General features: G+C 32.8%; 2 protein-coding genes across 2 annotated transcripts in view; both read right to left on the bottom strand.

Moving 5' to 3' along the window:
• Positions 1–22,546: 22,546 nt before the first annotated feature.
• Positions 22,547–44,293, bottom strand: LOC130891241 (homeobox protein slou). The gene is made up of 2 exons (XM_057795856.1): positions 43,592–44,293; positions 22,547–26,329 (listed from the first exon to the last, which is right to left on the bottom strand). Exons 1-2 carry the CDS (start codon positions 44,118–44,120, stop codon positions 25,830–25,832), a joined length of 1,029 nt encoding a protein of 342 aa, XP_057651839.1. The 5' UTR covers positions 44,121–44,293; the 3' UTR covers positions 22,547–25,829.
• A 26,276-nt stretch (positions 44,294–70,569) lies between these two features.
• LOC130891588 (uncharacterized) overlaps positions 70,570–72,089 on the bottom strand; it is a 10,113-nt gene continuing 8,593 nt past the window's right edge. The window contains exons 2-3 of the mRNA XM_057796415.1: positions 72,016–72,089; positions 70,570–71,002 (exon numbers count right to left, since the gene is read on the bottom strand). The exon at positions 72,016–72,089 is cut by the window's right edge and continues 75 nt beyond it. Coding sequence (XP_057652398.1) covers positions 70,570–71,002; positions 72,016–72,089 — 507 coding nt within the window. The remainder of the gene's footprint in view (positions 71,003–72,015) is intronic.

Below are 72,089 nucleotides of genomic sequence, written 5' to 3' on the forward strand. Positions count from 1 at the left end.
TCAAGTTCTGGAGCACTCTGTATATTTTCAGCTCTGCTTCTTATGTTTACAAAATTAATTAACTCATAATTAATTAACAGAGTTCAAATTCTACTTTCTGAGAAAGATTGTCCATCTGGAAACTAAAAGGTTTAAACGTTCTCGCTCTCATTCTTTATGTTAGATTATTGTGATTTGAGTAAATACGTTTTTGACATAATGCGTAGTAAAAGTATATTAAAATAATATTTCTATTTCTTTATTTTCTTAAAATATTACACTTCAGTAACAACTATTATTTTTCATCTTGTTGTGGAATATTTTCATTTTCAAAAAACACTCTTTAATTTTAGCTTCTCCATTTTCCGATTTGTAAACCTCTCTGACGTCGAGGGGTATTCGACACCATTTTAGATAAACGTCTATTTATGAGAGCGTGAAATCGAAATCGAAAGGTTCCGCGTATTTTCCTGCTAATCTTCAGAACGGTTTTCTTTTCCCGATTTTCTCTTTTTCTTGTTTTCCCGGGAAACCATTAAAAATGCACGTAGGCGAGACGATTCTGGGGGTAGACTGAAATCAGAAGCCAAAACTCCCAACGTATATTAAGATAAAGTTGTTTTTTCTTTGTTCTTTTTCGAATTGGAAATTTGAATTACTAAATTCTTATTGTTAAATAAGAAAAATCAAATATGTGAATAACCTTGACAATAAATCCAAGTGAAATTATTTTTATAATATATATAGAAAATTTTTGTAGTTTTAACGAATTGAATAGTTCAAATACGGATTCGTCGATTAATATTCTCAATATTCCATGAGAATTGATACAGGAAGTCGTAATTTAGAGAAAATTCAGAATGCTTTGATTAAAAACATAGTACATATATTTTTTTATATAAAAGGCGCTTTTGACAATATTCATGAGGCCACCAGAAAATGAAAATAGAAAGCTACTATGAAATGCTATAATATAGCAATTACATCCCCACTTATATGGGGTCTAGTAGTAGCCGAACGCTGAAGAGATAGTAATTTACACCAGAAGGGACTCAATTATACCAAAAGATAGAGTCGATCGATAAGACTGATGTAAAATCAACAAGACCTACCTGATTACCTCTTCTAGGATTATACAGGTAAATCATTGTATGAAAAACAGAAGAGTGACATAGAATACCTCTTTAACAACCACGTAAAGGAGATAAAAAGTAAAGTCTCGGTAGTCCTGATTGTGTGCATTAACTTTAATGAGAAAAATTGTAACCTTTATCACCTATGGGACAGAGGTAGGGCACCCAAGAATCAATCTTTCAAAAGTATAAAGATTGATCTGCATATGTACAACCGGGCCATGAGAACATATCTAACGGGCCATTCTGTTAGATCGGCTCCAGGACTATAGAGAAAACACTACAAAAAAAGTTAGATAGGAAAAAATATAGTTATTGGAACAAAGTACAGGGGTTGAGGTGAGCAAAGGTACTTTTGGGATCCAATTACCTTGGAAAATCTGTTAAATGTATCAAATTAAATATTACGAATACAAACTGTGCACCCGAAGACGCTACGGAACTTCAGAGCATTGCAACTGGGAGCAAATGAAGTAGAAGATGATGGAAATTTTCTATAAAAATAATGATTGAGATCTGGGGATTTCGGAAGTTATTTTATACGTTCCTTTTTATCAACTTGTTCAAACCAGATATCTTTGTACGGGAAATTAGCATTCACATCCTCTGTCAAACATTTCCTGGTCGTTGAAACTGGTATTTTTCATTGTTGTCTTAAGTTTTCGTCAAAATTTTGGCATTGTTGGTTGGCTATAAAATGGGAGCTTCAAGATCATTAATATTTCTAGTACCTTTAATTTAACTTACCGATTCATAAGTGTCTTCATTCCTATCTATTCTTTTCTGTTTCGCTAGTTTTATCATCATCTTTTCTTGAACTTATTTATTTAAAAAGTTCTGCTATCACTGAGCTCAACTTCTGACAAAGAAGCATATTAACCTTGTAGGATAGGTAATGTTTAACAAAATTGATCATCTTGTATGGAAAAAACTAAATACCTAGTTAATTTTTTCTATTATTTATTTTTTAAATGAATAATACAATTTTTGCTGTGGTTCTTTTCTTGAGATTATAGTCAGTGAAAAAATACTGTAATGATTAACAAATCAATAAAAAACACTCGTAACTCATAACATAATATTGAAAATAACCTATAAAATAACTCAAAAATTTAATAAATCAAAGAATATATTATGAAATAATATAATGAAATTTTGAACTACTTGAACAAACTTGAACAAATTATCAAGAGAGTAGTTAAATTTATGAAATACATAGATATGAAATATAAAATGAATTGATATAGATATTCACAAGTAATACATTTTCTGAATTGAGTGGAATTATTAGAATAACTGAGAAATGATTTTGACAAATTGCACTTAGAGAAAAACGTTTACAATACTATCCATTTAACTTATAATTCCAGCGTGAAAATTTACATAATTGCTTAATACTTTGACTGCAACTTGGCAATTTACATTTAAATAACGATCAATGGAAACCAATTTAAAGTTGTCAACTGTCTGAGTGAATCCTTTGTTATTTAATTCTGGATCGGTTTGATAGCCAAGGGCTTAAGTGTGAGAGAAACCAGTGGAGGGTACTGTGGGCATATCAAGGAATCACGGTTTTAATTTATATAATGGTATTTTATATAATTTAAGGTATATAATGATAATATAGTAAAGTCCACAGAAAATTCATAATAACTACCTCTACATTTTCTTTAATATGGATGCAAGAGTACTTAGGGAGGAATAAGGTTCATTATGATATTTTTACGTTCTTTTTTATTGAACCGATGTGCAGTTGACAAATCTGCTTCAATTTCATTCTTAATGATATCTGGAAGCTCAGGAAGACTGCTTAATCATGGAAAAAGTATTTCTTCGTAACGTATTACAGGAAAATTTTAGACTATTTGTGTCTATTGTTCCTATTCCAACAATCAATAGTAAAATTGTAAACGTCAGATTTTCCAAATGAACTTCACATTAGACAGTTCTAAGAATATTATAGGAGCGATCCAACCTCAGGTATCGTTAGTGGCATTATTTCGGAACGGTCCTTTCGAACCCTGGTTGATAGCATGTAACAAGAAACATTCGTCATGTCTTGCGCTTTGTCCACAATCTGAGTTTTTGTGCGCTGGCGTGGAAAGTTGTAGTGTATTTAGGTTAGAAAATTTGGGTCACTTATTGGATTCTGTAATGTTCCATCTGAAACCAGTGACGATGATCTGGAACCAAAAATTGGAAAAAATGAAAACTATTTGGGGGATAATCTCCAGATTTGGAATTAAGAGAAATAATAATTTGCATGAAGTTCAATTTACATCTATATTGTCAGGTATGTATTTACGATAATTATAATTTTGAGGCTATTTAGCTGTTAACGATATAATATATCATTATCAAGTGTTCACAATTTTTATTGCTAAATTCATTTTAATAAACATGAGAAAAATTGAAATTAGGAAATTTTTCTTTATCAAGTAAACTGAGATTATTTGTTTGATAGTGAAATTAATTTCTTTCAATTGATAAGATTATTTATGATTAACAATACAAGAAGAAAACTTATGAAATAGATATTACAAGAAATAATAAGATTTAATTAATGTAAATTGTCTTTTTCACGATATCTTCCACAAAATCTAGAAAAAACGGTTTTATCGCTATAGAGTAAACGCCCACTGCAAGTATTTTGTTGAAATAAGTAATAAAATAAAAACATATCTTCACTTTGCTTATTCTCTCATTCAAACTACAATAGACTTATCTCCATACTTGTACGTATACTCTCAGTTGCAAAAAATATGATCTAAGCTTCAAAACTTATCTGCAATCTCTCTTAACATAAGTGTAGAGGTGATATTTCTTCTACATTTGGTTTTAGCATTTACTTCCAATTCAGTTCTCTTATTCCAGGATGTTTGCTTTTTCTGTATTTCTGTAACCTTCTCAACTGTTGTTCGATTTTTTGCACTGCACTCACTATGCTCTAATCGCGTCTAATTGTGTCGAATCTCTTTATTCCCAATATTTTTCTCTTCTTCTCTGTTCTCTTCAAAAATTAAATTTGATAAACAGCTAGAAATTAATTTGTTATCATGTTGATTGTAACAACTAGCCAATTTGGTTTTAAATCTTCTTCACAATGACCCATGGACGCTGAGGGTGCCGTGGCTTTTGTACTTTGTTCTTTTGTGTTTACGAAAGGAATTAAATTCGTTTTGTTGAACCAATTACGTGGTAGAAGTGAAAAATGTGGTGTGAGTAGGTGGATAGAAGGATAGAACGTTGATGGCGAAGCTAATTTGTTATCCAGAAAATCAAACATATGTCCACTGCTATCCGTGGAATATCACATATTTGTGCAAGGTTACATGAAAACTGAAATTATGCAAAGTTATTGTTTAAGGTCAAAAGAAACAATATGGAAAAATCAAAGGGAATGATATATTCAGTTCAATATTATTAAAATAGTAAGCTATAGAGAAGATTCAGTTGGGGTTTTGATTTGTATAAGTTTCTATATAAACGTGTATCGAATTGGTGGGTGTAGATGGAGGTCCTGTAACGGGAGAAACTCACCTAAGAACACTCTTAGTAGAATTTTGGGGACATGAACGATAACGCGAGTTTCCGTCAATCCCGTCAAGCATCTATGGGACAAATTAGGAAAACTAACTAGAGTATGACTTCATACAAGTAAAGATCAATTTATAAACTTTTATTCTTACACTCTAGTGCGCGCTCAACATAAATTGAACAGATTACGAAACGTGAGTTTCATCTCAACTTAGTTGAATTTAGTGCGGCATTTCGATATGGAACGAATTAGACATTTAATGTTCCTCCTTAACTTAATAACTGATCTAAAAGTGATGTTTCTAAAATTATGTTTATTTGCACCTTAGCATAGAGGACATTGCTTATATAACCAGAATCGACGACAGAAAAATTCTGAATGTGAAATATATGTCAACTAATGTATTTTGAAACAAAACTACTTACCTTATAACTTTACACTTTCTCAATCTATATCCCTTCATTATGAATTAGAATTTTATCCCTCTTTCTATGTACAGCATTAGTAAATATGTTAAATTTGGTAAAATACGGAAAAAATTGAATCATATCTGTTATACTAATATTCTACGCTGAAAATTATCATAAGAATTTACTAATCATCCGCCTATGTATGTAGGGTGCATGATAAGGGGGAGGGATAAACTTCGAACTCTAAGCCTCGGTCCTGATCCTGATCCTGTATCCTGCATATGCTGACTTCACACAAGTGGACACTATTCAAAACGAAGGCTTATGACAATGGACTTAAATCATTTTCAATGAATAGAATAAATGAGCGTGAAGTTCTGATTTAATTGAAATAACTATTTGGTAAACATAAAAGTAATTGATGGCTTAGCAAATATTACAATTGGACAATGTCAATAGAACGATTTTGAGGTTACCAAGGTGGAAACCTGGTGGAAATAATCATTTTCGTATATTGTGTGATATATCCTATTTTATTGCATTCGAAAACGTTCGATGAAATGACACTTTACGGCATAGAAATGCCACTCGAAATAAATTCAATTTAATGGAAACATATACATCACGTCGTACATCGAATGAGAGTTCAAATTCACACAACGCCAACGTTACTCAATTTGGACAGTAGTATAGAGATTAAGAAAAATTGTAGGAAATTAAGTTATGTTGATTTACATTTTATTAGTGTATTTAAGTAATTTTATTCAATTTTAGTGGCTTTCCAAATAGTTTATGTTATAAACTTGATAACGAACATTTTCACACTTTCCAAAATAGTATACATTTAAATGTATAAATTTGTTAAATCGTGGCACAAGCTTTATATACAAGGGCTATTTTTTTTCAGTCACCGATCACTCCGTGCAGACGCTACGCGGGCAGAAATAAGCGGACGTGCGCTGTAGGGGATTGCGAAGCTCTCGCACTACACAAACCTTCCATTGTGTAGGCGTCAGTCGGCGTTATGCTATAGTCACGTAAAATTGTCTTTGTCCGTCATTATTGATGCTCCTGCTAAGTGTGAATTATGAAGTGGATGATTCGTTTCCTATAGGCAGAAGGCCATAGTGCTGCAGAAATTCATCGGAGACTGAGTGGTGTGTATGGGGAAAACTTAGTGCGTGATGATGTTGTACGTGAACGGTGTCGAAAGCTTAAAGATGGTCGTGCATGATGAAGGGGGCCAAAGAAGCAAATCTGTCGTTCCAAATGATCTGGTTCAACGAGTTGACAGAATGGTTAAAGAAAATCGTAGATTTACCATTACTGCTACGGAATTTTCAGAAATTTGTAGGTCTGTTTTGTACTCTATTGTTACTGAACGGTTAGGCTACATTGGTGGGTATCGAAAAGCTAGTCCACAGTTATGACATATGTCTCAATCTCTTCCGTGATTATGTCGAAAAGTAATCGTTAGAGTACCTATCTTTTGGTAATTTAAGTGTTTTACATAGAAAAAATGTTAACTGGTTCCAGAATATTTCTGGAACAACAATTTTTAATAATCGCAAACAGTTGAAAGCTATGGTATAGGTATATGCTAATCTAAATTACCAAAGGCCGCTCATACGGTGAAATTTTACAATACTTCAATAGGTTTACAGAAAATTAGAGAGTTTTCAGTATGAAGAGAGACATAAATTCGCAGTTTTCAAAGGAAAAGCATCACAGATTACTTTAAAACGATCCTAGTCAAATATCAAAATGTGCGATGTCGTGCTGATATCGCTTTTGATTCGCGAGTTTTTGGCTGCTAGATGTCTTCCTACCTGTCCACATCCGCCTTGCTCATCTGATTCAGCAACTTGCGACTTCTGACTCTCTACTAAAATAACAAAATGTGCTAAAAGTTCCATATCATGAAGGGGACAAATACGATGAAAGTACTACGTTTCTAATAAAAAACATAAAATAACTCCCCGTATTTTTTAATCAAACCTCTTACAAAGTAATATCATGGAAGTATCGAATGCAGATTTTAAATTATGATTTATCACATCAAGGAATTGATTTCGTATTGAATAACCAATTATATCAAACTTCCTGGAACGGTGTTGATAATCTATCTATCGCGTATCGTATGTCACACCTGAGGGGTGATACGAAAGACGAAACAAGTAATAAGACTTTCTGACCCTCCTTACGAGATAACGGTGGTATTCATTACGTTCATTAATATTACCTATTTAGTTAGAGAACTCCATTATATAAATTAATCATTTTTGAAAATAAACTACTCAGCGAAATAACTTTTTGTTGGTGGTCAAAATGTCTAAATATACAGTGCTTTTCAGATAAAAGTATCCACCTTTAATAACTTTTGTAATACTGGTATTTAGAAAAAATCCAAAAACACGTCAATTTATGTTGGAAGGGGCAAGCATTATGGCTTATTTAAACTTACTGGAAAAGCCACCCCCTCACCCCTAGCAGCATCCCCTTTATTTTTTTAAACTACTTTTCATATTTTTTATATAAAATTTGGATACTCCTCTTTGAGCTCATTTCAAAAATATATAATACTTGTAGGTTAAAATGATTAGTTTATGAGATAAACAATTTTTCTTTTAAGAGCACAAATTTTACTTATTATTTACTTTCACCTTATTTGCCTGTACTAAAATGGGTTGTACAACAGTTCAAACTCTTCAATCTTTTTAACTGTGCTATTTATTATGAAGTTACAATAAGTGTTCAAAATGAGTACCATTCACTTCCATACAATGGTATAATCTATTTTGAAATGCCTCTCTGACATTGCTTAATACGGCTGGATTTAATTGTCGACATTCATTTTCTATCCTCTCTCGTAAATCATCCAGAGATTCTGGTTGGGTAGCATAAACTTTTGTTTTTAAATACCCCCATAAAAAGAAGTCTAGGGGTGTTAAATCCGGTGACCTAGGTGGCCACTCCATCATCTGCCCCCTTCTACCTATCCAACGAGCGGTGAATGTTTCATTTAAAAATTGTCGGACAGGCATAGCATAGTGTGGGGGAGCTCCGTCTTGTTGAAATACCAGTAAATCTTCGGAAAGGTTATCATCATTTTCTATTATTGTTGTAATACGTGGGTCAACCCCTTCCCTGAGTAACTCAAGATATGATTCACCATTTAAATTTCCGTTGATGAAGAAAGGTCCGACAATGTGGTCACCTAGGATACCACACCAAACGTCTAACTTTTGGGGATGTTGTGTATGGAATTCACGCATAATATGTGGATCACTTTCAGCCCAATATCTACAATTATGCCTACTTACTAAGCCATTTAATGACCATGAGCATTCATCAGAAAAGCAAATATTGTTTAACAATTGTGGATTGTTATTGATAATTTGCGTCATTGATTCGCAAAACTCTAGACGACGATCAAAATCATCTTCATTCAACTCGTGCACCAACTTAACTTTGTATGGGTGGTACTTGAATTTATGTAGAACTCGGAAAACTGTAGAAGATGAAACACCGATCGCTCTACTTATTGTTGACAACGATTGGGGTTGTTGAGCCTCTAAGCTGACTTGCCCTAAAATTGCCACTTGGATTGCTTCGTTATTTACGAGTCCCTCTCGCTTATGCACTTTATTGCAAACAGACCCTGTTGTGGTAAATTTCTCCATCAGTTGAATTACATACTTATGAGTCGCATGTCTTCCGTCATGTAATTCGTTAAATATTCTAGCAGCAGCTCTTGCACAATTATTATTTTGGTAGTATAAACCTACAATTTCAATTCTTTCTTGCAAAGAGTAAACCATTTCAGAGAAACAAAATAAATAATGTATCAAATTACACTATCAATAGTGACTACAAATTCTAGTTGACAATGTCAAACTTTAATAAAAAGTAGAGTTTTTTGTTGTTTGGATTTTTTAAGTAGAATAAATAGCACAGTTAAAAAGATTAAAGAGTTTGAACTGTTGTACAACCCAGTTTAGTACAGGCAAATAAGGTGAAAGTAAATAATAAGTAAAATTTGTGCTCTTAAAAGAAAAATTGTTTATCTCATAAACTAACCATTTTAACCTACAAGTATTATACATTTTTGAAATCAGCTCAAAGAGGAGTATCCAAATTTTACATAAAAAATATGAAAAGTAATTTAAAAAAATAAAGGGGATGCTGCTAGGGGTGAGGGGGTGGCTTTTCCAGTAAGTTTAAATAAGCCATAATGCTTGCCCCTTCCAACATAAATTGAAGTGTTTTTGGATTTTTTCTAAATACCAGTATTACAAAAGTTATTAAAGGTGGATACTTTTATCTGAAAAGCACTGTATTTCACTTTATTTATTGAATAGTTTATTTTAGATTCATTTGTACCAAATCAACATCTACCTTATAAATATCATACATGTTGATGTTCAACCAAAATTAAAATGCTGGTACAATTTTAGACAGAGTCAATTAAATGCATTAATCTTGACTTAACTTAATCTTAACATATAGATCACCTTATTATTTGGTTCAATGCCTCAAAAAATTCTTTTTCCAAATCTATTGAAATTGAAATGAATAGAGAATCAACGATTGATTAAATTTATTTCAATTATTATTCTATTGTGTGAAAGACTTATACCCTACTCAGCTTAGGGCTAGTAACGTTTACCTATTCCGGATACAAAGTATCAAAAGGATCAAGCTTGTTCACATAATAAACTTGAGCACTGTGTGGCAAGTGTTCAATATTACAGCCTTCTGGATGTCGGTGAAGGTGTTTTTTGGTAATCACAGCTTGGCACTACAATCCTGCAGGGTCTTTGCCACGACGCCGCTTGCATAACATAACAACAACTGGGATTATTTCCACATTATCGTTGTGCCAAATAAGTTTAATATCAATTGGGAGATCCGCGTATTTATCTAGTTTCTCCTGGTGTTTGTTGAGAACGTTATGAGTGTTCGGTACAAGGCTACATCGACCAGAAGGACTGAATTGACCCTTCTATCAACCACCAAGATTTTAGGTCTGTTATACGTCATCTAACTATCGGTTATAAAGGGCCTATCATAATGTAGCATAATCTGCGGTTGGTATTTGTAATGCCGTGTGAAAGTACTGAGAAGATCGAACTTGCTGGTCAATTTCTGGTGGATGATGTTGCGCACTTGATTATGCTGGTGTAGATAATAGGTATTAGCTAACACACTACAAGCAGTTGTTATATGTTGAATTAATTGTCTTTAATAAATGTTGATACTTTCTGCATTTGTCAGTTTGAGTATTCGGATCCTCAATCACATGATCCTGGATAATCATCATGAATCCTTCTGTCTCTGGAAAGAGAGTTCCGCTAGTAAGTTATCTGTTTGAAGTTGACCTGGTTCTGGTTAGGTCTGGTTTATGATGAATGATGTTGTACACTTGATTATACCGGTGTAGGTATTAGCTAACACACTACAGGTAGTTGTTATATTTCAAATGATCTCTGATGTTTGTTGGAACTGTTTGAAGCTTCTTCATACTCTCTACTAACGCAATTTTCGTTGATGTTGTGTGTGAGTACCTATTTTATTAAATATTTTCCTGATATGATTTGTAAAGCATTTCTTGTACACAATTCTTATACATCCATTAGGCATCGATGGGAGGTTGTAGACACGTTGCCACCAGGGTTTTTTGTTGATGTTATTGTTACAGATCACGTATATTTGCTGATTGTGTAAACGAACTTCTGCAAGCGAATGAAGCCGCTCGAGCGTATTGTAGCCGTTGCAGATGCTTTATATTAATGAGTCTACTTCTGCAATGACATTATTAGAATTGTTGTTGTTCCTTAATATGTGTAGTTTTGAACGACGTATTGGGTTTGTGTACTCTAAGAGTCTTGTGAGTTACAGTGATTTGTACCAAGCTGACATCATATAATCAGAAAGGATCAACAGAGGGAAGAAATAGTTTTGCTAATATTTAAAAAACTAGTGAAGGAGTTTTTGTGCAAATTAAGAAAGCATTGAAAATATATCACAGAGTATATACTACACAGGGTGTCCCACGAGTTAAAACTATATGTATATTGCAAAATACTTCTGGTTCCACCAGAAGTCGAATGTAACTTTGTTATTTTGATTAGAGCACCCTGTATATAGATATATTTTAGAAATAGACATAAAATTTCAGTATACTTTTGTCTGAGAACTTTTTTCGAAAAATGCATACGAGAATGGTTTCTCTTCGATTGCTTCTAGCAGGGTCAGACGTATTTGAATGGAAAAATTTTTCATTTTTTACAAGGTGTATATAAAAATTGTTCAAAGTTTAACTTTATTAATATCAAATTTCTTTATTTTTTAAATAGAACTACCCGCTTTTTCTATTTTAATGCATTCAGGGGTAAAAATCAGTCAAATTCATGTATACTTTCCTATACCTATACCTAAACCTTTATTTTATTTTATCTTCGTTATTAAATTGAGAATGAGCCATTTTAACGATTTTCAAAAGTATCAACAATTGACTAATGACAGTTAAATAAGTGTCATTTATTACAAAGCCTACTAAAAGTATACATAAGAAAACTTGTTAAAAAATACAATAATAATTTAAAACCTCAAATATCTCGGAAACGACTAAAAATTCGAATAGGATTAGTAAATACAATTGGATTTTTTTACAGTCCTCTACAAGTTAAAGAAAAATACTTTTTTATTTCTTCGTGCTTGTATCAACGGGTCAAAATGAAAATTATACCACACCTGCATTCCTAAAAATGTACAGAAAAAATTTAATAGCTGGATAACGATAAGGTTTAGGTATAGAAAAGTATACTTGAATTTACCTTATTGGTCACCCCTGAATGCATTAAAATAGAAAAAAACCGGGTGGTTCTATTTGAAAAAATAAAGAAATTTGACATTTATGAAGTTGAACTTTTAACACTTTTTATACATACCCTGTAAAAAATGAAAAGTTTTTCAATATATAAATAAATCGAACCTGCTTTCTGCAAACGAACAGAAACCATTTTCATATCTTTAAGGGTAGAACGTAGAAATTTCCATGATTTTATTATGAGTATTCTGCCATATACAGATAGTTTTAACTCGTCGTGAGACACACCGTATAGATTTGAAGAGCTGTGAATGGCAGGAAACTTATTTTGTTATTTTATAAAATCCAATCAAGCCTAAATACATAAAGTATAGCTTATGGAGAAGCCTTACTTAAATCTAGATCTTCAACCTTAGAAATAGTTTTTTTCCGTATCTTTGAATGAGTCATACATAAACAAATATCCCTATTTCTTGTTTAAAAGTCACTAGAAACAACTGTTAGTAAAATATGATGAGAGATTTGTTTTATTCATTGAAACAGACATCAAAATATCTCTTTTGGCTGGTTCACAGTGTATTTTTCAATATTTTTTCTTATTGTTTTCCACTTTACATCGCTCTTGAGTAAATAAATAGCTTGAATATCAAACATTCAGGTCGGTTATATGTAGTGTTGTGTAGGTATATGTGTATTGGAAAATGAGAGTGAAGGAGAGAAATTGGCGCTGGCATGTATCAGCTCGGAATAAATCTGGCCTCTTGTATAATTCAATTTCATGGTTGAATCCCTCCGTTCGCTGGACGATCAGCGCTCTATTGCTAGGGCTACACAACAGATTTCTAACAGATCAATTGCACTATTTCGATTTTAACTTATGCAGAGCTTTTTTGTCGATATTTATATATAAAGGGAAAACATTGAAGTGAATATTGGTACCTTTAAACGTTCTCTTTTATTTTGTTTAATTGGCATATTTCACATATGAATATTAATAATATAAAATTATAATCTAACGGTAAGTTGTTATTTGTTGATATGTCGTTTACACAAAATCGCGGTCTCGCAAATCTACTAATCTTTTTTTCGGTTTTTTCCGTCCTAAACGAGATTTTTTTCAAAAGTTTTTAGTTTAGACAAAAAATGTTTTAGTTTCAGTTATGTATAAGTAGATTCGCACTTTGTTATGAAATCCGCACCTTTTATCTAATGAAAATAAGAAGTAACTAAGTAAATATTTTCAGCAGCAATTATAATTCATTAGGTACAAAGTTTCCGATCCACTATTGTTTACCCAAACGTAATTCACTACGTCATTGTCATCGAGACATCTTTAAAAAAAAATAATGGGTCAACTGAAATGTCTGGGGACTCATATTTGGCGTAAATCTTTCTACCACTGTACTATCCTAGATTATTTGCTAATAGTCAAGTTTTGGGGTTGAAAAAAAACTTGGATCTGTGTTGGTATAGGTGTAATTGAGACACACACTGTACATTACACTGGCAATGAGCTACTGAACTAACTCAAAAGGCTACTTAATTTTAAATCTTTTTGTTCGAAAATCTACATTCACATGATTTGAAAGCAATTGTTTGAAGCTTATTGTCTCTTCGTCTTTCGGTGCGATGCCTGTCTTCAGGGGTGGACTATCTAATATTTAGTAGCCACGATAGCTTTCTGCGAGGTGATATTTGGTACCTTGCATTATATGATCAAAATAACTGACTTTTCTTGTTTTTTTTTATGTTTAGAAGTCCTTGATCCTAACTTCGCTATCTTCTGATCACGAAGGAAGACACAATTTCTAATGAGTATTACCATCTCTCTCAGTAATCAGAAATATTTGGATTATTGGTTAATACTATCTGAGACACAATTGTAGATTTGTGTTTAGTGAGTGCTTTAGAAGTTGCTTGTATAATAGGAATTTGATACCTGTGAAAATTGTTTTTAAAATTATCAACTACAAAATAATTATTCATTGCAGAATTCCCATAAAATTCAAAAGTGCTATTGGCTTGTCCCAATTTGGATTTAGAAGGGATCTTGATATGAGGGAAGTACTAGTTCAGAACTTCCGCGACCAGAAGAAATATGTAGTTATGTGTTTAATAGATTACGAAAACACTTTTGACAGTGTGCAACGTCATAAAGTTATTCAAATACTAAGGCAATTCGACAGAAAAATATACGCTGTATTGAAAACTTGTATTGGAATCACTCAGCTGCAGTTAGAGTTGACAACAAACTTTTAAAGGCGCAGAAAAATCTTAGAGGCAGTGATTTGTCCCCACTCCTGTTTAACCTCTATTCGGAAAACATCTTTCAAGAAGCTCTCGAGGATTAACAGTTAGGCATCAAATGAAACATGGATCAACAATACACGATATGATACAGTCCTGATAGCAGACAACATGAATAACTTTCAAAGGCTACTGGATATAGTTAGAATACACATTCGGTTTATGAAAATCCATGTCAACATAACAAAGACAAAATTCCTAGTAATCATCCGCAAATTAGATGAGTTCCAGAATATAAAACTATCACACAATAGCGAAGAGATTGAACGGGTAACAAAATTTAACTATTTTGGAGCTTGATTACGAGAAGACTGGTCATCAGATTTACCGATCAAGTGCAGGATAGAAAAAGCAAGGAGCTCATTACTGAAATTCAAAAACATGTTTACAAACTTCGATTGACCATAACGTGAATAAGATTCACAAAATGCTACGTATAGTCCGTGCTCATGTACGGTATAGAAGGCTGGACACTGAAAGAGCTTAAAACCATTAACAGTTTGGATACATTTCAGATGTGGATCTACTGACAAATTTTGAGAGCTACATGGACGGTAAGAAAAACAAACGAAAAAATTCTGTGGGAAATAGGATATAGGAATAGAAATAGGACGAGGAATCAGAGCATTGGGCAGAAAGAGGATGTTGTGGCTCCAGAGTATCAAAAATTGGACAGAGATAAGAAACATACGAGAATTAATTAAAACCACCAGAGACAAACAAAATGATTTGAAGTGATAGCAAACATCCAGTAATGGATAGCAGAAGAAGAAATAAAGTTTTTCCCCAATACACAATACAACAGATTCTCTTTTTTTTCTAGTGCAATCTCGTGTCCATTGTGACTTTGGTCTCGTTAAATTTGTTGCTCCATACTTAAATTTGATCGATGTGTGTTTGTAATCTATATAATAAGTATAAAACTGATTCTAATGGACTTATTTGTAGAATTCCGCTTTGATTCCTTAGTTTTCTTCTTGTTGTATTCTGAATACTTTTTCTGATACGACTCAGGAGTTGACGGTAATAGAAGTAATACCACATTTTATACTTTATACCATACTCACATAATATTCTTACAAACCGGTGCAGTTTTGTTATGATTTTGTGAAATTTGATTCACATATTTACAAAACCATAATTGCAAACTAAACACAACAGAATTTAACAAATTATATAACTACATTCGGCACACAGACGCTACGGAACACATCCCACAGTCTGGGCTTTAAAAGTTATCAACAATAAAAATTCCTTACTATTTGAGCCTTATAAAAAACGGGTTTGAACTTGCGGATTCATTGCTTTGATAGGTTTAAGGTTTTTTAACGCAGGTAATCAAGTCCACACGGACCAACGCCAAATTATTTTTCGTTCTGTTACTTTGCACATACCCTTACGTTAGCGAAGTGAGTTTTTGATTTTTTTCTTATTAAAAAACGCTTCTGAAATTGTTGATGAAACTACTTTAATTGCATTTACATAATCTTAAGTCGTAAAATTACTCAGTTGTTAGAGACAAAAATTGTCTCTTAATGACATTTTCTGATAAGGTTTGGAGAGTTGTATTGAACTTACTCAACTGGCTTGAGTCTTGAATTGTACCAACTTCAATCTTTTTATTATTCCTTACGTCCTTCTACGTAGGGCAACCATTAACTATATAATAACTATTCTGAGTGCAGTTGTTCTAATCCGTAACAAAGTAGCTTTTGCAATAGGGGTTCATATACAAAGGCCCCAACTACACGCGTCGCCAACCGACCTTAACATAGCCGGTTTATATTTAATACGATCATATTAAATAATCTAGCGGAAAATTGTAAAAAAATTAAGAGGAACGATGTCGAGATTTCCTCGTTACACACTCCAAAATTTTCACGCAACAAAGACGCTTAGTTTAGTAGAGCGTGGAAATAAAAATAACATATCGAAATCAATTTGATGCCAGCATCAAATTCCTTTTTTTCGCCTCACATTTTAATAATTGAGAAATAAGGAGAGTGCATTTCACCTTTGCCCACTTCATGATGCTATCGTGAACGTGTTTAATAAAATGTTACGACCCACTATGCAACCTCCACTTCGAACACCCAACTCATATGCGATCACTTTCACTGAATTCACTTGCGATTTATTTATGGTCATCGCAAAGGACAGACGTATCGGAAATTGTACGTTTAAAATCGAATGGTAAATCCGTTGAAATCATCGGTATATGCGAGATCAAGACATTCTCTCCTTTTTATTTACCCTTTATGATTGTTCGCAATTCTGACATACCAATACGACTATTTTCTTGATCTGTCTCACGCTGGTCATCAGTGCGGTTAGCATTTGAGACAGCTCTTCGCATATTTGATTGACTGCGACAACCTAGTTTAGGTTGCCTTCTCTTCGGCATCGTAAATTAATCAATGTGAGAAAAGTTCTCGCGCACTAAGCAGTAAAGTGTCACTATCACAAAAGATCAACACAAAAAAGAGCACATAAATTGAAATGTCACTATCACAAAAGATCACCGAAGTGTAGAAAATTCTCACGCACATAGCGGTAATCGTCACTTACAAAGATAGAAGGATGCACTCTTTGTAAGAGGTATCGAACGGTATAGAGGATGTATCGACATATTAGTTGATTGTCAAATGTCAAATATTATGGTTGCGTTCAGAAATATAATTTGTGATAAAACATCAAGGTGAAACAAAATTGTTGTTTTTATTTAATTCCAAGCATTATCATATTTATTCAGCTTTTAAACTTTCTCTGTACTTCCACAAACAATTCAAAACCAAAATTAGCCAAATCGGTTCAGCCGTATTCAGGTTTTACTAAAACTAAAGAACAGCAATTCATTTATATATATAAATGGAACCACTTGTCTAGAAAGAGATATAGAAAACAATAATTTCATTGCGAATAATGGTCATCAGAGACCACAGGATCATGAAGATTATTTAATACGATACGATTTAATCGACTAAATCTCGCAAATAATTTTTCTCAGTTAATATTTAAGGGAAGTGTCTTAACCGAAAATAGGTACTTTAGACAACTAGCAAATTCAAGAAGAGAATTATGAAAATATATCTTACCAGATCAAGATGAATTACGGGTAATAAGCTTAAAAGAAATGTTTAAAAAATGTTGTACACTCTTCTAAGACTTCATTTATTTTATAAATTTGTTTTATTGTGCTTCTTTCGTAGACAAAAGAAACATGGATTCTAATATAGTTTTGGTGCAACTAGAAACAGGATTCAACAGATTTTCTTTAGTTATTTCAATTGTAATTTTCTACGAAGAAACGAAAAACAATAATTAAAATTTTTACATGGTCTCAAGCTAAAATAAAATCACATCCAGATATTCAAGATTTGTTGTAAGAGACATCAGGGATCAAAAGAGAGAAGAGAAATGTGAATGGTACCGACACTGTTACACAATGAGCGCCTTCAAAATTTAAAAAAAAATATTTACATGGTTACCGGATTCCACAAATCAATTAAATGAGTTTATTTTTTTATTGTTATTCGTTTTGAAGAGTAATTGATTTATCTTTAACAAAATTTTTCCTGTAGAAACTGAATCTTCATTGTAGTAAAATATTTTGAAAAAATTTAGTGCCTGGAAGCACATTTCTGGCGTGTGAACATGTGTATAGATAGGTCTTAAGGTCAGACACCTGTTTGTAAATGTGATGATTTATTTACCTTCAAACCCAGTAAAGATGCTGCTGGAGTCGATTAACCTTTGAAAATTGGTTGTTAAATATATGAAATTATAATTTTATACCACTCGTTTTCATCACAAAGTTTTACTATTAAGCTAGGATTGATGGTTGAAGTTAATATTATTTTTTATATAAGTATTATTTCACAACCTTACTAGAACATTTTTAAATTTAGAATATAAACTTATCGGTTTCCTGTGGAAATATTTTTAGTTTTCCTTATAATACTTCCTTCCCTAATTACTAAAGACATGGCAAAAATTAAAACTTCTTAATAGTAGACATGTGGTCGTCACAAGAATTTTTTGATAGGTCGTAGTTACGCGTTTGCGATCTCACAATACCGAAACATATTAAATATCAAAGCAAATTAGTGTAAGACTTCTTCGTTCGGTAGCATCTGTTAGAAATGTAAAAAGCGCCGACAGAATATCTAAAAGAACCAGCGTTCTAAAGATACTTTTGGAGGTGTGAACGCATTTAAATTGTTTTTGGAACTGCCGTAGAACGATGACGGTTTGATTTACTGTTTATTTTTGTTTGTTTCGAAGTACAGGAGGAAATTATTTTGTTTTTAAAATAGAAATAATAAATAAAACATTCATTTTGCGCACGTTGAAAAGCATGAGAATAATTTGGAATATCCGGTTGGAATAGCGATACTTGCATTATAGTTTACGAAATTAATTAGTTTGGTTACTGCTTTTTCATGAAAGTTTAGTGAAATATCTCGAGAATGAACTTTGACAGGTATTGTAATGTATAATAAAAGCATGTGAATTTTATTGTCAACAATAGAGAGAAAGAGAAATGCTTTATTGTTAAAAAATTGTTATAAATTGTAGACAAAAGCTTGTAAAAACTAAAAAACAAACATAAAAATAACTAAATAAAGATATAAATAAAATAAAATTCCAATATACAGAATTAAACCACAATGAGTAACAAAATTATAGGTAACAGTAATAGGTATTAATTAGTATATAAGTCGTATATAAGTCCATAGCAAAAATTGAACCAGTATGCAGCATGCCCGTAATTGAAAATTATTATTAGAATAGGAGTCGTTCACAAAGTAGAAGGCACATATGCCATCAAATTATTGCGGAATGCGGAAAAAGATGATATCGATTTGATTTCAATTGGCAAGTGATTGACATTTTTTTTGCATTATAAAATATTGAGCCCTTAACTAATTCTGATCGTGAAGTAAGTAGATATAGGTCGTGCTCCGCGTTCCTAAGTGGATAGCCGTGCAACGCTCTTTCTGACATTGGAGAAGCATGCTATGAATTAGGCAAACGGATTCAAAGATGAATAGTGAAGGAAGAGCTAGAGTTTTTAATATTTTAAAAAAGTCCCTGCACTGAGCCCTGCTGTATAGAGCTCTCTTTTGTAGTTTGAAGATTCGCTCAAATTGAGTCACACCACACTCACCCCAGAAGGGAAGGGCATATCGTAGTTACGACTCAATAAGTGCATAAAAGACTGTTAAGGAGGTGGATAAGCTCAGTTCTTTGGAAACTGATCTAGGAATTTTAAAGATTTAACGACGTCAGTGGTTGTCTATTTTTCTTACTCCAACGATTTTTTTAATGTACCCGGTTGTCACTGCTTGTTTTTGCTTTGTTAGCATCCAGCTTTTGCAGCCAAAAGTCGGGATCGTTGCATACATGGAGTTTTATACAATTATTTTGGCCTCATACATATCTCACTTTTCACTAAAAATGTATTCTTGATGTCCTGGCATACACCATCTACCCTCCATAGAAGTTGTGGTCATGTATGCTTCTTCTTCTTCTTCTAAATTTGCTCTGAAATTTTTTACGACTCTATTTCTCTTACCAGTTTTGGTCCAATAACCGTTCATTCACTTTTGACACAATACTAAAGCTACACGTGGGTGAATATTGTAGTCCCTTTTGTCTCCTTTCAGGAACAATAATATTTTTCTCCATCGGTTGGCTTTTCTTTGTTCCATGCTTCATTGAATATTGTTGTCAGTAACTCCTTCATATCTAGTTATCCTTTTTAGCATTATAAAATCATCAAAAAACAATTGCACTTAATACAAAACAACAAGTTATAAGTCAGAGTTTTGTGGGTGCCCTCTCATCAAGGAATACAAGGAAATGAAGGTGCTGACAAATAAGCGAAAGACGCTACAGTTTGCAGTGATGTACAGGGTGTCAAACATAAGGTAACCCATATACTTTTCTCAAAACCTGTATGACTTATCAAAAAACTTTAATCACAAAAAGTCTTTTGTATTTAAAAGAATTGTTCGATTATTGACTTTTGAATTATACAGGGTGTCCCAATTCTTCAGTATCGACATCAACTTTGAAATTTTAAATGGAATACCCTATATTTTATTGCGCTTTTTGATTTAGTGGTAAAAACCAAGGTAACTTCCATGAGACCAACCTTTTTGATTTCCGCACGGCTTAGGAAATATTTAAAGTTATTTCAAATTTTAATGAAAAATCATTTTGTTTGGAAAACTCCGCAAAATAAAAATGAGGTACCATTTAAAACATAAATAAAGTACAAAATCTAGGTTTATTGAAATTTTTTGACTTTCGAGTCTAAAATTATACTGGGTTTTTTTACTGTTTCGAATTTTGTAATAACAAAATCTCATTTTTTTTAAATGCCACAAATATTATACCTTTATTAGATATATTTGATAAGTATTTGCTATACTGCATAAAACGCAATAACTCAGTGTGTTACATTATTTTCAATATAGAATTGGCGAAAAAATGAGAAAAAGTCGGATAATTCCACAACCATTATAATTAGGTATAGGACATGTATGTATAAAATAATAATAATAATAATAATAATAAAATATAGTGGCAATCTGAGTGGCAAAGATCATTTCAAAAACGAAAACAAATGAAGGAAAGTGTTGAGCAGTGGCGGCGAATATGCAGTAACGGCTTAAAACAAGTCATAGTAACTAGACTAAGAATAGGTCATACTAAATATTTACTTTGTACAAGTATATGTACAAATTGTAACCGAGAACTTACTGCAAGACATATACTTTTAGATTGTTCAATATACGCGTCGCAAAGACAACAGTGTAATTTCCCAAATGACATGAAAACCCTACTCGGAAAGAATTGCGACAAGGATAGTATCTGTTAAGTACGTCTTTAATCAACAAGTTGTGTAGGGTGGGCCAGAAAGTTTGGCGAGTTTAAAAAAATAATAATAAAAAAACTAAATATAATCCACATAAAATTTTTTATTTTGTCTGAAATATACATCTAGAATATTCATTTCTTACAAAGAACATCATCCAGGTGTGCACCATCGCGCTGCAAACATTCCTCGAATCTAGATCTCAAATTGGTTAAAATTCGCTGGAAGCTGCTATTTCTTCTCAGATGTTGGTGTACAACTGATTAAGTGTGGCTAGGTTATTGGAGTAGACTCTACAGTTCAGGTATCCCCAAATAAAAAAATCCAGTGGTGTTAGGTCCGGACTTCTAGGCGGCTATGCAGTGTCACCTCGGCAAGATATCAGTTTTCCAACAAATATCTTATTTAAGACCGCCAAAGAGGCATTAGAAGTATGACATGTCGCGTCATCTTGTTGAAACCATGTCGTACGATTATAGGCTTCAAATTTTTGCAGTTACGGAAAGAAAAAATCCATGAACATGCCTATGTATAATTCAGAATTTACAGTGACAGATTGCCCCTGTTGATTTTGAAAGAAGTACGGTCCGATAATTCCGTGCGCTGATATGGCTGCCCAAACGGTTACTTTCGGCGAATGTAGAGGCTTTTGATGTTTTGCACATGGGTTCTTTGCAGCCCAGTAACGGCAATTCTGTCTACTGACTTGCCCATTTAAGTGAAAATAGGTTTCGTCGGGGAACAGAATATTGTTGAAAGCGTTTCAACATTATTCCAACAAAAGTTCGTCTTAAATTTAAATCATTTGACTATAATTTCTGCACAAGTTGAATTTTATATGGGCGTAATTTCAGATCTTTCGACAAAATGCGACGCAAAGATATTCTGGATACCACAAGTTCGGCTGATTGCTTGCAAGTCAATAGACCAGGATTACGTTGAACTGAAGCTCTAACTTGTTGAATTGTGTCTTTTGTTCTTGTCTGTTCACGATCGAACCACACTTTCCCTCGGACATCGATTTATTTCTTGCAATCCAAACTCGCGTCAAAACAAACGCCAAACGATAGAGCACGAATCGCCATTTTTGTAATAATGTTTAATGCAGAATGCACGTTGCGCTCCGGTGAAGTGATCAATCGCTTCTAAATTTACGATAACCGAACTACTCATCCCCACCATCCGTGCAGCTCCCTCTCATAACGTTCAAACGCGAGTTTGTAAAATCGTACGCCTTTCTGGCCCACCCTGTATTACCAAATTCATCGCTAATAACCAACATGGGTGATGTGAAATACTGGGGGAAAAGAAGCATCTGTAATTATTTTTAATTTTATATCGTCCTATTGAATCTCATTGAATCCTGACCTAGCTTTTCTGGAAAATTTTTCAAACTTTACAAGGTTTTAAACTTAATGAAAATTGTCTTTATTTCAATTCAATGTAATGTTAATAAAACTATTTTATATTTTTGAGAAGGCGTGATATATTTACAAGATCAAATTCATGTACAATTGATAAATGCATTAAATTCTACAACTGTTTTTTACTATATTACACTAATTTTTGCACAGCATATTTAGCTACATAAAAATTTATTAGTAATTTGTATATTCCAAAATACAAACTCTATTCACAGATTAGTTTGACTCTGTTGAAATTCTTCGATTGAAAATGTTTGTACAAGCATTTTGCAAGCTATTGGAAAATTTTGAGTTTCTAGCAAATAAATTTTCTTTCTATACAGATTGTTCTAAATTAAATAATTGAAATATAATTCTTATAATATAATAATAGAATAGAAATTAATTCAATCATGTCATCTATCATTGATGTGAAAAACTTACGAGGCACATATGAAAGTAATTCAATTCCCAATCTATTGAGGTATATGAAGAAAAAAATTGAGCATCAGTTGAAATGATGGAAATTACAATGATAGTTTCAATCTTTTCTAGGAAAAGTATCTATCTCTAACTTGAGTGAATACATTAACGTAAATGTATACGAGTGCAACACTATATTTTGAGATGCCACAAAAAGAGGAGAGTTTGAGCTAACAGCAATGCATTTTTACATCCTACTATGCTTAAGTAGTTAGCTCTGACTGCAATTGAATCGAGGCTATCGCAGGGTGAATAGTGATGTCGGTTTAAGTAAACAACAAAGCCTAATACTGTTGCACCACGCATTTAGTGTCCTTCATGACCAACTATTTAAAACAAGAAAGATATCATTTGGTGATGAGGCAAGTGTCGGTAGGCCCTGTTATTCAGTTATTACTGGAAGAATTGAAAGAGTGATACTTATGATCGAAGAAGATCCATGATGTGCCTATCAAATGTTTGACATCAATGTTGGTGTTGAATCAGCAACTACACCAATTAGTAATACCACAGAATTTTTGCGTTAGTCAATCTTCGCCCACACGATAATGCATCCTCACACACTGCACAGGAGAAGATAAGATAGTTGAAGTAATCTATCAATATTTTTAAAGCATTCCATTATATGACTGTCTTCAAACTTTTGAGTTATGGAAGCTTCGTTCCAAAAGTGTTTTAATGTACGTGGTGATTAGTGTGCATATAAATAAAAGCTTTTTACTGAAAAGGCTATATAATATGAGCCTTACACCTCTGTAAGAGTGTTAGTATTTTGGCTGTTACTCCAAATTTCTAGGAGTACTTCAGTTAAATGTGCTTGTGAACAATAATTTATTGTATTTTGGAATATGTGCTCAAGATATACAGTCTTATAATACAAATAAATAAATTTCATTATATTATGGCTTGAGATAATCGGGACAAATTTTTAGATCTGAGTTTCATTTTATACGAGCTCTGTTTATGACGTTGGTCCAACTCCCCGAAAACTAATTTTTGTGAATTTAGTATAATAGGAGAGTTTTCATGTTGAAATGGCCTATAAAAAATGTTTAACAAAAGAGATGTTGGAGACAGTATAAGTTGAATGGTCTGTTTATCGGCTTCAATTAAGTAAAAGTAGCCATCATAAGAGAAATAATATTATTTGTCGACAGTGTTAATAAGTCGAAGTATACCGTCCAAAATATTATACTAGGAGAGTTGTGTCAGAAAAACTGAAGAAAGTTATTCAGAATGACTATTTTGAAAAGAAAGCGTCTGTTATGATTTGGGAATCTATATCTGATCGTAAGGAGTAAACTTCATGGAAAGTATTACGAATGCTGATAAGCATCTTAACGAGCTTTAAATCCAACGCCTCAAATTTAAGACAAGTGTTCATATAATATTGGATATATTTTTCAACAAGATAGTACTGCTTATCATACAGCTAAAAAAGTAAAAGTTTGAGTTTCAAAAGGCAATCTTCTAGTTTCAAAATGGAAGTCCAGTAGTTCAGATCTCGCAGTGATTGAAAACCTGGGGCCTAGCATGAGGAAAAAGCTTATATCGAATCCTGCAAGGACCGTTACAGAATTACAAACCTGTCTCCAATAAATTTTGAATAGCTTTACACCATATGATTTCCAAAGGTTAGTTGATAATATGCCAAGAAGAGAATCAGTAATCAGTCGAAAAGATGAAGTCTCGTTCATTCATAATAATCGATCAATTTGTTTTGTATTCATAATATACTCCTTTCCTGTCACAAAAATTCAGTTTTTAAGATTAAAATTAAATAATGATGATAATGATAATACGTAGATCATATAAAGTTCTCTATACTTCTAGAAATTGGGGTAGATAATTTGAATAAACGTAAAACGAATGATAATAACGAAAATTTGTCGTTATTCATGTCTAGTGAATGTATCCAACGTTAGATTTTGTCCAGTTTTTTCCTACTTTGTAGGCATAAATAAAGATTTGATACTTCATTTCGACTTGAGCTATTAAAAATTTCAAGATAGCATGGGAGCGTCAACATAAACTAAAGCTAAAATGACAGACGACAAAACTAAGAAGAAAAATTACCGTTTTGAATACATTGGAATAAGCATACTATATACTATGATAATGATGCAGTAATTATCGCTGAAATAGAGAATAATTTGGAGTGTAATTTCCAAAAGTTTCATGAAAATATTGAAGGCTTCACATGTACATATATTTCCATATATCATCCAAGAAGATGCAGACTAGTGCTAGACAACAAAATCTTTAAAAAAGTATCATCATTGAATACCTGTTGTGCATCTTTTTTTTGCATGACCCAGGAAGAAACTAAGAGCCTAATAAGTGAAGAGTCGAATTTATAGAGTTATTTGAGTCAAATAAACTGACGCTTCAATATACATATGTGTACAGTACTTGAAATGAATGTGAATTCAGAAATGTTGAGATTTATTCTTTAAAGAATTGTGGAAAGCAGTATATTATTAATTATACCAAGGAAAATTGTTGGAACTACAACCAAATGATTTGCCATCATTTTACGAATTACTACTCTTCCAGAACAATCAAAGAAGGATATAAATAAGTTGGAATTTCTGGAACCATTTATAATATTCATACTAAACACACTCTTTATACTACCAATACACCAATAATCACAATGACACTGTCTGAACCTAACGTAACCAAGTTATCGCCTTCAGAGATTGTAATTGAGTGTTGGTGTAGAACTAGTATAAACAAAGTCTTCAATATGGAAAGATACTCTCATCAATTTCAATCAGTGATTTTTTTAGATATTTTACATATGTCTGTGTGTACAACTAATTAACCCAAGCTATATACTAATGCATTAACTAGGTTCAAGTACCTAAGTTATGGCCATGATTAGCTAAATGAAAATATGGCGAATAACTACTAGCACTAGTTGTTTGCAGAGGATAAACACCACCGTAAGGAACATGATGTCCATAAAGTAAACCATTATGTGTATGATGGAATCCCGGAAAGGATCCGCCGGAACCGACATTCGGAGGAGGGACGGTGGGCGAATTAACATCCATCCCAGGATTCTGTTTTTTCCATTTCGTTCTTCTGTTTTGGAACCATATTTTTACTTGTGTTTCGGTTAAACTTAGACTTATCGCTAGGTTTAATCGTTCGCATACACTGAGATATCTTGTTGTTTTGAATTTATTTTCCAACGCTACCAATTGCTCGTAAGTAAATGCAGTTCTTGCTCGTCGAGGTTTGCCGGAGTTTTGCGATTTCGAGTCACTTTTTTTCTTTTTGGAGGGATCTTTGGAATCCTCACTTATATCACTTTGAATGTCTTCTTCGTCGTCTGACTGATGGTCTTTACCTGAAACAAATAAAGAGATTTGGAGAATAACTATTGTATAATATTTGAAGGATATTCGTCAATATTTGTTACTAAAAATTTAAACCGAAAAATTGTATTTTTATTAAATGTTAAGAAGTATCACGATATAGAGAAGAAACATTTGTAATGGAGACGCAATACGACAATTTGTTTTTTCGCTCACAGGAAATGCATTTAACATTTTATATTTATTGACGTTAAGTATCACTTTTTATGGAATATATCACTTTAGGAAATGAAAAAAAGATAGATATTTGGCTACAGACCTATAAAAAAATCTTATTACACTTAAAACAATATTGCAGCTAAGTAGAGAGGAGGTAACGAAACTACCATATACATTTCCCATAACTGTAAATTTCGTATCAATACACTGAGAAAAATCTTAGGAATTAAACATGTGGTAGTTTCCAATCCAGCGACGCCCGAAAGATTCTTCAGCCCTAGAGAGTCTTTATGGCCTATGACGAGGACCAATTGTTATTGAAAGTAATCTAAAGAGAGGGTGGATATTTATATTGGCAGATATATGATTAATTGTGAAAGGCGACCGTCGTCCATTACTTGAATGTTTCTTCGACTATCAAGAGAGTCATCAAAAAATACTACCTGACGTTTTGCCAACTCTTATGGTTCACATCTTCAGAAGTCGCTTGCTTCGCTGACTGATTCTGACTAGGCCAAGAAAATAACTATAAATACTAGACCTTTCGCCAGCTCGTGTGGTTAGCTTCTTCAGAAGTTATTGCTTATTCAGACTGGACCTGTTACAGTCAGTCGGAGCGGCAAGCAACTGCCAACAATACGAATTGGTAAAACGTCGACATTCAAGCACAAAATGTATGCTTATGTTTAATGTTTCCTATGCATCACCAGTGTAATTGTTGCCGAAAGTATATTAGTTCAAATATATCAAATCAATTATAACAAATTTCGTAGGAAATGATCGAGAAATGAGAAAGTGGAAAAATGAGATATTTAATAACTCATAACAAACTGTTCTCATTTTCGGATGATGGTGAAAAGCGAACTTACAATATTAAATAATATCTTTACTCAAAAAAAAAACATTGAAACAAATCGAGAATCTTTGAGTAAATGTTATTTTGAAAGTGTTTCTTCTCAAACAATGATTTGAAAGCGATCAGAGATCTAAACATGTCCGGGACCATTGTAACTATTTCAATGGAACGGGTGTTTAATATTTAACATGAAAAGTTGCATATAAAAAACTATCAGCAACGTGGGTGATATGATTATTTAATGCTGATCAAATGCTCGCTGACATTAAAAGTTCGACACAAATAATCAAATATCTTCAAACGCAATCAAGGTGATTTTTTTCCGAAGATATGTCACAGTAGATGAAACTTGGATGGACCATTATATCTATAAAACAAATATACAGTCGAAACAATGGACTTCTCCTGAAACGCGTACATTCAATAAAGCAAAAATATTATCAAATTTTTCGACACATTTGTTATTGGCCGAAATATTTTACGATTTATTGCCACATTCCCCATTTTCACTTGATCTGGCTCACTTCGATTATTTTCCGTCCCCAAGCTAGAGAAATATCGCTTATTCGAAAGCATACAGTATCAGAATTGGAACAAGGCTTTAATTTCAATCTCCCAGCGTAAATGTGAATAAAATAGCGCCATGGATTATGAGAAATCCATCTGCTCCACTGTATTCACATCATAATAATTATTAGAATCGAAATCGATAGGTATCAAAATATTCGAAATATCCAAATTAGACACTGGTAACTTATATTAATTATACAAATATTTTGAGATTCCTGATAGTATTGTTGGGATATTACATATGAAAATTAATCGGTAATTATTTATTATTATGGAAACTTTAAGCCGTAATTTACAAAATACAAATTGAAATGTCCATTACGTGATGATATGATGTGTCCGATCGCACATTCTCCTACCACTACAGCGTACACGCAAGATACAAAGTGCTCTCGCTTAATTCACTAAATCCAGGGCTCACTATGATTAAGCGCCGGTAATTCGAGAACATCACGGCAACCCATGAAATCAATACGAGTAACAAGCGACAAACGTGTTAACCACATTCATTTGCCTGCTCACCGCTAAAACAATGCACTGCGGTGGCGCTACTGTCAACCATCACGCCGCCTCCGATTTATCGCGATTAAACATCACAACACACAGGATTCATCCAATTCCGACGACTGCTATGATATCACGGCAGAGGCGAGCTTCGAGGATTTTTAAAGTTAATTGGTTCTACTGTTTTATTATGCCCGATTGGTGATTATATAAAAATACACAATGACAAATTGAACATTTTGTTCAGTAAATCGCATTCAAAGAAAAACAAAAACAGAAAATGAACAGCTTGGTTAACATGTAATATGATGGAATAACAATGACCTACAACTGATTTACATTCATTTTAATCAATTTAGGAAGAAAGTTTAATTATACTGATAGAATTGCATTGATTGTTCACAAAATGTGACAAAGAAGTATAAGCAACTTTCTACGAGGTGGGCAAAGAAACGAATGTTTCTATGATAAAAACGGAGGTATTAACTGTTTACAAATTCACAAATAGAAATTTTTCAGTTAGGGCCGGTTTCTTCACGTTCTTCTAAAGTGATAAATAATTATTATCCACATAACTTTAGTAGGAACTTTTAATTGTCAAATAAATGTTTACCGTTTCTTTACCCTAGTTGATCTAAATCCGAACTAACTGATGAGTATTTGTCACTTTATTATGTATTCAACAAATAGTCTACTGTTGGTAACACTATGAAAGATGTCTAAATAGCAATCGTCCATGTATTGAATAAGGAAAGAAATAAGCGAAAAACCGTTCTTCTATTGACGTTTGTGATAACGATCTGTGCATGTTTTGTTAAGGTTAATGTATGGAGAAAGATGTGTTGGTCTGAAAATTATAGTTTATATTGAAAATAATTGATAGGAAAGAAAAAAGATAATGGCAAAAAAATTTCATTATCGGACAAATAATTCTAATGATCAATTTTTGGACGAACGGAATAAGCCGGTTCTGAAATTTTCTGTATTTCCTCAATCAATTCTTCATCAAAAAAATCTTCTAAATCTTAAAAAGCATCCATATTAAATATTTAATTATTTGTATGACGATTATTTCCAAAAATAAAGTAATCAAATATACGTGTAATAAACAAACAAATCACTTTTAATATATATTACAGGTTAAGTTTCTAATAAACTCTTTAATTGACTCTTGTGACGGTCTAATAACTTATTTGGCAAATAACTCGATTTACTCGGAGGTTTACTTCATTAGAAGGTGAAGAACCGAATTTTTAGTTATTCGGTAAATAATAGTTATAATCATGTACGGTTTTGTGCAAGGCATTTTGATAGATTATATAGGCAAATTATACTACCTAATAATGTTCTGGGACCTTTGACTGGAAAGCCAAGCATTTGCAAGGAATAGTTTTCAACTTCGTAAACAAGTGACTAACTTTACCTTGAAAAGGCATGTCAATCAAAGTCGAAATTGAAGGTCATTACCCTACTTTCAACTACGAACTTTAAATTTTACAAGGGAGGACTGGTTGTGAAAGATTCGTGAGGTTTTGGCCACAATAACACATCTGTTCTATTCACCATGCAGCTTGTGGCTCTAATACTGACATTGAAAAGGTTCGAAACAACATATAAAAACATTGAATTTATTTCTAGTAAAATATTTAATAATACCCCTCATCTTCACTAGAAGAAATATTCTCCACTATTTCGTTGTCGTTGGCGGTTAGAACAATTAGAACTTTCTGATTTAGCATTAGAAAGTACGAGGATCTTTGTGACATGCTTGATGTACTAAAGCTATATAAAAGCCTACATAAAGTTAAAGACAAGTCAAGCCTACGTGGGTAATAATGAGGGACTTTATTTGGGTATTAAATTAGGAAGTATTAGTGCATCACACGATAATCGACATCGGACAAGACATTCGATAATACCGGCTTCATTAAAATAAAAGTCTTCCATATCAGGTTTTCCATCTTCTCCAATAATTATAACCTAATAATTTAAGACAGTCAAGATATTAACAGTTTTGAAAGATGTGATCATACAAAAAATGCAAATTTTTATAATTGAGATGGTCCTTCCTAAAGTTTCAAGATGGAGAGAGTTAAATAGGACTCTTTCTTATAAGTTAATCTTAACGGTAATAGAAAAACTAGCAAATCATATGTACCAAAAATGTTCACCAGATTTCATATTCTATAAAATGTATGGATACCAATAGCAACTGACTTTGACTATATGAAAAAATAATGGAAAAGAGACTCTCAGATCTCCCGGTATGTAGTATCTGTTGAAAATCGTTAAGAAATTGAGACAAGTCAAGAAGGAAACGAGAGCCTCGAGTCTCACCTCACTTGTTCTAATTCTCAACATGATTGAAATAATACAAAAAAAATGTCAACTTATCGGTCTCTTCCGAACTTTAATTTTCTTATTTCTAAAACTATAACAATAAGAGCATATGTTCGCATTTACTGATAAATGGTTTCTAATTAAAATTTAATTCCTCTACCAACAAGTACAAGGAGGTCCTCTTAGTATTTGAAAAATCTCTAGCTAACTAAAAAAACTGTGCCATGATCCCTTAATTCTTCAGAAAAGTCTAACGGCTTACAATCAGAAATCTATTTTGAGGACCTCCGTTGTCTTATTTTTTTTTATACTATGAAGAGAAAAATGTGAACATAGAAGACTTAATAAGCATTTAGCAACATATTTCATACATATAGTTTTATTTGCTCTTTGATAACAGTCTTTGTAAGCAATGATAATATTTGTTTGTCTTTCCTTCATTCTAAACAACGTATTTTGACTGTTTTGAAGACGTGAGTAATAATTACCAACAATTACCAAAAAGTTATAGATTACCCTTGACGACGGGTTGTATATCAGTATTTTATTTACTTAGAAAACACCATATTTTCATTGAGTTCCAACTTCAAACATAAGAAATATCATTCATTTCTTATTTCATCAAAAACACTTCTTCTTCTTAGAAAAACTTGAAGTTTTAGATACTTAGAAATATATGTTTTTCTCTATGAAAAGGATGGGCTTTAGCACATTCACACAATAAGCTCAATTAACACTTTAATACTTTTATAAAAATTTTTCGTGAAACTGTGCAAAAAACGGTTTCCGAAACTACAGTAGCACTCTTAGTGAGTTTAGATATATCACCTCATACTTCTTTTCCTGGCAGCAAAGGCCGACATACTATAAATATAAATCTTTTATATCCATTTGACTGCTAAAAATCATTAATTTGACTTTCTCACAATTTTTCATAATAAAGCTGTATTTATCTGTATCAAGCTGTATCAAAGCTGTCCATTATTCTACTGAAAGGAGAAAGAGGGTTATATATTTCATGGGATGTAAGTATATTTAATAGTGTCGAAATTTATTGCTAGCCCTCGCTATCGATAGCGCATTAAATCGTTCTCGACAAGTGAATAATAGTCCATAGCGAAAATTAAATCAATATGCAGCATGTCCGGAATTAAACATTATTATTAGAATAGAAGTCGCTTACAGAGTAGAAGGCACTTTCCAGCGAATATGCCTTTAAATTATTGCGAAATGCAGAAAAAGATGATATCGATTCAAGTGATTGTACATTTTTTTGAATTGTAAAATATTGAGCTCTAGCTAAGTATAAACGTGGAGAAGGTATATAAAGGTCCTCGTTCGCTCGTTCGCTCCGCGTTCCTGAGTGGATAGCTGTGCTATGATCTTTCTGAAATTGGAAAACCGTGCTTACGAATTAAACAAACGAATTCAAAGATGAATAAGGAAGGAATTTTTAATCTTTTAAAGAAGCCCCTGCAGTGAGATCTGCTGTTTAGTCCGAGTAAATATCTAACAGCTCTCTCTTGTAGTTTGAAGACCCGCTCAAATTGAGTGGCATCACACATACCCCAAAAGGGAAGGGCAAATCGGAGATGCGACTCAATAAGGGCATAATAGATTGTTAAGGAGGTGGATAAGTTCAGTTCTTTTTAAATTGATCTCAGCGCAAACCAGGAAGAACTTAATTTTTTAGATAAGGAGCAATATGCAATGGTGGTCAATGGTGGTATTATTTAATGAAAAAGGCTGCAATGTATTTTTATATGATATGGTTTTAAAAACTTAGAGACAGAGAAGATTAGAATCGCACCATGATTTAAGGGTGATTAAGTCACTAGAAATGGTCCTATGAAGTGGTCAGATAAGGGTTGCTCCAAGAGAAACTATTGTCATCTGCAAATAGCTCCAAAGTAGAGATACATTTCCAGAATTGGTTTGAGCGTGTGCCAAAATGTACAGATCTCAAAAGCGAATACTTCGAAATGCATTAAATAATAATTACAATGTATAATAACAGTGGTATAATGTATATATGTATGTATAATGTTACTCAAAAAACACGTACACTTCAGTAGATTAAATGAGTCTCATTCTTTGTGTGAAACCCCATTTACTTATTACCAATCAAAAATTCATTTTCAAATCAAAGCTTATAAAAACATCCTAATATTTTTTAAGGTAATCATTAAATACAATTATACAATTATTTTATCTTAAAATACTTTTATTAAAATTTCCGTTTCCTCGCCCAGAACGAACTTCCAACAAATAAACAAATTAGTTTCAAAAACAACAGGAAACAATGACAGACAGAAATAATTGTGAATTCGGAACACCTCACGAACATAAATACTCCACCTAGTTCACAGTTAGGAACAGTTCAAGCTGAATTTCGAGCAAGTTGAGCTGCCGCTGTAATGTCTTGAGATGGAAACAATGCGATTCTTGGAATAACGGAAGCGAGACATGTAATTAACAGCCTCAGTTTAATTGCCTCAGGGCTCGTTAGCAAGCCGTGAACTTTGTAATTAATCCTTTGGTTTTGCAGCTATTTCTCTAAGCAGATGTATTAATTATGAAAACGGAACGCTCGCTTTGCTTTGCTATTAGCGGTTCTTTCGCGAGGTATATATAGTTCGACCCATTATATTGAATTATTTGCTTACCACAATTACTTTAACATGATACAGCTCAACATCATCTTTCAAAATATAATTCAGTTCAGTTAATTGAAGATTTAATAAAAATCTTACTTATGTGACCCTAATTAGATACACAAAATTCAGTTGAATTATTATACTTACTATGTATATTCCGGATATCCCGAAGTAATTAAAGTTTTATTTCTGATTTTATCTCATTTACCGAGGATCTTTCCAAATTTGGTCTCGGTAACTTGGTTTTGTTTTCAAAAATATATCTAATTATCTCGAACAACAGATATGAAATCGAATAATTCTGGCGTTGATATTAAGCCCTAATAATTGGGATTTCAAAACATTGAGGGATCAAAAATATGTCACAAAGTTGCACATTTGAGAAGATAATAATAATTAGACTTTTCTTACAATCGAGAATGAAAATTAAGTCAATAAAAGGGAACAAGAGAAAAGTAAGAGACTACAACAAAATTAAATGTCAAGTTTTCCATAATGGAGGAAAAAAAACGGAAATGTTAATATATTGGCGAAGATTCATTGGAAATAAGTAAGAAAAAGGAACAAATAGGAAATATATGGAAGTTATAGTATTATGATTTGAAAGGAAAAGGATAGTGTATGCGGAAAAATCTAAATAACAAACAGAAAACAAAAATAATTTATTTATAGAAGATGACAAAACAAGATAGTATAAACAACAAATAAATCAAGTCAAAAAAGATCCCAGATATGGAAACCTCATAAATGTCAGTGAAAAGTAGTTGAAGAAGTAATTTGAAGAACCTTCAGAACTCAGAAGGAACACGAAGGAAAAAAATTTCTAGATGAAGATACAGTAAATAGCCATGATAATGAATTGAAGCCCCATGAAAAGGAAGATCAAATAAGCAATAGAAGAACGTATATTAGGGAAAGCAATAGGATATGAAAAATGCTAATCTCGAAGAAGTACTTGAAGACAACATACCTGCGAACTGGAATTTGTGGACCTGTACCCCAATCTACAACAGATAATACCAAAACTATAAAGTCCTCGCGTTAAGTAGAACCGTTCCAAAATGTATCTCACATTTTTGGAGAAAACTCTAAATGCAAAGGTGGAATACACAGTAGAATAAACACAGTGGTTATTAAGACCCAGCACGGACAACTAAGAGAACAGAGGAGAGAACAAAGCACAGCTATGAGAGAAGACCGACATACACACTGCTGCTTCATGAAAGAAAGCCTCTGGGTAAGTAAAAAGACAAGATATAAGGAAAACTCGAGGAAGGGAAATAATAGGAATAGTAATAATTATTTAATTCTGTTTAAGTTAAGTAAGGGGAATCAGAACTATTTTAAACCACATTTGAGGGAAAAAGGGTTATTTTGAGCTCACTATTGATGCGGGTAATAAATGTAGCAATTAGAGAAACAAAAAAATTTTTGAGGAATATGACATACGAGACAAGAGAATGTAGAAGACAATATTATAACTCTGTTGTGTGGTTATGTAGTGATTATAGGGAAAAAGAAATTCAAAGAAAATCTGGAAATGTACAATAAGACGCTATCAAATATCAATATGAAGGTCAACAAACAAAATACATAATAGGAAAGGAACGACAAGAGCATACACACAGAGAAGAATTCTAAAAGTTCAAATATTTGAGTTTAGAGCAACTGGAAAAATCTGCTATTTTACAAAATTTATTAAATCATTTACAAAAACCGAAATAGTTTCAGTTGCCATATAATTAAGACGTATAAATATATCAATTTTTTTTTTGTTAAATAATACAAAATATATTTAAGTTTTATATTCATTTAACGTATAGTTCAAATCAGAACACAATGATAGTCGGTACTAAATCTATTAGTTTCGGAAACAAATTTGGGAAGCGAATTCTTCAGTTTTTTTGACCTATTTTTTCTTTATTTATCTAATCGCTCACATATTTTTATGTACATGATATGGTATACTTAATGGAGTGACCATTCATCGAGATTCAAAAGATATAAAGTGCTCCCTCCTTTAGTAATTTTAAAGGACTGTCTTTAAAACTAGTAGTTCTTTCATCCATTTTATTACATTCGTCGGCTTCTTCTTAAATAAGTCTTCATTTCCTATTCAGAATACCTTCCACTCGTCGTCTTCCATTAGCTTGAATTTTCATAATTTTCTTTCATACCTGAATGCTCTGGTTCTCATATAAGGTTCACTAAGTTATTCGTGCCTAGTCAGTTAACAGTATACCTAAGCAGTCGTTAGTCATTGTGGAATTGATTGCAGAGGAGTACTCAACATGATAATTCTCTGCCTTCGGTATTTCTAACTGATATTGTACAAGGTGTTTCTCCCAATTGCGTACATTTGCGTCCGAAAAGCATTTGTTGCTTCAGGTTCTTTTTATTGTTTTCGAACCATTTAATGGTTTCATTTCACTAGTAATGGTGCATTGATCCTATTCTTCTCTAGTAAATATGCATTGATTTCTTTCAAGTAGTTATAATTTTTGCTCATTTCATACTGTTACATGTTTTAGGATTTCTGTTGCCCATGTAATAACTTCCATATCCGCTGTAGACAATGTTTGTATTTATGTTTTTATTGGCAATTGAATTCTGTAGAGGTTGTTCGTAGGCTGGTTCTGTTTCATACATCATGATAGGTCTCGCCATGAAGGTTTACCTTGGAAAACTAGGTTCACAGCTACTATCCATTTCCACTTCTTCTGTTTTTCCTATATAAATGACTTGATGTATAGTTTATTGTTCCTAGTGACGTCTATTATTTCACAGATTAGTATTTATAGTATGTTCATTGGACAAAAATTAATTTACGAAGAATTTATATATTATGTTGTAGTATTTCCACAAAAATTATAATAGTCTACTAAATACTATTTATAGACACATTTCGCGGATGATTTTATTAAATGTAATTAACATAATTTGGCAGCATTTCATGTCAACATATTAGAGTAGTCGATATTTTTATGCGATATATATTTCAACATGTTCGTTTATTGAGTCCATATGTTAAAATTTCATATCATTTTACACTTAAGCATTTATAACTATTATTTAATTGCTCTGAGCAAGTAATGTTAGTAATTCAGTCAATTTATTTTTTCATTTCCTAATAACTTACTACTAGCTACAAGGTTTCACTGAAATATTGATATAGGCGATTCGTATCAATTGCTGATCTCTTCATTGTTGGGAAATCTTTGACCGCCGACTCATTTTGCATTAATTTTGGCCATTGCAATAACGGATGTGTGAGCAATGTCTTGATTAAACAAAACACTTTAATCTTAGTCAAATGCGTCAGTTTTTGCTTGATTTCTTCGCTCAAACATTGCAAGTTCGCATAATACTCTCCGTTGATAGTTTTTCCTTTTTCAAGATAGTCAATGAAAATTATCCTACGGTCTTTGTTTTCTTTGGTGCCGGTTTTCCTTTTTCAGTTCACTGTTTTGATGGTTCTTTCGTTTCGGATTAAAGTGATGGGCCCACTTTATAAAACGACGGATTGCCAAACACTCATTGGAAACATCTTCCGGACGCATTTTTTATTCAATTGTGAGCAAACGCGGCACCCATTTTGTGCACGGCTTTGTCATGACCAAATTTTCAGTTAATATGCAATGTACCGCACTTTTTGAAATACCCACTATGTCTAATAGCTCAACCGACGATCATCTAGTAACACTTTGTGAATCTTCTTCAATAGTCACCTCATTTGATCTACCACTGTGATGCAGGTCTTGGCAGATGGTACGGCCTCGTTTAAATTTCTGCTACCCAATATTTTGGTGTTGATAACGAAGAAGCAGTCTCACTCAGAGTAGAATCTAGTTCAGCTTTTATACAGGTTGGGCTCAAGTCAATTCACTGGAAACGTTCACTATTGTTAGCTGCCAAACAAATACTAAGCAATGTGGCATCCTCAAACTTGAAACATATGCCCCGATATAAACTATACAGAAATTATCGGAAAAAGGTGCAGCAATTCTGACCGATAGTCAAAAAGCTTCAACAGCGATTATCTCACAAATAATCGAAGTTGATCTTGGAATATTTAGAAGCAATGGGTGCCAGTACAGGTATACATTGGAACAACACACACAATAATCTATCTAAAGGAGATCGGAATATAGCCGTTGTACTTCCCAGAGTTAAACCATTTGAATTTAGAAAGTAGGGAAATAGAAAACCTCAGCCAAGCACTGGAATATTGTTCTTATTAGAATTGTTCTTTTTTAAATAAAACTATATTTTAAAACGACATTTCTTTGTTGCTATTATTTATGTATAAAAATAATAATTTCTTACTGTTTTTAGTCTTTTAAAATATTAATTGCCAATGTCAATGATTCTTTTTCAAAATTTATTTGATTATTTTTCTTCTTAATATTCTGCCTTTTTGAAAACGGTAAGATAAATTAATATTGTATATTATTATACTATTAATCTTCATATATTGTTTATTATACTTTAATAAAATGCGGTTATTTGCAGTTTTTAGTTAATTAAATATTTAATATAATTATTATTAAAAAAAATCGATTTTAAAATTTCTACTTCTTTTGTCAATTAACATATAAATATGATCTCTGCATTTCACGGTTACTACTAATAAACAATAATAAATATATATTGCGATCACTCTCCTCCCTATCTAGCCTTCGTGTTTTATATATTTAATAAATAATGCTATTGGTCTAATTTTTATTTCACGACATTCATTCTTATAATAATCTTTTTCGGCTCTTCATCCTCATTTTTTTGTTTATAAGAGCTAATCTATTTGCTCCGTCCCTGACCGACTAACACGTACAATATGCTCTCCATGAAGGTTGTCGCATTTTCGCCATCTTCTATAGCATTTCTAATGCGTCTCGAAAAATTGTTCAAACTCTATAAACCATTTATTTCCCATATATGACTCCACTATCTGAAAAAATAATTTTGGAAACAACCGGTAACATCTGATGTCCATAACAACAACAAATTATTGTAATGTCGCAACATTCTGCTGAAACCAATTGTTTTGAAAGTTACCGACTACATATTTGCAGGAACTATTTGCTTTATTAACAAATCTAAATACCTACATTGATCCATTCAAATTACCTTCTGCAAATAATGGTCCAAGATATATACTTCAAAGAAATTAGTCTTTCTTCTCACTTGTAAAATAGTGTCTGCATCTACCTTTTGCATTATGGTTGCACAAAATTACTTTCTGAGGTAATTGAAATTTTATATAGTTGCCTTCCTCTATGTATAGATGTACAAGAATCATAAAGTTGTTAGTTCGACAGTACGAGGGTGATTTTGACTTAAAACTACACCTCTAAAACTAACCGACTCACAATAAATTATTGACAAAAAGTTTTCGATATAGTTTCCATTAAGGTGAACGCATTTTCTTCATCGATCTTTGCAAGCATTATCCGAAGAAAATAGTTCTAGAAACAACTCTGAGCACTATATCTCGAGAATATGACGGAAGTTTACAACTTGGATATTCAAATTGTCTTCTTGAACTTGACAGATTTCTATTTTGTTCATTCCTATTGCCAGGCCCAGTTATGTTCCATATTGAATAAGTCCAAAAATCTGGCTGGACATTCTGTTTAACACTCCATTCAACTTGATCCAGAAATTCCAAAAAGTTTAGTTCGAACAACAACACAAAGTTGTGGTGACGCACTATCCAAAATTACCAACTATGTTGGTACAGGAAATACTTGATTTTTTAACAAATCTAAATAGTTTGGTCTATTGGAAATATCTTCTTCAAGGAATGGTCCAAACATCAAATTGGGAGAATGTACGCAATCTTCACTAAATTCCAGCTGCACGCAATCTTCGAGACACCTCTGTAGGTATCTACCTTTTGTATTGTGGTTACGTAATATTCCTGACTACCATCATGACCAGCTACCAGCTACCAGCTACTCTATAAGAATGATTTTTTTAATTATATTACAAATGAATCTAATATAAATTTTCCAAATGGATGTACAAGAATTTTCTGTAAAGATTTGAATAATGTACAAGTATTTTTCATCATTACTTACAGCAGTTGTTGGTAGGACAGTGTGGAGGTAATTTTGAATGGAAACTACTTGTTCTAATAGTTTTAGAATCTTCCAAATTAAAAGTGCGGTCCTAATTTATACTTATATTTATAATTGAAATTTGGAAAGTTTCATGAAATGAGTGAGCTTTTTTATCATAAGCTTTTTTACTATCATCATAACTTCTTATCTTAGGAATCTTGATTTTTTTATGTTTGGTGAAATTTTGTACTTATGTTTAGAGGGTCGTAATTAATGCCACTCTTATATATAAAAATTCAGATGTCTCTCTTTAAATTTGTTGAAACTAGTTAGTGGCGTGTATAGAATTTGGGTCTAGGAGGGTTTATGAAATAACTCCATGGATCCTCTGGAGGATCTAGAGGGATTAAAAATGTTGTTAAATAATGGTGGTATGGTCCTTCAGAGAGTGCCATGTGTAGCTTCACTACAACAAATTTACAACGTTATCAATTTATTACAAGCCGATTTCAATTATACCTTGTAAGATGAATTATTTAACTTTTTTTAAGAGCATTATTGAATATTTTGGCTATGGGTCCGGTCCCGCTCGTCCCCCTTCCGGCACGCCCCTGAAACGAGTACTATTGCTTCAAATTCTTTTAATCATACTGTTTGTTTATTGAGAACGCAGTACCTTACAATAAATACATATGAAATTCTTGTAAGCCATGATTGGAAACAAATCTGTAAAGCAGCCGTGGCGGAGAGAACACTACGTGAAACTAAAGGAGAAGACTCAGTTAATGAACGAAGGAAACAGCGTTGGTTCAATCATTATAATAGTGGGTACTTGACGTTGGAATATATTGAGGTCACAAGGAACGCAGTACCAGCACTTACCGATTATCGGATTCCTTGGACCTTCTAAAAATATCATACAGCGCCTTCCAAAATCATTAGAAAAGATCTATAAAAGTTGACGAATAGTACCACACGAATTAACCGAGAAATGTCGAGTAGAAATGTGTAAACAGCTCCTTGCTCTGCCAAAAGATGTTCGTTCTATTAAACGCATTGTTAGGGGTTAGTGGTGAGTGGTTGGACAAAAGACAATTACCAGAGCCAGCTTGAAAGAGAGATCGATTGAAGCGCAAAGTCTTGTTGTGTATCCGGTAAAATTATAAATGTTTGGTGTACCTACCACGAAATCATTCCAGATGGTTGAGTTATTAATGAATTCTGATGTGAATCTTTATCTATTACAACAAGACAATGCCAAACCACAAACTGCAAAAGTTACACGGAATAAGATCGAAGAACTTGGTGGTATTGAAATCATTCCACATCCAGCATTTATCCTGCACCTTGCACTGTCAGATTACTATCATATACATGACCAAATTCTTGCGTAGGAAAAATTTGATGATGGTGGAAATGCATTTGGACCATTATTTGCATCTAATGCCAAAGAATGGTTTTACCATGATCTCAAAGTTAAATTAAAACTATAAAATACGATACTTGGAATATTAGACTTTCGTTTTGTATGGATATTTAATCAATCGAACATTGAAAATAGCCATTATTTATAAGAGACACTCTATAATAAGCGCATTCACGTATGATAATAAGAAATAATTTATAATATTCAAAAACAATTAATGGCAGATAAACCATCTTGATCTTGACGGATTTAATAAGTATACCTACTGGTTAAAAGAAAATGTCAAGAAGTGTGGCAATACTATGACACGCACCCATTTAAGTTTAGTTTGAAGTATACTTTATCTATTCTTACTTGAATGCCTATAACAAAAAATCCCGAACGCATAAGTAATATACTTGGACAAGTTTTGAAGAAATGTTTGAACCTCATCAACTCTTACAAACATTCTACCAAGTATTTCACCAAACAACATATACTATAGCAGTTTTATGAAAGATAAAATAATAAAATTTATGTGAATTGAAAAATATAAATATTCAGACAAAAAAGTTGTAACTTCAAATTATATTCATTAAAAGCAGAACTACGCAAATATAATCGTTTCTCTAATTTAAGTGCGGTACAAACATACCTACGTCAATTTACATTAAAATTTGTCATGATACATATATTAAAAGAAGAAAATGAAGATTGTATTTTTGGTTGGTTGGGTTTTCTCAATATTTATTGGAGATTTATATGATAAAGTATATTATAAAATATTTATTTATTATATACGTTTTATAAGACATTATTTTGTTGCGAGAGGATGAACGAGTGTGACCAAATTGTCTTAAATAAGTATAATAGAAATTTTTCTTATGTTTTACCCCTATATGATGTTTTCCAGTCGCGCACTGTTTACAACCAAAATGCTGGCTTATTTTTAAATTTTGAGTAAAATTAAGAAATCATCCACCTTGTTGACTGAAGATACTTTTGATGAATTTGGTAATTATTACAATACGTTAACGATGTTGTCAAAGAAGTGCTTGACACTTAGCAATGACAGGCTAGGTGCTGGGCGTGCTGACTATTACATCACTCAATAAGTCGTGTGACTGATACATAGATGGCGCTGCTATTGTCAAATCCATATGACGTTCATGAAGTACCAGCTTTCAAAAGACTATGTGTTAAATTTCATGACATTTCAATTAGTCAGAAAAAAGTGGCATCCGAGTTACATTTGTTATTTTCAAAACAATCGATTTGAAACCATTTCGTGTGTTAATTTATCATTGCTTGTTGATGAAAAAAAACTGTACAAGCTCAGCAATGGCTTCAAAAGTTTTATCCGGACTTTGTTCTATTGAAAAGAACCATTTGTTATTGGTTTGCTAAATTAAAACGTGGACGTACAGACACCGATGATGGTGAACGTTCTGGTTGTCCAATTATGGAGTAACCCATAAAATATCAGAAAATTCCACAAATTTTGTATATATAATTATAAATCGAAATTGCGTAGGATAGCTAAGGTCGTAAAAATATCAGAGGGCAGTGTATTTACTACTATGCATGAGCATTTGACCATGAGAAAGCTTTTTTCAAAGTGGGTGCCGCGTTTACTCACAGTCGAACCAAAACAACAATGTGTTGATGATTCAGAGCAGTATTTGGCCATGTCATGTTTATTTAGATTTTTTGCATCGATATGTGGCAATGGATGAAACATGGATCCTTCATTTCATTCGGTGAACCACGTTGAAAGTGTCCAAAGGCACAGTTATAACTTCAGCATATTCGGATGTGTATGGAATATTGTTCATCGACTATCTCCAAAAGAGAGAGGCAGTCAATGGCGAATACACATAGAGCTGTTGGATGGTTTGAATGCAAAAATCAAGGAACAACGGCCTAATATGTCCAAGAAAAAGATATTGAACCGAATCACAAGTCGATGGCAACTATGGTTAAATTGAACGGATTACACTTCAAATTGCTTCCTCATGCACCGTATAGTCCAGATCTGGCCCCCAGTGACTACTGGCTATTCGCTGATCTCAGAAAAATGGGTCCCGGTAAGAAATTCAGCACAAATAAAGAAGCAATTGCTGAAACTGAAGCCTATTCAGATGTAAAAGACAAATCCTCCTACAAGCACGGCATCGATAAGTTAGAGAAGTGTTGGAATGATTGTATTGCTCTTAAAGGCAATTACATTGATGAATAAAATGGATTTTTGACAAAAAAATGTGTTTTTCTTATTTAGTGACAAGACTTATTGAGTGATATTATATGTTTAGGTGAGAAATAAAAAAAATAAATTATACCTAGATAAGAAACAATTACAAGTAGTATCGAATAAGCCCCTGCGAGATGGATTTTGAGCAATGAAGTTATAATCTATTCTTGCTTTATTCATCGGATGTAATGCTTCAAAATAATTATGCGAATGATTCTAATTCTATATTTTTTCTCTAAATTATTGTCTATTATAATACTACTTGGTCATTTTTGCTTTTTCAATTAATAATAGAACGACTATAATTCTTTTCGCTGTATATTTAGTGTTAACTCGCGCAATTATTCAAAATTTTTTCGTAAAAATAGTTCCCCAGAAGGAAATAACTAACATTTATATTTTTATTAGTTTATATTTGTTATATCTTTACCTGCGTCACTTCCTTCGTATTCAGGTGATCCGCTGGATCCATCTAAAGGTTTCCAACAACAGAATCCGTCACTATAAACAGTCTGCCTTCCCGTAAATTTATTAGGGTCCAAGATATTTTCAACGGAAAACGCTAACCGTCTATTCTGAATAGGCACTACCGAAGGACTTTGGTCTCTGGGACTTCTTGATCTACTACGTTCACTACAAACACTTTTAGGACTCTTTCTGTCGTCTTTGTAACTGGAAAAGCCACTGTTTGAATCAGTCTTGTGAAAATTATCGAAAGAACTAAATTTTTCTTGTCTTCGAGTCAAGTCGACGGGGCAAAGGGTGTCGTCATTTTCGACGTCTACATTCAAATCTTCTTCGTCTGAATTTTCGCACATTTCTACATCTCTTGTATCGTCGATTTTTCTTTTCGCTTTCCTTCGAAATATTTGAGGTTCTGATTGATGCAACTTATCTTTTTCTTCTTGGGCGTTATGGTTCGAGTTCGTTACGATTCTTTCCATCATTAACATTGTCATTATTTATGTTTATTTTTACACTATATCATTATTTATTCTAGCATATAAAAACTATCACTGCAGTAAAGTTTTAAATAAATTTACATATATTCACTATCATATGTTTTTGCCCGTACTAATAAACAGCTTAGATCCTAAACACTTGTTATCTAAAGTTGAGGTTTTTAGATACTAAACTAAATTTGATTCACTGAGATTCTGTTGGGGTCTAGTATAGAATGGCGTTCCGGCATCTTTGGGAAGGAGATCCCAGCTATTCATTGGTTGACGGGAACGAGAGTGCTAGATTGCATTGGGCGGGTAAGTTAGGTAGGTGGAGCCGTGTTTAAAGGGGCGCACAGCGCTATTTGCTTTGTAATTATGAATATGATTTGTAATAACAAAAGAATGAGTTGGGAAATTAGCAGGCTATAATCAGGGGCGTAGACGAAAGGGTAAGGGATAGACAATGCTCCGACAAAATTCTAAAACAATTAAACTGTAACTTGCTTGAAAATATCATACGATAACGTCAGTTCGTTAACTAGAAATTTGAAAGCAGAATTTTGTAATCCGTATTATAATAATTTCAGAATATACAAAATACTGTTCGAAACTTACAGCCGATGCAGTTCAGCGTTGTCATGCCATTTGCAATTAGGTATAGTCTATTCATGCATCGTGAGAATCAATTTTAAGCTCTTGTAAGCAATAAAATAAACTTAATGTTCTGCTCTACTGGAAACTAGATGACGATGATAATGATAAATATTCATGAACCTCAACTGCTTCTTTTCAATAATGACCCAGATTGATCGCAACGAAAGTTTTGTACACTACTGTTTCACAAAAATATTCTAACTCTTGGTGACTTAACCCTGGGATAAACATTGATACCATAAAAAGGTCTAAATGGACATCATGTTCTTTATAGGAGGTGTAATTCAATATTCGTCGTGGCATTAGCCAGGAAAGTAGTTGTTCTCTCCTTTGAGAACGGCAAATAATAATTTCGAATTACTGAAATTTGGAACAAAAAAGTGTGGGGGTGTTAATTTTACTATAAAACTGATTTCTTATGAAAAGTTTACAGCCCTTTCCATCTTGCGCCATTAATTTTTTCTGGCGTTTTACTTATCCAAATTTTTTTTTTTCTAGCACTGTGAGACTATGTTATCCATCCCCTATAGGTAGCCTCACCGTCCTAATTGGCTGCTTTCTATGTATTCTACACTCAACAACAAAAAAACACTTAATATTTTTCTCACCAAAAGCTAATGTTCAGCAATGTGTTTGTTTCTCCCTTCAGGATTACTAAACAATTAGATAAAACTCAGATTTGATTTATTTGTATTGAAGGTGATTTACCTGTCGGACCTATTTTAAACTGTAAGTAGTTTTACACACATTTAAACATCTTTAATTTATTATCCAAGCCTTTTCTGTGATTAATAGACATGTTTTTTTATTTTGGTCCAAAATCATGGTTCTTTCAAATGTTGACATAGCTCGAGCTGGTGCTTTGGCCAGAGGCCGAAACGCTTGGGGTAGGAGGAGGTGTTCAAGGACGACAACGGCATTTATCGGCTCCCGAGGTTCGGGAAAGAGTAAGTGCAGGCACAATGCAGCGGAGACTGAGGGAGCATCAAATCTTATCAAGGTGACCCGCGACAGACCTCCAACTCCTGGAAAGGCATTCTCATTAGACTCTGTAGCAATGAGGAATTGTTTTTTTCAGTCTCTTGTTGATCTATACCACTCAGACGATCGAGACAGAGTGTGGAGATGACCAGAGGAGATATTTGCTCAATGTACTTGTCGTGATTCACGGCTTTTTTAAAAGATCAGTTATGATTTGGGGTGGAATTAATTTTCTCGCCCGGACTGAACTGATTTTCATAAATAATGGGCCTCTGACTGCTCGGAGGAAGTCGTCCTAGAGGCTGTGATCTCGTTTGCTTCATTTATTGGTGAGAAATTCATTTTAATGCAGGATAATGCTCGTCTACATACAACTAGAATTGTTACCGAATACTTGGAGAAAGTGGGAATCACAGTTTTGGACTGGCCTGCAGGATCTCTCAATATGAATCCCACAAAGCATTTGTGGGATTATTAAGAGACGCGTGTTAGACTTCGTCATTCTTCCTTAGTGACTTAAATCAGCTCCAATTTTCTCTTTGAGAAGAATGGGATACTATGCCAGTGGAGTATGTCCAGAATTCAATTTCTTCGATACCTGACAAGGTTAGAGCCATTTGCTATAGTAGAGGGAGTAATACCCGCTATAAGAATCACATAACTTGAAGAAACCCAATAAAAATTGACAGTTGTTCTTGATCCTTGTAGACCAAAGATAATTTTTAATCAATTTAAGTTTCGAAAAACAAATGCAAAGTATTGAAGTATAAGCGATATACAGGGTAAAGATTCACTGAAGTCCCATTTTATTATAAATTGAAGAATTTCTTGGGCTCTCCATTTGACAGCAACGTCCATACTCTTATTTTCGGCTTTTACATGCCTGCGGAACCTTTTTATTTCTTGGAAAACTTGCTCCTTGTCAAATCCATAAATTTGTATCAGATTGTCAACTGCTACAGCCGGAGCGTCATCTGAAGCTTCTAACATGAACTGTGTTTCAATTTGTTTTATGGCCCCGTATCGTGACGACAATTCTTGTATAAATCGGTCTATGTATTCATACGTTGACCTACGTATCTCTTCTTGAATTGATAATCATGAGCTGATTCATCTGGTATCGATATTTTTATCTTCTTTCTTCCTTGTTTCTCGATGTTGATGTATGTGTCGTTGCATTTTTTATGCCAAAAGTTACAACATTGTCTACAACCCTGGTTTAGTTTACATAATCTATAAATTAACCAATTATTACCATAAATTAAAGAGTTTAATATATTCAACGAAACTAGAAGACCAAACCGTGGTTTAGTTTAGTTGGGTGATTCCTGTATCCAGAGTCATTTTTTGAGACTGCAAATATTATTGAACTAAATTTACTTTCTCCAGTATAGAAAGCCAGAATTGTATATAGGTTAGAAAGGTAAAATCACAAACAGCCGGCAGGAGCAGGCTTGCTCCCGATCTTGTATCTAGATTTGCTTTTGTTGTATCTTGAAAATGTGTCAAACTACTGACAATTGTCTCTATGTTATCATTTACAACTTTGACTGACTCATAATGAACACTCCAGCGAGTATCCGAAAAACGTTTCAAATTTTTACCAGTTTTCTCTTTCAGTAATTGCCATTTCTGTGTAGATGACGAAAAGAACGAATATAATTTCTCTAGAGATTTAACAACTAATATCTCAGGGTGATGAGCACACTGCATTGCCGCGCAGAATTTTTATATATTTTGTTTTATGTTTATTTTAGTTCATTTTCATTCCGTTTTCTGTCAATATTTGGTTAGAATGTTTAAATTTTTTTATAAATTATTCTAATTTTCGGCTTTGATACTTATATCATTTTCAAAGGTACAATCTGATATATTAGCGCGCTTTTCGGTATCCAATATGAAGTGTTTTAGTTTTCTCTTCTGTACTTCTAATTAATTCATCCATGAAAGCTATGAATAGGAATGGGTTTAGACTGCTTCCTTATCGCACTCCTTTTGTTATGAATGTCTCGGATTTGATGCTTCTGCTGATTACTTCTTATTTCTCATTTTTCGTTTCTTTGTACAGGCGTCTAGTAAATCGTTAATTTGCTACTAACAATTTTTAAACAAAAGTAAAAAAGAAAACAAAATTGTGTCAAAACAAAATTAGTAGGTAATAATAAAAAAAGTAAAGAGTTGATAGCTATAACATTGTTTTCTATTTGTTCATTATTTTATTTCTAATCTTGTACAAAATTCTTGTAACATATAACAAGTGGGGATTGCATCTCCCACGCTTAGATATAGGAGGGGATCTCACTAAGTCATGTTAGTCCTAAAGACGATAGTATATAACCAGTCTTCTTTAGATCGTTAGAAATATACATCGATAAACAAAATATAAAATAAATACAGTCCTTATCTTTTTAACAAATCGGGCTTTCGAATACAAACAACAAATATTTTAGATGAGGGAACTGAATTTTTCGAAAATAATCTATTTTCCGGACGTGAATATGTAATAATTCGATCGAATACTTAACTCGATTTGTGTAAACTCAAACTAGTCTGATTTTATCTATTTTTGAGCTTGAAATTTGGTTTGCAACGAACCAACGAGCGGACAAGCATTTTTTCCTCTCTGAGATCGCAATGCATGAAACTTTATATATTAAGCGCTGCATCGGTAGCGATTTAATTTGCTGCCAGATGCCTAATCGGTAATTAACTCAACAATGAGGAAGTGCGTGACGTAAATGATATCTGTTATCTATTTTTCTGTAGTTTTACAGAAATTTATAAGAACAAGAAATTGAAAATGGTCACACAATGGTCAATAGAGGTTGTGAATTAAGATGAGTACATATGTAATTTATTATTCATTTTTTATTTTAAATTTATTAAAACATAAAAATTCAAAAAACTTTATTTCGAAAGCACTAATATTACTATTTATAAAAATCGAAAATATTTTTTCGAAAAGTTTGAGTGGAAGTCGGAATATTCAAATTTTTCATGGATAAATTTATCAATTTGTTGACTTATTACGTAATAAACAGGATGTCAAAAAAAGAAGAAGTTGTTTAAATAATGAAATTTACTGAATCAAAGAAAATGAGAGTGATAATTGGAAAACCATGTCAAAGTTACGCATTCTTTTTCAAATCCCGTGCACTGCAATAGAATCAAAGAGCAACAGAAAGAAAAAGGAAGAAATAAAAGAAAAACCCGACAAACAAACCGCAGAAAACCTGCTGGCGTTCAACCAGGTGGGATTTGTAGAGGGCTTTCATAACGGCAATAGGGTAATTGTCAAGGAATGCAAGGTGTTTTCGTATGCCATCGCTAACAGCCGAAGGGGGTAAATAGTTTCCTCTTGCGAAAAGGGCCGTCTAGTAGTCATCCAGGGGGTGATAAGGGTATTTTTGGCAAAGGAACTGTTTGAATCGATGGTACGAATTACGTATCGCACTTGGAGTTCATTTAGACGCCCTGGAATGGGCCGGCACTTGAATTGGCAGTGTTTGAGAACGCACTGTTAGTAAGACAATAGCTCTTTGAGGAGATGATTAGGTAAGGTACAGTAGGTGTTTGGATAATGAGAAAAAGACAACTCTTTTGCTAAAGAAATCGAGTCTTAATTATGTTAAAGAATTAGTAGAATGTGGCCCTGCTCATTATCAAAACAAAAAGGATAAGATAGAATTCTACCGGAAAATGTGTTTTTGATTGATATATTGAGAAAACAAAAAAATTGCTTTAGTGCTTGTAAAAAACTTTTCAATAAAAATAAAATAATTCGTTCAGGAATTCAAAATGCTTATCATAAGCAATACACTGCAGTATCAATTCGTCCAAACGAAGTTCAATATATCCGAGACTTTTGATGTGAGCCACAAGTCACAAATCATTTCCATTTCCTATTTCTGATGGTCGACCAATGTTTTGTTTGGTTTTCCAGCCCCTGAGTATGTATCTAAGTAAGGTTCGTGGTATGCCTTATGTACGTTTCGCCTTATCCTAATGTTGTCTTTTATTATATTTTCTTCCGTCCATTTTCTTGCATCCATAACTTTAACTTTTCCCTTTTGCTAGAATATGACAATTAGGTGAATTATAGAAATATATGAGAACAATAAATTGAAAATAATCTATATACGGAGAGGCAAATTGTTACAAAACGTAATTGTAAGTAAACAATCGTCAATAGAAATGAATTAGAAATTAAATTTCAAAATTTTGGAATCAACTTGACGTACAAACGAACACCTACAAAAGAAATTCACGTTGTTGTACATACCTTCATCACTATTGCGATTTTATGTCGCAGCCACACTTGTGTCAATTATTCGTATGGTTCACTTTCACGACAAATAAAGTATTTCGCAACTGTGGACGTTATCGAGCACGTTAAACCGATTTAACGAACCAATAGTAAGTTCCACATCCTCTTTCATTACCTTAGAATGTCGCTCTAAAGTAGTCTGGGGCATTGTGTATACAGACCAGCTTTTTTCTTGTAAGAACGTGATTTCACCTAAAAATTAATAAAACCATGTTATATACTAAAAAATTTAAATGCTCTCAGACATACAACATTTCGCCCAATGTCCTTTACAACCCATCTTGCCTCAATACGTACATAATGAATTGTCAAAAATAAAATGTTAACGAATACATACAAACAACATAACATATGAAAATAAACAACAAAAGTTAAAAACAAACAGATATGAATAGATATTACCTACCTCAAAATAACGACTTTCAACTTTAGACAATGAACCAGTTAATCCCACTGTTCTATTGATAATAAAATTAATCCAATTTTTTTTCTTAACAAAAAAAATGTTTAATGTCCGTTAATGATGACGATATGTTGTTTATCTCACTTTCATTTTCCTCTAATCCGTTTCTAATCATTTAACATCTCTTTTGGCACTTTATATCCACACACTCATAAAATAAAACCGAAAAACAACCACTAGATAAGAGCCTATCAACGAGCCCGATTTCCATAAAAACAAATCACATCACAATACCCTTTAATTAAACAGGTGATCATTACGATTTCACAACTACTAAATTTAAATTGTTGTACGCAAAAGCCTTTGTTAGACCGAAACAGTTCCCATTATAACGGACAATAACGTAGTAGTAAAGAGTTTTCAAAGGGAAATGGGACATGTAAAATCTGGGAAAGACTAATTTCAAATTAAGTAAGTACAGACCCAGAAATAAATGGAATACGGAAATAGCAAACAACCTGAAAAAAAGAGGATTGAATTGGAGACGGGCTAAACAGGAAGCAAAGGATATAACCAAATGGAGAAGAAATGTTCTTTCTACTTTATAGAAGATATTACGGATAAGTAAATATGTACTATATACAAAATTGTGACAGATAAAATTAACTGTCTAGAATTGGTAGGTCTTCTACCAATACATACTTCTCGGGTTCTCAGCTCGTCCCACTCTTTATTCTATTTACAAGTTGGTAGAACTCAATGTTCTCAATTTTTATATACATTGAATAAATATGACTGTTATGTCATATGTGGAACTATTTGAATGTTTTGCACTATTTTTCTAACATAAACATGAACATTTTTACCGTTTGATAATTTTCTTATTATTCGTATTCTGCAGAGATATCACGGAATTATCTACAACTGTTAAGCTCGCTTTTCTCGTTTCTTTCTGTGTACTATACCAATTATTATAAGTTCATATTAAGGTACCTATTGTTTATTTGTACTATTCTATAAATTAATTATTTAATTGTTCCCTGTTATGTACGAAGATGGTTCCAGAAGTATCTGGCCTGACTTAGAGATGTCGGTAGTTACTTGAAAAATAGAATAGAATAGAAAGTACACAATATAAACCTACAGCAAATGTTTCAAGTTTGAAGACGCTACGTTGTTTAGTATTTGTTTGGCAGCCATCAATAGTAAACGTTTTCAGTGAATTTGTAAACATGGAAAAAATTGGTCATCATTATGTAACACAATACTTTTATTTGAAAGGTGTTAGCCCAACCAAAATAAAAGCTGAACTAGATTATTCTCAGGGTGAGTATAGATTAAACGAGGACGTACGACCTGCGAAGACCAGCATCGCATTGGTCGACCAAAGGAGGTGACAGCTTCAGAAATGTAGAAGAAAGCGGTACTGGATGATCATCGACTAAAAGTGTGTGAGCTAGCAGACATTTCAAAAAGTGCGGTACATCGCATATTAACTGAAAATTTGAACATGACAAAGCTGTGCGTAAGATGGGTGCCGCGTTTGCTCACAATGGAACAAACACAGCGTCGTGAAGATGTTTCCAACGATTGTTTGACAATTTTTCACAGAATTTTTGTGCCATTTCATAGCCATGGATGGAACGTGGGTCCATCACTTCACACCCGGAACAAAAAACAATCAAAACAATGAAGTGAAAAGGGAGAACCTGCTCCAAAGAAGGGAAAGACCGTTCCATGCGTAGATAAGGTCATGGCGTCGGTTTTTTTAGATACACGTAGGTTAATTTTCATTGACTATCTTGAAAAATTGAAAACTATCAACGGCGAGTATTAGGCATTTGGCTAAGAAGGAAGTATTGTTCCATTAAGACATTGCACCAGCTCACACATACGTTATTGCAATGGCCTAAATTAATTAATTAAAGTTTGAATTGCTACCTCATGCACCCTATTCGCCAGATTCAGCCCCCTCGGATTATTTTCTGTTCCCAGATTGAAAAAATGGTTCGGTGGTCAAAAATTTTCCAACAAGAAGAGGTAATGTCAGCAGTTGATGGCTTGAGGGGCTTGACAATTCTTATTATAAAAAAGGTATCGAACTCATTGAACATCGCTGAAAAATAAATATATATTTTTGTGATTTCTTCAATGGGCCAGTTACTTCTGGAACCATCCTAGTCGTTTTCTCGTTTCTCCCAACTATTAATTTGGAATTGGATTGTGGGATCATGTGAATAAATAAATGAATAAATATCTCTAGAGCTTAGAAACGTGAATAAATGCCAAAATATAGTATACTTATGCTGACAGTTCTCCCAGAACTATGTCTAAAAATTAAAAATTGATACTTTGGAGTAGATATTTCAATTTATCGTAAAGCCATGTGGATTCTTTCAGCATTTAACTAACAGATATGAAAATAATCGAAAACGAAATGCATCTGGAATCAAATTCTATTGTTACATATATGGATGAAATGAAATGAATAGTTAACCAAATATTCACTCTTACACCGACATAGAATACAAGAGACTAAGAGAATGTAGGATCTCATCTTATTTTCATTGATTTCAAACAGGCTTACGACTCAATACATATGAAAAACTATATGAAGCACTAGAAAAAGTAGGAATGCCTGGAAAATTGAAAAATCTCATTAAAATGACCTCGAACAATAGAAGTAACAGAATTTTAATGGAATACTATTTATTGGATGAATCGTATGAGAAGGATAAAGACAAGGCGATCCTCTCTCTCTCTCTCTCTCTACGAACCTATTTAATTCATCCAGATGATAGATTGACAAGATCGCCGAGAAAAATGGAAAACGGATTTTGGTGGATTCGTAATGAAACAAACATAGTCAAAATACACAGATGAAAGCAAATGTACTGAATGAAACCGTTGTAACATCTACAAATACAGAGAAAATTAGCTGGATAAGAGAATTCTAAAAGGTAATAAAGCAGTAGTATCACTATCAAAAAGACTGAGAGCAATAAACCTTTCAAGACCAGTTCAAATCATAGCGTTTGAAATGATAAATTTTGAGACCAGCAGTTCTAGATGCATTTGAAGCATGGACAATGACACAGAAATAAACTGGAAATATGGAAAAGAAGATATGTGACGGCTGAATACACTGTTTACACTACCATTACACAAACACTCACAATTACAATGTCTGATACGCGTTTCGATAACTGAGTTATCGTCTTCAGAGACTGAAGGTAAACTAAAACCTAATAAATGATTTACCTGTTTTGTATTGAATTTTCTCACTAATAAATCTTCTCCCGCGAAAATTAATTCCAGGTGGAAAATCTGCTTGGCGGGAATCTTCACATTTATTCCTCGACTACTAAACTATATGGTAGGCTGGAAGGAATTGGCTATTTGTCCCTACTCTTACATCTAGCAATATCAATGCTTTTAAATGGATCGAATAATTTATTATTGGATACAATTCTTAGCAATTTCACATTATTAATATTTATTTCATGATTGTGTGGCAGCGTGATCGGCAATACTCGATTTTCCGCTTCATCCATATTTTAAATTAGCTATGTGCTCTTTAAACCGGACAATAACGGATCTCTTAGTCTGCTCAATATAACACACCAATTTTATTTATATATCACTCTTTTCCAAATTTGGTATTTTAGTTTTTTTGTTGGGAAAATTTAGTATAAAACAGGTAAGTCAAGTCATTAGATTTTAGTTTACCTTCAGTCTTGGAAGATAATAACTTGTGCTGGAAAACCAAACAGAACATTGATCTACCTCTAGAAACTGAACATCGAGATGAGTTGAGACTTGTAGCTACCAATAAAACTCTCGGATCTATCAAATTTCCTTTGAACCAATCGACACTGCAGTTTATTGCTTATGATCGGCTAGGATGGCTACACTGATTCAATAATTATCTTCTTGAATAATAGTTATAAGTTATATGGAGATATAGCGAAAAAATTATTTATAAAAATTATCAATTACTCAATTACCATTTTGTTATATATCTACTTTATATATCTACTTTTTTCGCTCCAAAAAATGTATTACATTAAGAGAAAAAGAGCGATATATCTATTATAAATAAAAAATAATGTAGTAATTTTCGAATCAACTGAATAAACTTGATTAATTACAAAACCCAATAAAAGTTTGAATCGACTGGCTCATCTGTATCTAAACCGTTTGAACTCAAGTAAATTTAAGTAAATCAAAGTGTAAACATGCCCTTAGTTAACCAGCGAAGTTTAAATCCGAATCGATGATTTCCAAATGAGGTCGGGTGATCGTGAAAGGAAAGGAGAATATGGAGAGAGTATGGAAAGTGGAAGTGGACCGCACTAGAGTGTTAGCAAATAGACCAAAGGCTGATTCCATTACGGCCCCTATTATGTCGTGATTGAAATGAAATTGACACATCTGCTACTTAGAAAATCGCTTTTGTGTGGTTCGGAGAACGATAAAATTACGTGCAGATATTATCTGTTAAAAGAAGACAACTAATAAGTGTTTACTTGGTTAATATGATTAATTACAAACCGAATATTGTCATATACCCAGTCACTTTTCTGCAAATTATCCAAATACCTTGGCAACAGTTTATCAAAAATAACCAAAAATCGCTCTTACATAAAAGCAGTTTTTAGATACAGTATATATTCCTGACAATTACAAAATCATATCTGTAGACATTGTCTCAATGTACACAAATATTTCTAATCATCTCAACAGACGTATGGAAAAATAGATGGAATTCAATCAAACAACATATATCACTCAGTTATGACGAGTTTCTAGAAGGTATTATGCTTATTCAAACTAATAATTATTTCCAATATAAGGACAACTTTTTCCAACAATTAAACGGATGTACAATGGGATCTCCAATTTGCTCAAGTCCCGCGCAAATTGTTATGGAATATGGAGATGAGAAAATACTGGATGATATGATTTTGATGTAGGGTTTTTCAAAAGATACATTGACGAGTGTAGCGGTACTTCCTAGTAACAAATGCAATACATTTCTTGATAACTTTAATAAACTTAACCCAAGTATCCAATTCACTTCACTTCACTCCAGAATATCACCACGAAGTGATAAAAAAACTCAAAAATACTTTGAAAAATAATCAATATCGAGAATATAAAATTAATAGAATCATCCGAAAACGCACATATAAATGACGCAATAAGAACAATATAAATCCACAAATCCACAAATAAATTCAAGTAAAGAAAAAGATACATATGTATATAACACTTCCCTAAACAAACCAACAGAAAAATTGAAATACATTTAATCGAAGCATAACATCAATGTAAGTCATAGATCACACAATATCAACTCTATTCACTACACTAAAAAATTAAATATTATGTATTCCATACTATGTCTGAATTGTCTTAAAAATTATATAGGAATGATTACACAATACTTGGAGAACAGAATAAATAGCCACAAATACACCAAAAATGCTCTACAGACACATGAAAAAAATGAACATCATTTGATTTTAACAAAACAAAAATCTTAGCTCATGACACCAACTACCAAAAATTATTAATCAAAGAAATGATATACTTAAAACAAGATAAATGTTTTGTGAATGATAGACAAGATATAAAAAACCTCAGCTAAATTTACCATAAATTGATTAATTAGTTTATTTAAATCTACCTGGTATAATATCGTTTTCCTACGCCAAAAATGACATCTCTCACGTAATAAGATCTCATAACATACACGTGCGTTTTGCGAATAAAACTTAAACTTCTTGATTTAATTAAATTACATACAAATTTTTATTTACGTAAGCCTTTATTTGGTCTATTTACACAAATTAAAAAACATAAAAACTTTTAGCATTAGACAGATATATTTAGGATTGAAAGAGTGATGCCCCTAAATGTAGGCAGCACATTATGCAATTTCTTTAAAAATAGGACACGTTTTCTTAAGTAGCATGCATGAATGGGCGTAGAAAAGGTATAGTACGTTACACGTGTTTTAAGCCCATTACGCACTCATACAACTCTTGTTACGTGATACACTAATTATTGAAATTTCGAGGTAAATACATTGTCATACATGTCATACTATGTTCTTGACTTCATCATCGTGTAACCACACTTATATTGCACTTGTAACCATTTTTCCTTTTGTAGGACAATCCATCTTAGTCAAAAATTTCTTGAAAATCTATCATATGCTCTAGATTATATTTAGGTCTGATGAATTACAAACATTTATATGTGTTTGACAGTCTGTATAATATCACAGAAGTTTCATTTCGTCTTACTTGATTGATACAAATAAATCAGTTTCATCGCTGGAAATCATTAGCTCTAAAAAACTTAGTTATCATGCTCTTCTTTGATGTATAGACTTTGGAAAATGATATCATCAGAGACCAACAGTAGTCAGCCATCATATTCCTACCCTAGAAACTCTGGTAGTGCACTTCCATGACTTATAAGTCCTGATGCATACGCTCTCCCTGTTCTTTGCGCATAACTCCTTTTTCCGTAAACTTGTCCAGGTGAATATGAAGAAAGTGGACCTTTATGCTCATATCGCAACACATATTGTTCAATTAAAGCAGAAGATCTTCTACAAGTATAATATTCTGCATCACAAAGACGGAAGCTGTCCATACCGGCTTTAATCTTTCCTATAGTGAGCTTAGGAAATTTTTGGAAAATGTAAGAAAAGCAGTTCTCTTCCTTAACTAGTGATCCAACAGGTTTTTGATGCCCAGTTCAATATGTAATGATGGAAGGATAATTTTGTAATCGGCTACTAATGGATAATGGACTATATTCTCTTTCCAGGCTACATATTTCTTTTCAAGGGCCAGTTTATTTTTACCAATACTCTTGTTTACTCAGTGTAACCACTTTATTGGCCGAGAAAAATTTTAAATCGATGCAAATTTGCCACATATGGTGATTTTATTTTATTCTATACAATATTTTTCTTATGTAACAGAATATATTTTAGGCTACAGTTGTCAATGAATAAAGGCCAGTCGTTTTGTTTCTAATGTTTCAACCTCATTTTTATCAAAAAACAATAAACAATTTATTTTGATTTTGGAAACTGCATTTTTGTCATATCTTAAAAGTCAGCATCATTTTTGTGATGAGCTTGGTTCTTCAATGTCTTGTTCAAAGGGTTCAGATATATTTCAAGTACTGATGAACCAGCTAGGCACTGATGTGGACTTTGAACACAACTAGTACTTGGCTACAGCCTTAAGTTCGATAATGTGTTTAACCGTTAACGTTCACGCTACAAAAATAAATGTTTCGAGATGATTTCATGGTTGTCGCCAAATAGTCCGTGTTCCAAATTTAAAAGCACTCCTTTCATCACTTTGCCATAATCTTAAATATTCCCCACACGATTTACAAACACTGTTGGAAGTACAGTACTTCTAATTTCTATCCCACAATACTCAAAATAGATGTTTTTCACTAACTCTGATATAATTTCTTTACAATCTTAAAACACGTATTCTCCACATATCCCTATAGCAAAAATGATCTGTTTCTTTGAACTACTCATGACATAAAAAATGAAAAATACAAAAATATGGCTGTTATGTCACCTTCCGGCGAAAATGATGTCGGAAACAAATCATTGCATTGTGTCCACGGTGCATATTCCTGACTTCATCATTGTGGAATCATTCTTGTTTAGCATTTGTAACCATTTCTTTTTTTGTAGTGCCCAATCCATCTTAGCCAAACGTTTCTTGACAATATGCCATAAGATTTCAATTGAATTGGGTCTGGTGAATTGTGAGGCCAATCAAACCCTTTCAGTTTCTTTTCCTAAATAAAAGTGTTGACCAATTTCGAATTGCTGTGTCATGTTGAAATGTTCCATCAAATGTTTTCTTGAATTGAACAAATAACGGCGTGATATTTCAAGTCATTTTATAGAATTTTTAATGTATTCAATAGAAATTAAGCTTCTAGTTCCATTTGTTGTCAATAAAATCAAAAACATTATCCAGGGTATTTAAGTCTGTTACGGTATTGCACTGAGATTCACCTTCACGTCGGCGTCGTCTAATAACACTTTATTGATAACCCTTCCAGAATGAATAAGTTTGATCGCTGAAAATCATATTTTCCAGTCGTCAACAGTCAATGATCGGTATATCCCATGCTAAGCGTTTTCCGTCATTTTCTGAGTTGAAATTTTTTTTTGTTTTTCGATCACTTTTTAAGTCTTTTCCGTACAGTTGAAAGTGATGAAATTCTTATTGAATGTAAGAGTATGATAAACCACCCCACGACGATAATTATGAAATTCTACTGGAAGTGACTATTATCTAAGGAAAGCTAACAGATATCGAGCCATGTATAACTTTGCTCGATAGATCTCATCAAGATCTATCTGTGTGTGAAAAATTATCATGATTGACGCATGGCAGAAGAGTGTCTGTGAAAAAGTATGCAAATGCATCATTTCTATCAAAAAACCTAGCCTAACCTAACCTAACCTAACCTAACCTAACCTAACCTAACATGACCTAACCTAACCTAACATAACCTAACCTAATCTAACCTTACCTAACCTAAACTTACAAAAATACTAAATTTCCATTTCATATATTAATTTTTCGTGAAAATAATGCATTTGCTTACTCTTTCCACAGGAACACTGCGCATGCGTCAATCATCATAACTTTTCACACACAGATAGATCTTGATGAAATTTATGGAATAAAGTTATGCATAGTTCGATATCTGTTAGCCTTCCTGTATCTCCGCAAGTAAAAGTTTCCTATAAAGTTTCATGATGATCGTTGTGGGGTGGCTTATCATACTTACTTGTGCCAGAATAACAATGAATATCAAAAAAATACAACTCCACATGATTCATTATTGGCTCTTTTTAATACAGTGCATATTTCAACATATTTCAAATTTTGTAATGTTTTTCATCCGCTCACGAAATTAATAAAATCTATTTTCTCTATTATAGAAATCGAAAATTCATTGATATATCCTGTGCAGGTGCTCTTTACAAGTTAAACGAGTGTTCGTTATAGTTAATTGCTTTTTTGACTATATCAGTGGAAACCTTTTATTGGCGTTGATCGATTTTTCCCTATCTACTACTGACGTTTTGTCAATTGCCCTACCATTTAAATGAAATCCCTTTATGTTTTTAATTCGGCATTAATGAAATGGTGTTGAAGTTGCTGATACTCTGAATTGGTTTTTGTCTGTCGAATTTAGCTTCGTACTTAATGTTGCTCAGAATGAGTGAACAAAACTTTGAAATTGAAAATTTGAATTTTAATATTTAAACTCATGAATCTATTGAATCGTTAACAAAATATTCGAGTTAATGACAGGAGGTTGATATGATATAAAGTTTGGTTAAAATTAGTAGAAGAATGTGAAAGAAAAACCGAAAAAGTGAACAAAGTGAAATAAGGCTAGACTATTCTTGTGTTGATATGAAAATAATATATTTGCGGATAAATATGTATGTTTTATTCAATTTTCACAACAGATTTCTAGAATATGGAATAGTACAACAACAAACAATCCTCAAACAATATTTTCATATCACGATTCTTACTTGTAAAATTTCATGTCATGCTTTTTTTATTTATTTGAACCGTTTGGTGAATTTATACACGCGACGTATCTTACTAGATTTATTTATACACTTAACTATTCATGCCGTAAGACTTATTACTAAACACTTATACTAATTAATTTAAACACACAGTTCACTTTTTCATTATTTCGACGTGTTTACTACATCAGATTGTTTACTGGACCCTACGGTTGTTAGAAACTCGCTTTATATGCATTATCGTCAAGAATATTCTTTCCTAGAGTTTCATAATTTGCTGTAAACAAACAAAGGACTATTTATAACTGTACCTATACTAGATGTGAAAAGCTTCTAAAAACAATATAAAGACTTGCGGTTTTATGAAGAAAGTCTGGGAATTTTTAACCGGTGCGTCCACCAAACACTAAATTTTATTAACATGGTCGAACAGGACCGGCTACACGACACATGCCAGTGGACGAGTTCGTGACAGTATTTATGAATGAAAAAAATAAATAAAATATAATCATCAAAATTATTAACGCCAAATCTTCGAACATGATATAATTGTTGTGAAAATTATAAACAGGAAATCATTCTTCCAAATAAACCACAACAGGAGATATTGTCAGAAGTACAAAAGATTTGTCCTCTTTGGAAATCACATTCTTGTTATAATTGTGACCCAACTGCTCACAAAGTTTATCTATTACATATTGTTTTCAAAAATTATGTTTGATAATTTCAATTACCTTATTATGTGTTGCTATTGGAGGTACATAAAGGTTCAAATGTCACCTTTATATTAGTATTGGGTATTCCCTCGTTCTATCATGAATTGGATACAAGATTATCTCGAAACTATTTTGCAAATAGTTGATACCATAAATGCACCCGGAACAAAACCAATCTCTTTACCTGATTCTACTTATAATAAAAATTTGCCTTTAGAACACGTGCTTTGAATACTACATCATGACTATCGAACCAATTCTCATAGAGATAAGTTATATGATTCAATTTTTTAATCAGGTGTAAATAGTCCTGTTGTAATGTACAGCTATTTTTTTATATTTAAACTTACAGTGAGCTGAAATGTCCCTTTGAGAAACCTTTAAATTTATTATTACACTCAGGAAATTCTAACAATTATTTCTGAATCATTTCCAGAGTAATAAATTTATTCTGCTTATGTTAATCAAAAATTTGTTATTATAATAATATATAATAATCTGTTAATCAAAAAGCTAATGTATTATTTGACATTTTGATCAAGTAATCTCTCTTTTCACTGGATAATCTACCACTAAACCTCTATGAGTCTTTGAGCAATGGATAGAATCAATTTCGGTAACCGTTTTTATTATCACTTTTTCACTTTTTTCCGATATTTTATTTTAAACAATCAGAAATATTGAATCAGTTTTTAGTTTTGTGCATTCCTATCCTTCTTTCAACCAATTTTTCAAAACGATCTCGCAATAGAAGTAGAATTGATTCAATAACTGAATATCGAAAAAAATTATGAAAACTGAAAAAAAGCTTTTCTTTTTCACGGAATAATGATTATATTGTAAACATTAAACATAACTACTAAAAATAAAGACTTTTCGAACGTAAACCATGCCTAGTAATCTTCAGATTCATTATTGACGAAAAAATTACATCTTTTGTTACATCTGTAGCTTCTTCATCATCTTTTAATGTTCAGAATAGGACAAATTTTTAAGAAACAACAGAATTTCATTGTAAACATTCTACTTCCTATTCACCAAATGAGTAATACCTCATTCATGAGAATCGGAATTGCTCAATATCAAAACAAGCACGAGAAGCTGTTGACAACTGCTCGGAATATTTCGGAAAGAAGTGATTTCGAGTATAAACAAATGAGAAAGTAGTTCCAGCTTCAAACAAACTCCTCAAAAAAGAGATTGTTTACGGATCAATATACCTTTTTGAAAAATCGTGAACATAATCTTTCTACCATAAGTTAGCTTTTTTTACGGACTCATTATCCCCAAAAACCAAACCAAACCAAACCAAATCTTGTACTGAAGACGACAAAAACTTGGTTATCGAAACGCGCGAGAGATGGTATAATTATGAGTGTTGGAGTAGTAATATTTATAGAGTGTACAATAGTATAGCTCTATAACTATAACTGTTCGCGATAAAGGTGAGGTTTAAAATTAGTAGTGAAATACTTTCATTAGTAGAATTATTTATCATGTAGTGTGATCAAGTGGTTCCCAAGATCACCAGATTTAACTCGACATGACTTTTCTCTTTGGGATTATTAAATACAAACTATTCATTAGCATGGTTTTAAAAGAGCTACAAATTAATATAAAAATATATAATCAAGTCTATCGACTTTATTCACATGAATTTCAATATTAACTCATTAAACGGTTATTTATTTGTACTTTTCGATATGGCAAAAAGATCGTCCAATTTTTTCAAGTTGAATTATTTGTGACAAGTGAGCTTATGAGCTACTAACCACGACTGATACTTCTCATAGTGATAGGAAACACCAACCTATCTATGTATTTATATGCTTGATGGATTGATTATATTTATTGGAAGATCTATCGTCTGCTCTTCTAACTTTGATCTCAATTACCAAATACTGCCTTCTTTTGGCCTTATTGTATTTTCCTTGTTACTTTCTTTGTTACTTTCATATAAATTTTTCCCAATAGTGTATCGATTCAGGTTTTAAAAAAATGTTTCGAGACCCTAGGAAGGTGTTTGCATCTTTTTTTGCTGTTCCATTATCCATCTCAGTTCCTTTAACTTCACTGTACCTGGTGCAAATTGTATTTCAATCTAATGTTCGTTGAAAATTCGTTGAGTTAGATACTTTGCTATCCGGTATAACTACGTGGATGTATTGATATCTAGTTAGCCTAGACCAGCTCCATGCATAAACAAAATATTGCGGTACTATAGCAACGAACAATAACTTATTAGAAGTGTCAGTGTAAAGTTTGTCGTCAAAAAAGTAAACCAGAGTTACACAATAAATTAAAAGAAAAAAGATATCCACCGAAATTGTGAAAATCGAAAAATTGGAGTATCGAGCCATCATCAATTATTTAAAAGGGTTAAGAGGTAAGCATATTTACGAAGATTTGATTAAAATACCCTTGGTGATCAATGTCCTTCGTATGCGACCGTGAAAAATTGGACTACAAGCTTCAAAAGAGGTAAATTTTCCATTGAAGATGATGACCGGTAGGTCTACGCAGTTTATGATATGATTTTATCAGACTGTCGAATTGGGCTAAAATGCTGCAAAATGGATCCCCAAATGTTTGAATGTTGACCAAAATTGTGCGCAAGGGTAGAAAATATGAAAATGATGTAGACTTCTTAAACCAAATTGTTACAATGGATGAGATTTGGATACATTTCTACGATCCATAAACAAAGCAACAATCTCTCCAAGACCTAAGAAGTTTTGTCGTAAACTAAACCCTAAAACCCTAAAAGGTCGTAAATTTCCTTCCAACGAGGAGGTAATAAAAGCTGTATAGGTCTGGTTTGCAGAGCAAGAAGAAACATTTTTTATAAAGGTCTAGAGACGTTGCAGGTTCGCTGTAATAAATGTATCAATTTAAGAGGAGAATATGTTGAGAAATAGAGTAATGAAATATGTTAACAGCAAAATTTTGTTTGGTTATATAGTAAGCTAACAATTTTTCAGTATATCCTCGTATTATTTGTTTTCCAAATTTCTTATTGATATTTAACTGTGCACATATCCCAAGTGTTTGAGTTTGTGAGTATTTTATTCTAGGTCCATTCGCTTCTAAATTTTGCCTAGCTTTAGTAAGTAATATTATAGTACCTCTGCAAATAAAATTCTTAGTTAATTATATTCTATAAGAAAAAATGTATTTTAATTATTAGGAGAAATATTCGTTATTTGGAATAAAAAAGAAATTTTATTTTAGACAATACAATCAATCTGGAACATTATCGGTACAATTTTGTGGTTATTAACTGGTAATTTTACATCTATTGATATTTTGACTAATTCCAAATGTAGTGTTTACAAATGTAGGTTTCCAGCTTGTGACAACAAATATAAATTACACGCATAACTTCTCAAAGAAACACCCACGAGATAAAAGCATTGGCGTAACTTTCTAATACAATAAGTGAATGATTATCAATTAAAACTAGAAATATTTTATTGAATTCAACATTGAATTTTGGCTGTCTGAAGAGCAGCCTCAAAGAATATTTGATAATTAATATAGTACTTATATTTGTACAAATAACATTGATCAACAAAAATTTTTTTGCGCATGGGTTTTAATTTATATATTATGATTAAATAAGCATATACATAAAAGGAAATGTGATTAGAATTTAAAAATATTCGATTTTTAAGAACTTCAATGACAATTTTGCGCCCAATCAATGTCGGTTTTCGCGAGCTATTGGTGTAGAAAGAGATGTACGAGGGTGTTTCTTGCATCGCTCGTTGTGTACGACAGTTGGTGTTTAAATATTACAGAGAAATAACGTGTTTCATATCATTTTTCAATCAATTTGTGCATAATGGCTACAAGAAATTGTAAACAAGATGCTTAATCGTTTTGTTATATTTGCGGCCAATTTCTTAAAGTGAGAGAGGAAAAGTATGATTTAAGTCAAATTCAAAGATTTGCGAAGCATATCAGTTTACTTTTATGTACCAGTCAAAAATCAAGACAAAAAATGGGCTCTACAGGTATCATGTAGCTCTTGCATATACAATCTTGACGGTAAGTTCATTTTGTCTTTTTTATTCTATTAACTATCTTATAATAACATGAACTGGGTTTACGTTACGTTACTTTCTATTCTAGATTGGTACCGAGGTCAGAAAAGACCAATGCCAAGTTTGCAGTGCCGAGAATTTGGAGGGAGCCCAGTGACCATTACACTGATTGTTAATTTGTATTGTAAATACACTTGGAGGTAAAAATTTTAAGAATACAACTTATGACCTACCATACACATCTTCTCCAATACCACATAAAGAGAAAAACTCCTGTACCCACTTCGCCATTGTTGAAAAAGCAACTACTCTATCAAGGCAGCCCGCAATTATAAAGTTCATCTGTAGCCGTACATTCTGAATTCGTTTTTGAATCTGAACCAAATATACCACTCCTCATCAACTCTAAAGATCTATATGACTTGAGAGGAGACTTAAATCTTCCAAAAAAATAAACAATTATTAACATTAAAACAATTATTATTAAACAATTTGTAAAGGCTCTTAATCATGAGTTTAAAGCTTTCAAATATTTGAAAAGTTTTTTCCAAAGCTCTCGAAGGCGAAAATTAAAGCTGGAATCTTTGTTGGCTCTCAAATAAGAAAAATATGTGATATTTTTGTACAGTTAGTCAGCAATAAAGAGAAAAAAGCCTGAGTCTATTTTAAGGCACGGTTTTCTTGGAAACCATAGAACTGAAAAGTACGAGGAGCTGATCACTGACATGATCACGAATTTTTCAAACATGGGATATATGTCTCTAAAAATGCATATGTTGTGTATTTTCTATATACTTTCATTGATTTTATACTCATAAAAACAAATTCAGAAGTATTTTTGTTCTAATTCTCATTCCTATGTATAAAAGCAATAAAAATAAATAACGTATAGTCCTTACCAAAAATTTTGTAGACGAGTGTAATCATTAATTATATCAACCCCCGTGAAAGAATTTAATATATGAATACAATACTTGTAAGGATATTTGAATAGTATAAATATTAATTCATATTTTTTCTTTAACCTTTTAGGTAAATATACTTTTTTCATTAAAAAATAAATATGCATACTAATTTCTCTGGAATGCTATTTTCCTTGTTATTTTCTTATATTTCAAACAATATATTATTTTGAAAAAGGGTAATTATCCTTTAATAATACACGTGATTGGTTGTAGCTTACTTTGAAGACTGAGGCCCTTGGCATTACTATCTATTTTCCACAGTTTGGTAACGGCCTCCCATCTTTATCCATTATATAGCTTATTATAACCATTTAAATCCAGAATTAAGTTCTTCACTTTTTCAATTTCTAATTCTACCATTTCTTCAAGACAATCTATTGGGTTATCTCCCTGTATTTAAAGTCGTTCTTCCGTCAAGGCAGTGAATTGGCTTGGCAGTTATTCATCCATTAGTCTTCTGGATGGATTGTTTCGTTTTCTCTCCATTGATCCTCAGCCAAATAGCTCTGAATATAGCTCTTCTGTTTGACCATATATAATTGACTCCAATTATGTTATCGATTGCCACTTCTAAAAATTCCAACAGTAATAGCACTGCAACTGTCTCTTCGGCATCCTCTACCCTTGACACAATTTTTGCAAACCTATCTGCTTTAGAGTCAAAAACTTGAATTCAAAAGAGAGATTCACGACCACTTTCCAAATTGTTGTTCTTGATGTTTTTAAAACTGCCTGGCGAATTGTTGTGTTTTTGCTTAATTAGCTGACCACCCTTCTCACATAACAACAGAGCACGTTTTGTATTAATACCTTTTATGAACAGTTATGAGCATAGGCTGTAGGTCTAGGAATGATTTCACTACTTCTTGTACAGTGATCCTTCTGTGATTCCCAGTACTACTATCCCCTACACTCTCATGAGATTCTTCCTGTTTTCTTCTTTGTATATAACCAATATATTACCTTTAGTTGTAGTTCTCATTTATCATCCATCATTCCATTGATTTCTTTTTTCATTCTTATTCTTATTAATCACTATTGTTGTTCCTCTAGTAGTTTTAATGCATTGCTTTTTCGTGACTGATTATTTTATGATTTTTAATTGATCACTCCTCATTATACTAGCTTGATTCATATAGGGAAACGATCAAATAGCAATACTGTCTAAAATAATTATCTACAAAATATCTTTTCATTTCACTTTCGGGAAGAAATATTTCGGTTATATTTATATTCAGTTACGCCCATGCAATAACTGAAACCATGTCGTAGGATATATTTGTGACAGGATGTAAAAGTGACTATCCAATTTGTATGAGACAAATTAGCTGTTTGGAAGAGTGAAAACAGATTATCTACAAGCTAGTTAGAGAAATATCATTACAGAATGGTTGAAAGATATCGATCTCTAGCAGATGATTTAACAGAGTTTTATTTTTAATTGTAGTGCAAATACAAGAAATATCGTGAAGCTTCTGTATTTATTATAATTAACATTATAGTATGAAGCTATTCACACAAGGATGTTCAGAAAGTTAGAAGTGGAGTGGCCCAGTTTGGTTTAGAAAGAGGTATGGCTAAACGCGAAGCAGTTTTATGCCTAAATACCCTCGTTCAAAACTGTATTGACCAACGAAAAGACGTTTACATCACATTCATTGACTACGAGAAGGCGTTTGATACCGACAAGTATGACACTATGATAAAAACGCTGCAGAGCGCCAACATCAACAGCAATATACAGCATATAAGAATTATTCAAAACCTCTATTGGAACCAGAAAACACGGGTTAGGCTGAATCAGATAATCAACACAGAAGACATCAAAGTTTTAAGAGGGGTACGCCAGGGGTGTATTTTGTCTGCTATACTGTTCAACCTCTATGTAGAGAATGTCTTTGCTGAGGCCTTTGAGGGCTCTCTGATTATGGCGTTAAAGTTAGTGCATAGCCGCTGAATAATATTTGCTTTACAGACAACGTACTCGAGATACAATTATTATCAGATAAAATAAATAATATTGGGAATTTATATGGCTTAAAAATAAATGCGACAAAAACCAAGTGGATGCTAATAAGTAAAAATGCAATTTTAAGTGCCCAACTGCATATAGATAACTTGCCTATCGAGCAAATGAAGACGTTTAAATATCTAGGGATAACTATAAATGAGATATGGGAAGTTAAATGCCGCATTGAACACGCAAGACAGGCATTCATTAAATTTAAACCATTGTTGTGTAACCGTAATCTCTCCTTTGACCTTCGGTGTAGAATGGTCTAATGTTATGTGTGGTCATTTTTACTGGACAGCATGGAAATATGGACATTAAAAATATCGTCCATCGATAAACTGCGTATACCATGGACAGACAGAGTGACGAACGAGGATGTACTAAGAAGAGCGGGGACTTAGAGAGAGTTGTTTAACTTGATCAAGGTGCGAAAGGTTGGATACTTGGGTCATGTTCTTAGAAGAGAAAAATATATAATACCTCAATTGATCATATAATGTCATGGCTAAGCAATATAAAACATTGGACTGGCATAAATAACACCGGTGAGCTGTGTCTTGCCGCTATAAATAGATGTCTGACCATAAGATAATCGCCAACGCACTGTAGGTGCAAGGCAGTAGAAGAAGAAGCATTTTTATATCTGAATGGTTTATTAGAGATTCTTCATTCTAGAGGCCTCATTTTTATCCAAATGTATATAATTACAACCGCCGTTAACCTAGAGAGACCTGGAGTTAATTTTTTGGAAGCGAGAACCTTCTTTGTAGATCATGTTATGGGCTAATAATTTTTGTTTCATAACTGCTAGTAGACTTTGGAATCTCATATACAATGTTTATTCCACCACAATCCTTTTATGATATACTCACCTCATCAATGAAATGATTTAAAATTTTAAATAAAGCGAGTACTGTTTCTGTGAGTTTTATGGGTTTGCGAGAAAGCAGTTCTACCGGTGTACCATCACAAAATGGCACATATGAGGACATGATATTCGATAATTTGTCGCCCAACTTTTAAGGAAGCTGATACTATACATTTTCGGCTTTATCATCAGCTTGGCGGGCAAAAGTTTCATTCGAAAAGGTATGAAATTATTATTTTCGTTGAAAATGGCACGATAAGGTATGCACCAATGGCATGGGAAATTTTTGAATGTAACTATTTCATATGATATTTTGTAAACGACTGAAGTTGCTGCTTTATTCTCACATGACTTTGAATTTACTTCAAAAAATTCCGAAGCCTTGCTAATGTACTTATCGTGTAGTATTTTTAAATGCATCCTAAGTTCAATAGGTTCTTTATTTTCACTACCAAAAACAAATGAAGCTTTTAGGTTCAACATCCATATTTATGTTAGAGGTAAATTCAAAATTTAGGAATTCTGGCAAATGTTTTCTTGATTTTATTTTCTAAATTATGGTCAACTGTGACTTAACGATATTTCACTACTATCTCATACTAGTACAAGACAATTTGAAAACCTAGTGTTAAAATTTTATTTAAGAATACGATTCAAGTACATGAAAATTAGTTAAAATTCTCGCAATAAGCCACGAGATTGTCTTTCCCGACAGAGAGCAGATTTTAAAAAAATGATTCTGGAGTAGTGAGAAAGACGCTTTAATAGTGTTGTTTCGCATGTGAGAGCTTGTGGTGTCCTGCTGATTCGTTACCTGGTATATTCGAAGTTTCTGACTATTTGATGGTAGCTCATATTTCATAAGATTCTTTATCTCTCCACTTATCTGGGCACACACAAAAATGAAAAAAACCACAAACCCATGCGAATCGTTCAAATGTCATTTCAATAGTTCTTTTTATTATAGTCATCCATACATTTTCTATTTTCTGGATGTGCTTCAAAGCATCTGAAATTTTAGTTTGTAAAATCGGTTGCTTGGGCTTATGCTGTATAAATAATTTGTTATGTTATATACAATGTTCAGTATTTAGTTGAAATTTCTTCCACTATTGTTAAATTTCACAAATTTCGTTTAATTTCTATGAATTTGTTAATTTAAAATATAAGTTTACATATACCTATCAGACAGTTGTATATTTCAATTTTCATTACTCAATTGAAATATTTTATAATATCTAAATCAGTTTTTTGGTTCTAAATTAGCACTCTAAAATCTGGCCAACCACACCAAAAGTTCATCTAACTACTATCTGGCCGAATTTACTCTCGCCCGATTAACTTTCTTCAATTTATGAATACCTTTAACTGGTAAATTAAGCTTGAAATTTTTCAAAAATTGGCCCTCGAATATTGAAAGCTTCAGACACGCTATACTAATTTCTTCTTCCTTCCTCTTTCTTCCATAATAGGTCTAACGTCTGTTCTTTCGTGGTCGACTACTCCTTGTTCCAATTGGAGATTTATTCTTAGTTAGGCAAACACAACCCCACGTAACCACCACAACCCTTGTCCTGCAGTTGAGCCCACTACAACAAACCCTTCTCCTTATCTTACCAAATTTAACCCACGAATCTCTCTCAGTCTTCTTCTTCTTCTTCTTCCGTGTATTAGGCATAATCACCTGTTTTATCTTTGACATCCTTACCTCCTATCCTGCTTCAAGGTTGTCGCTTTACCTTTTTCTGGGTCGGCCGGTACTCCTTCGGCCCAATGGGGATTTATCGCGCGCTAACTTGACCAGTCTGTTGTTATCCATACGACTATGTCCTCGTTCTATTCTTTCTTTCTTGATAGAACCCATTCGTTGACTATTTTGCGCAACCTTCTGATGTTCTCACTTCTTTTCCAGCTGTTTCCATAATTCTTTTGGTTTTCGCCATTTCTGGTCGTGTCTCTGCCTTGTAGGTCATAATGGGTCTTACCGTAGCCTTGAATATTATCGATTTGGCCTCTATTCCATTATTTCTCCATATGGTTTCGTTCAAACATGCTGAGATTCTTAAGGCTTTGGTTGTTTGCTCTCTTACTTCGTTCTCTACTTCTCCTGAAATCTCGATTCCTAAGTATTTGAATTTCATCACTTGATGAATTATTTGGTCGTCTACGATTAGCTTACATCTTATCGGAGTTCTGGATGTGGTCATACACTTTGTTTCGGATGCAGATATTAACATATTGAAAGATTTAGCTGCGCAGTTAAACACATGTAAAAGCCTTTGAAGATCATCCTCATTTTTGCGACTAGAACAGCATCATCATCGTAACATAATATTGTAATATTTCGATCCTTCATCTGGTAGTCCCTTAGCTTTCTTACTTTCTTGATTATTTCTTCCATAATTATATTGAAAAGAAAGGGGCTTAAGAAGTCTCCCTGGCGAATCTCTTTGGGTACTTATATTTGCTCCGTTAGCACTCCGTTCACTTTAGCTTGGATTTTGTTGTCCATGTATATATTTTCAATGTTTTTCATCAAGTCAAGGGTGAATTGTTTATAATCTAGTAGATGTACTACGTCTTTTAGTTGTACTCGATCGAATGCTTTTTGTAGATCTATAAAGCACATAAACGCTGGTCTATTGTAATCAATCGATTTTTCTGTGATCTGCCTGATGATAAAGATCGCATCTGTGCACGACCTTCCCCATCTAAATCCATGTTGCTCATCTTTTAACTTGATGAGACAGTCTCTCTCAATCTATCGTCTGTAATTAGAATTATATGTTGGTTCCATTGTTTTTTACGCTGTGATACACACGTTAATGTTATCTTCGTCACATAATCGTCTGATGTCTCTAAGAGTTTTTTCTTTTTCGACGTTTCTAGTTTTTTTTCTGAATTATAGATCATTATAGGCCTGATTATCACTTTTTAAATTCGCGCCTTTGTTTCTTGTGTTAGATGTTTGTACCGCCATACTACGTTCTGAAGACATCCCATGACCTTATTTTCTCTAGCTACTTGTTCTCTTATTTCGTCTTCTACGTCCCCATAACTGGTTATGCTAATTCCAAGGTGCTTGTATTTCATAATGTTTTATACTATTTGACCTTCTAATTCTAATTTGCATCTAATGGACTCTTTTGATGTTGCCATGCATCTGGTTTTGTCAGTCGAACTAATCATATTGTACTGTTTTCCTGTGTGATTAAATATATTCAATAATCTCTGAAGATCATCTTCACTTTCAGCATTTATCATGGAGTTATCGGCCTAGCACAGGATTTTGATTTATTTCTTGCCCATTTCGTAACCTTTGCCTAGCTGCACCTTTTTGAATGTTGAATAGCATGGGATTAAGCGAGTCTCCTTGTCTCATACCCTTATT

The sequence above is a fragment of the Diorhabda carinulata genome, chromosome 3 (genome assembly GCF_026250575.1).
Source record: "Diorhabda carinulata isolate Delta chromosome 3, icDioCari1.1, whole genome shotgun sequence".
NCBI classification, from domain to species: domain Eukaryota; kingdom Metazoa; phylum Arthropoda; class Insecta; order Coleoptera; family Chrysomelidae; genus Diorhabda; species Diorhabda carinulata.

Coding starts and splice junctions, on each gene's coding strand:
- LOC130891241 (XM_057795856.1), bottom strand. CDS start 44,120: ATGACAATGTTAATGATGGAAAGAATCGTAACGAACTCGAACCATAAC. Junction 26,330..43,591: donor ATACGAAGGAAGTGACGCAG/GTAAAGATATAA, acceptor TATTTGTTTCAG/GTAAAGACCATCAGTCAGAC.